The 71,385-nt window shown below is 49.0% G+C and overlaps 3 protein-coding genes across 3 annotated transcripts; 1 reads left to right on the forward strand and 2 right to left on the reverse strand.

Annotated features, from left to right (window-relative positions):
- The first annotated feature begins 23,043 nt into the window (after positions 1–23,043).
- LOC543120 (actin-3) lies at positions 23,044–26,684 on the forward strand. Its single transcript, XM_044509861.1, has 5 exons — positions 23,044–23,256; positions 24,785–24,848; positions 24,932–25,325; positions 25,421–26,034; positions 26,250–26,684. Exons 2-5 carry the CDS (start codon positions 24,789–24,791, stop codon positions 26,313–26,315), a joined length of 1,134 nt encoding a protein of 377 aa, XP_044365796.1. The 5' UTR covers positions 23,044–23,256; positions 24,785–24,788; the 3' UTR covers positions 26,316–26,684.
- Positions 26,685–28,243: 1,559 nt separating this feature from the next.
- On the reverse strand, positions 28,244–31,257 carry LOC123087761 (ferredoxin-3, chloroplastic). Its single transcript, XM_044509862.1, has 2 exons — positions 31,082–31,257; positions 28,244–28,973 (listed from the first exon to the last, which is right to left on the reverse strand). The coding sequence occupies exon 2, from the start codon at positions 28,963–28,965 to the stop codon at positions 28,507–28,509; it is 459 nt and encodes a 152-aa protein (XP_044365797.1). The 5' UTR covers positions 28,966–28,973; positions 31,082–31,257; the 3' UTR covers positions 28,244–28,506.
- Positions 31,258–32,911: 1,654 nt separating this feature from the next.
- LOC123087762 (protein GLUTELIN PRECURSOR ACCUMULATION 3) lies at positions 32,912–40,312 on the reverse strand. Its single transcript, XM_044509863.1, has 16 exons — positions 40,114–40,312; positions 39,922–40,019; positions 39,643–39,781; positions 39,528–39,556; positions 39,304–39,400; positions 39,165–39,220; positions 38,938–39,045; positions 38,201–38,257; positions 37,426–37,517; positions 36,729–36,813; positions 35,980–36,132; positions 34,526–34,620; positions 34,218–34,400; positions 34,030–34,133; positions 33,418–33,487; positions 32,912–33,312 (listed from the first exon to the last, which is right to left on the reverse strand). Exons 1-16 carry the CDS (start codon positions 40,197–40,199, stop codon positions 33,253–33,255), a joined length of 1,512 nt encoding a protein of 503 aa, XP_044365798.1. The 5' UTR covers positions 40,200–40,312; the 3' UTR covers positions 32,912–33,252.
- Between the last annotated feature and the right edge of the window lie 31,073 nt (positions 40,313–71,385).

Below are 71,385 nucleotides of genomic sequence, written 5' to 3' on the forward strand. Positions count from 1 at the left end.
CACGAAATGAAACAAATAGTTTTAAAAGAGAATATACCACATCCGAATCATAACAAGGACGAGGGCCGACGGGGACGGATATCAAAACCATGGCACTATGTATAACAAACAACATACTGGTAAGATGATTATATGAGTAACGATATATCCAAATCACACAAACATCATTTTTTTTATATAAAAAATTCATGAACAAGAGGCTCACAAGGTGGTGCCGGCGACGAAACGGTGCTGGCGATCGACGGTGGTTACGACGGAGATTTAGAAGGCACTAAGTAAACCACACCTACATATGCAAACTAAGTGTTATTTTGACCTCAAATTGCATATAAATCAAATACTACCACATATAATTCCTCCCAAATTACTAAAACCCACAAATTAATCACTATATAAACCATTGCAAGAGCTAATCTAGCAACGAGAGATGAAAGGACAAAGTTGCTAACCTTTGTGATCATTTGAATGGATGGGGGCCTTCAAATCTTGACAAAATTTGGGCAAAATTTGTGATGAGCTCGAGAGGAAGGGAAGAACAGAGGAGAGGGGAAAGGGGGAAGAAGCGAGCTCGGGTGGACGAAGGGTTTATATAGGGCGACCTTTAGTACCGGTTCGTGGCATGAACCGGTACTATAGGTGCTTGTGGGGCCCCAGACTGACAACATCCTGCCACCACTCTCATTAGTACCAGTTCGTGGCACGAACAGGTGCTAAAAGTTCGGCAAGAACCGGTACTAATGAGAGCGGCCCGGCTAGCCGTTGGAACCAGCACTAATGGACACATTAGTGTCGGCTCAAATTCAAACCGGCACTAATGAGCTGAACATTTGACCCTTTTTCTACTAGTGCTAATGAGTTATTTGCGGGATGTTGCATTACGGAACGAGTAAAGAGACTTGCCGGTAACGAGATTGAACTAGGTATGATGATACCGACGATCGAATCTCGGGCAAGTAACATACCGATGACAAAGGGAACAACGTATGTTGTTATGCGGTTTGACCGATAAAGATCTTCGTAGAATATGTAGGAGCCAATATGAGCATCTAGGTTCCGCTATTGGTTATTGACCGGAGATGTGTCTCGGTCATGTCTACATAGTTCTCGAACCCGTAGGGTCCGCACGCTTAACGTTCAATGACGATTTATATTATGAGTTATGTGATTTTATGTACCAAAGGTTGTTCGGAGTCCCGGATGAGATCACGGACATGACGAGGAGTCTCGAAATGGTCGATACGTAAAGATCGATATATTGGAAGGCTATATTCAAACATCGGAAAGGTTCCGAGTGATTCGGGTATTTTTCGGAGTACCGAAGAATTACGGGAATTCACCGGGGGAAGTAGTGGACCTTAATGGGACATGCAGGAAAGGAGAGAAGGCCCTCAAGGGTTGCCCCCCCCCCCCTATTGCAAGTCCAAATTGGACTAGGGAGGGGGCGGCGCCCCCCTATCTTTCCTTCTCCCTCTCCTGCTCCTTCCCTCTCTCCCCTCTTGGAAAAGGAAGGGGACTCCAACTAGGATTGAGAATCCTAGTTAGACTCCCCCTATAGGCGCGCCCCTCCTAGGCCGACCTCCTCCTCCTCCCTCCTTTATATATGTTGGCAGGGAGCACCCCAAAGGCACTCCAAGATTTGTCTTAGCCGTGTGCGGTGCCCCCCTCCACAGTTACACACCTCGGACATATCGTCGTAGTGCTTAGGCGAAGCCCTGCACCGATAACTTCATCATCACCATCGCCACGCTGTTGTGCTGACGGAACTCTCCTTCAGCCTCAACTAGATCAAGAGCCCAAGGGACGTCATCGAGCTGAACATGTGCTGAACGCGGAGGTGCCGTACGTTCGGTACTTGGATCGGTTGGATCGCGAAGACGTTCGACTACATCAACTGCGTTACTAAACGCTTCTGCTTTCGGTCTACAAGGGTACGTAGACGCACTCTCCCCTCTCGTTGCTATGCATCTCCTAGATAGATCTTGCGTGATTGTAGGAAAAATTTTGAAATACTACGTTCCCCAACACATTCAATTGCTTTTTTCGTGTTTATCAACCATTTGAATTGGAGGAGGTGATGGCAGTATCTATGGGAGTAAAAACACGGTCTTCAGAAAAGATCATGCTACCCCTCGATGTAGATAGAACCACAGTTGTACTTGCCCAAGAACCAGCCCCACCACACATAACCCAGACTTACGCAGATTGTACCCGTACCTAGTTGGACGGAGAACCAGCTACACCCCTTCTAACCCCAACCCCAGCAGATAGTAACCCAGTTCCAGTTGACACAACACCGTCTCCACCACAGAGCACCCAAACACAAGCAGCTAGTAAGACAACTATAGTGCCCAAAGCACAAGGACCACCACTGTGAACCCCAATTCAATGCTTAGAGTAGAAGAAGGTTTGTTCTCAGGTCATGTTTCGTAGCTATGGTTCATACTCCTTTGCTCTTGCATCATTGTATTTACTCATACCAACTAATTTCCAATTTGAAGGATGTAATTGAAACTCTGGCGCAACATGTATGTTTTAAACCTGTTTCTTTAATGTGTTTGCTATTGTAACTTGCTCTATGTTGATTTCAGTTTCAATTGAATAAACAGTTATGTTCTCATGCCATGCACATTACAAGTGTTGTTAGTGTTGTGTAGTTTCCCACACTTATATTCTGTCTATGCTGCTTTTTCTTAAACAAATATAATTTGAACTGTCTCTATCTTGATTTGGCAACATAAACTAGAATGATATAGACAATATAGTGACCATACTACATATGTTTGTTTCATGTTGTTATCCGGTCCACCTTAGTACTGAACTGGTTTACCAAAGTGAGCTTCATATACAACATGGTAAACATGCGATGTGCCTGCTTGTTTCTCTTTTAGAATGCGGACAAAATATTGGAGAAGAGTACCCCGTTATGCAATGGTAAAGGAAGTAATGCAGATAAGGTTCAAGATAGTGAGACATTCTTGTTGGCCTCCAAGAAAGCTGATAAAAACTATCTTGAAGACAGTGAGACAACCCCAAAGTCCTATCCTGATGTAGTGTTTGAGATACTGGCCACTACTGCTGGCACCAGCTCTTCGAACTTGCTGCCTAAATCAGTTCGGCTTCTTGAGTCTCAACTTCAAGTTGAAAGACATCGATCAGATGTGCTGCGACAGGAAGCCGGAGGACTGGGGAAGTCCCTGCAGAATTCAGATGCATACTTTTTGATGCAATAGCAAGTGCTGGAGGATTTAAGCGCTAAACAAGAGAAAGCTAATAAGCTTGCTAAGCGTCTTGCCAACATAGTGGATACCCAGGATATTGTTTCTTGAGCTCTTGTGAAGTGGTTTCAGTGCTGGACTTGTTTTGCTGTGGCGTTTATTTGCACTGGTCGCCAACTTTGACAACCAGTGTATGTAATATGCTGCTTTGTTCCCCATATTTGCACTGGTGGCGAACTTTGATGCCCAGTGGATGTAATATGTGTAATGGTCGTAATAGCCTAGCGTAAGTTGCTTGCTTATTTATTTCCTTTTTGTCTTGTTTATTTGTTTGCTTGTAGTCAGTGCAGTTCTTTTTCCACGGTTTGCTAGTGGCCACAATAATCCATTTTTTAAAACTAGGCCACAATAACCATGGGCTACATATCTACTGTAGTGACCATGGGCCTTCTACGGGACGTAGAATCAATGGGCCTTCTATGGGCCATATGATCGATTGGCCAAAACATGGGCCAATAACGGACGCATTGTGGGCTGTAAACGAGCTACAGTGGGAATCGTCTATTCAAGGGTCGAAACTGGCCGTTAATAGGCCAATGAGTATAATGGGCTTGATTCTATCGAAAGGCATAAAGGGTCATTAGTGGGCCATATTTGATGACGCTATGAAAGCGGCACAATGGTTTAACGGGCCATAAATGGGCCGACTTTAACCACGGGCTGAATTTGGCCCACAACCAGAACAGGCCAGTAACGAACCGTAAATAATAGAATGTTGCAAATCATCCCAAGAACAAATGGGCCTTAAGAAGACCAAAAGATAACACGGGCTAGAAATGGCCCAATGGAATAATGGGTCGTTAATGGGTATAAAGCAATACACTGTTCATTACGGGCCAGTTTCATCATGGGTCGTTAATGGGCCAAGTGTCGGAGTAAATAGACATGGGTAGCCTAGCCGGCCTCCCCTAGCACTTCTGAAAAAGTTATGAGCCCGCCTAGCTCTCAAGAATCCAAGACATGCGCCGCCTTCCCCTAGCTGGCTGCGGTCAAGGCCGGCTTTCGGAAGGCGGTCCGGCTTTAGCCCTCATGAGAAGGCCGACTCCAAGAAGCCGGCTATGAGAAGGCCGACTCCAAGAAGCCGGCTATGAGAAGGCCGACTCCAAGAAGCCGGCTCCCCGTAAAGCAGTCAAGACCGTACCCACAAAGTTTGCACCCACCTAACAGCGGGGCGACGGGGCGTGGCTACAGAAGAGCCTGCCACCCCCGAATCCCGGGGCACGCCTGGCACAGTGCGCCGTACGGGGTAGGCATGACCCGTCCGGCGCAGCACTGTTGCCATGTTGACCCTGGCCTCACCCACGACGGGCCGCCAGCGCGGCCCACAGGCGGTGGGCCCCTTTGAGCAGAGAGACGGCCGAAGGCGGCCACGCTTCCAACCAGTCGGCCCAAGACAGAGCTGGCTCCCCGCAGCCGGCTTGCCGCCTCCCTCGAAGAAGACGCCCCATTAAGGAGACAAGACGCGGTAAGGCTACAGCGATCGCCCGACAGGCGGCGGTATTGTGGCCGCGCTTACCACGATGAAGCTCTCGTCAACTAGATGAAGACACAGTAACCAGCCGCCGACCAGGCCCTAGACAGTAGGGCCTGCCTGTCGACCGAGGTGCCGGCAGCCAGCGGGACCCACCAGTCGGCGGGCCCCAGCAGCCGGCGCAGAAGCCGACGAGCGCAGTCACCGACGGCTGGGCCCTGCGCCCAGTCAGATTACCATTGTACCCCCGGGGTGGGCCTATATAAACCCCCCGGGGCACCCATGCAAAGGGTTGGACCCCCTGCTAGTTCTAGACACCACACAAGGAGAAGAAGCAGGCTAGCCGTGCCCTTTCTTCCTCCTCCCCCCAAAAAACAGCTCAAGGAGCATTGTGTAGCTACTTGATTCATCTAGTGAGCATGCGGAGACCCCGCAGAGCAGTAGTAGGGGTGTTATCTCCACGGAGAGCCCCGAAGCTGGGTAAGATCCGCTGGCGTGCATGTCTTCGCCTTATCCCGCTTCCAGGCACCGGCAATGTCTTACTGGTTCCCACAATGATAAGCCACCCGTTGGCATATGTCACACCTACCACCCGACATTTGGCGCCCACCATGGGGCCAGGCGCACCATCGTCCGGAGACCTGTTCTGGACGGGAACCCTCTTCCTCCCCAGCGAGCGTAGCCAGCCCGGCGTGCCCGATGGCGCTTGCCACGACGCGCTGCAAGGCGTCACCAGCATCTGCGCGGCAAGCGGCCTCGCCGATCTCCCCGACGAGACCTTCATCTCCGACGAGCTCGCCTCCGATGCGGGCACTGACCGCCTCGCCAACCTTCTCGGCCAGCTCCATGTCTCCAGCGAGCCCGCTGCGGACCTGGAGTCGGTTGGCTCCACCGACCCGATGCATGTCGACTCCGACACGGGATCCTACGACACCTTCCCCACCAACGTCGCGATCTACAACGACCCGCTTCCTCGAGCCGACGGCTGCAATGCTGTCACCGCCGAAGTGATGGTTGTCGGCCACGGCGGCCTGGCCGACGAGAGCGCCCGCGACGCCTCGCGCGCGGCGGCCCACGACTTGTCCGCTCCTCTCCCGTTCGACGCCGATGATGAAGCACTGGAAGCATGCCGCCTCACCCTCCTCGCAGAGGGCCGGAGGCTGGCCTCCGTAAGACGCCTCACTGAGGCCTACCAGCGCGAAGCTGACCGCGCCACCTTCGGCACGCCGGCCCCGGGCGGGCCAAGCCGGGCCGGCCTTGTCAAGCAACGTGGCGCCGTCATCGCCGACACGCTGGGAGTCGACCGCCCGGTCTATGCCACTCCGCTCGAGAACTTGCGTGCCGCCCAGGCGGCCGTAGACGAGCTAGACGGCTTGGAGGCCGAAGACCTTCCCCACATGACCCGGCGCATCCAGCAATTGATTAACGCCGCCGCGCAGCGGCACGAAGCCGATGCTCGCGCGGAAAGCCTTCCCCCGCGCCGAGAACACGGCGCGATGTCCCGGGCGCCGACTACGAGCAATACCCGCGCGCGACGCGAGAAGGAGCCGGCTACCAGCCGCAGCCGGACCCGGATCTTCATCGAGCGGGACGCGGACGGTCATCCCCAAGCCATGGAATGGCGGGGCGACCCGCCTCGGCCTCCGCCCCGTGGAGAGAGATATCCCGCATCGCCGCCAGTAGCGCACCCGACTCTCAGCGGCCGGCTGGGCCGCCGTGAAGGAATCAGCGAGAACGACGCCCGCCATCAGATCGACCGCCTGGCGCGATCCCTGGCGTTGGAAGAAGAAGACGATGTCGGCCCGCCTTGCTTTGGCCCCAGCATCCGCGACGAGCCCTTTCCCAAAGGGTTCTCACTCCGAAGAGACACGCCCAAGTACAACGGCTCCGTGAAGCTGGAAGATTGGTTGATCGACTACTCCACCGCAGTTAGCATAGCCAACGGCAACCGGCGCATCGCCATGAAGTACGTGCCCCTCATGCTGCAGGGCACGGCGCGGACCTGGCTCAACAGCCTCAAGCCCCGTAGCATCAACAGCTGGCTAGACTTCACAGAAGCCTTCATCCGCAACTTCACCAGCACCTACAAGCGGGCTCCCAAGCCCAGACAGCTTTCCTTGTGCGTACAAGGCCCCGCCGAGTCCACTCGCGATTACCTCATGCGTTGGGCCGAGCTCCGCAACTCCTGTGAAGGGGTGCACGAGGTACAAGCCATAGAATACTTCACAGCCGGATGCCGAGAAGGCACCCTCCTCAAGCACAAGCTCCTCTGCGACGAGCCGGCTACCCTCGACGAGCTTCTGGACATAGCGGACAAGTACGCAACCGCCGACTCCTCGATGAAGACCAAGCTTCGGGTAGACGCGTCAAGAAAGGTACTCAACCCGGCGCCCAGGACGCCGACTGCGGATTCCGGCCGACACCCCAACTCGAACGACAACAAGCGCAAGGGCCCCGCGCCGCCTCCCGCCAGCCGGCAGGTGGCCACGGTCGAAGATGCACCGCCCGAAGAACGACCGGCGCCCAAGAAGCCCAAGGGCGGCAGGCCGATTTGGCAGCCCGCCTTCTCCTATGAGCAAACCCTCGACGCCCCTTGCAACTTCCACAGTGGCGCGAAGCCGTCCAACCACACGACCCGGAAGTGCAACTGGCTCACCCGAATCTCTAAGGGCGAGGGGCTCTTGCCACCTCCGCCTGCCGGCCCGCTGCCTCCGGCCGCTCGGCCCGCAGTCGGAGCCGTGCATGACGAGTTCCCTGATGAGCAAGCAACCTACATCGTCTTTACCAGCCAGCCCGAAGACCGGCGCAGCAAACGCCGAGAGCACCAGGAAGTCAGCGTGGTCACTGCCAACCCCGCTGGACACATGCATTGGTCAGAAAAGCCCATCAGCTGGAGCCGGGCCGACCATCCGGAGGTGATGCCGTCTCCCGCTCTTATGCTCTGGTCCTGGAAGCCACCCTTGCGACGGACAGACGCGCCGCCCGCTTCTCCTGTGTGTTGATAGACGGCGGGAGCAGCATCAACATCCTGTATCGTGACACCCTGGAGAAGCTGAACGTCAAGACAAAACAGCTCACACCCACTCGGACAGTTTTCCACGGCATCGTACCCGGCCTGTCCTGCGCCCCCATTGGCAAAATCAAGATTGATGTACTTTTTGGGGACAAGGAGCATTTCCGCCGGGAAGCGATCTGGTTTGAAGTGGTGGACTTGGAGAGCCCTTACCATGCATTGCTGGGCCGACCTGCTTTGGCCAAATTTATGGCCGTTCCACACTATGCATACCTCAAGATGAAGATACCAAGCACCAAAGGCGTCATCACCGTAGCCGGTGATTACAAGAAGTCCTCCGAGTGCGCAGCGGCCAGCAGCCGGCTGGCCGAGTCCCTTGTGATCGCCGAAGAGAAGAAGATGCTGGACCGAGTCGTGGCCATAGCCGGCAAGCAGTCGGCCGTGTCCCCCGACCCCAAGGAGCATGATGCTCAAGGATCTTTCCAGCCGGCCAAAGAGACGAAGAAGATACCTCTTGACCCCGAGCATCCAGAGAGGTTTTCCGTCATCGGGGCAAACCTGAACAGCAAATAGGAAGGCGAGCTCGCCGATTTCCTCCGTGAGAATCGGGACATCTTTGCGTGGTCCCCCAAGGACATGCCGGGTGTTCCGAGGAAATTCGCCAAGCACAAACTACATGTTCGAGAAGACGCAAAGCCAGTCAGACAACCCCTTCGCCGACTGTCGGAGGAGAAACGCAGGATTGTAGGGGAGGAGATAGCCCGGCTCTTGGCGGCCGGCTTTATCATGGAAGTTTTCTTTCCAGAGTGGCTCGCCAACCCAGTCCTTGTGCTAAAGAAGAATAACAAGTGGCGCATGTGTATAGACTACACAAGTCTCAACAAGGCTTGCCCCAAAGATCCTTTTGCCCTGCCAAGGATTGACCAAGTGATAGACTCCACGGCCGGATGCAAGCTGTTGAGTTTTTTGGATGCTTACTCCGGATATCACCAGATAAAGCTAGACCCGGACGACCGCCTGAAGACCGCCTTCATCACGCCGTTCGGAGCCTTCTACTACCTGACTATGACATTCGGCTTGAGAAATGCCGGTGCCACCTTTCAGTGTTGCATGCAGAAGTGCCTCCTCAAGCAGCTCGGCAGGAATGCTCACGTTTACGTGGACGACATCATGGTGAAGACGGAGAAGCGTGGCACCTTGCTGGAAGACCTCAAGGAAACATTTGAGAACCTACGCCGGTTCCAAATCAAGCTTAACCCCGAGAAATGCGTGTTCGGGGTGCCAGCCGGCCAGCTCCTAGGCTTCCTGGTCTCCGAACGCGGCATCGAATGCAACCCGGTGAAGATCAAGGCCATCGAGAGAATGGCAATCCCTACCAAGCTTCGAGACATTCAAAAGTTCACCGGGTGCTTGGCCTCCTTGAACCGCTTCATGAGCCGGCTCAGAGAGAAAGCTCTCCCCCTCTACCGCCTCATGAAGAAGAGCACTCACTTCGAGTGGAACGACCAGGCCGACCAAGCTTTTCACGAGCTAAAGAAGATGCTGGCCACGCCGCCTGTCCTCGCGGCGCCGACTGAGAAAGAGCCCATGCTCCTTTACATCGCTGCAACCAGCCGGGTGGTCAGCACCGTCATCGTAGTCCAGCGCCCGGAAGAAGGCCGAGCCCAGCCGGTCCAAAGGCCGGTGTATTATTTGAGCGAGGTGCTGTCCGCCTCAAAGCAGAACTACCCGCACTACCAAAAGATGTGTTACGACGTGTACTTCACCGCCAAGAAGCTAAAGCCCTACTTTCAAGAGCATCCCGTCACGGTCGTATGCACTGCCCCGCTAGCCGAGATCATAGGCAGCTGGGATGCATTCGGCCAGGTGGCGAAATGGGCCATCGAGCTGGCCCCGTACATGATCTTCTACCAGCCCCGCACTGCCATCAAGTCCCAAGCACTGGCTGACTTCCTCGTTGACTGGGCCGAGACCCAGTACCTGCCGCCAGCTCCCGACTCCACCCATTGGCGCATGCACTTCGACGGGTCCAAGATGCGCACCGGCTTGGGAGCCGGCATCGTCCTTACCTCTCCCAAAGGCGACAAGCTCAGATACACGCTATAAATCCACTTTGCCGCCTCCAACAATGTGGCCGAGTACGAGGCGCTCATACATGGGCTCCGGCTTGCCAAAGAACTTGGCATTCGCCGGATCCTATGTTATGGCGACTCGGACCTGGTAGTCCAGCAATCATCCGGCGACTGGGACGCCAAGGACGCGAATATGGCGAGCTACCATTTCCTGGTCCAACAACTCAGCGGGTACTTTGAAGGATGCGAGTTCCTCCACGTACCACGAGCCGACAACGAGCCAGCCGATGCCCTGGCTCGAATAGGCTCCACTAGGCAAGCAATTCCAACCGGCGTCGCTCTACAACGCCTGCTCAAGCCGTCCATCAAGCCGTCTCCGGAATCCGATTCCATCTTCGTGCCGCCTGACCCCGATGCGGCCAGGTCCGGCTCGAAGAATCAAGTAGCCGACCCCAAGACCCCCGTAGCCGACCCGGCGACTTCGGCAGCCGGCTCGGGGACTTCAGCAACCGGCTCGGGGCTTGCGGTAGCCGGCCCGGGGACTGCACCAGTACTACAGCCGACGGCTGACTCCAGCACCTCACCGCCCAGCCCGCCCACCCTGGTGGCAGTAGCCACTTTGGCAGTAGAAGAAGTCGCGGCTCCATCATGGGCTCAGTCCATCCTCAACTTCCTAGTAAACCAAGACCTGCCGGCTGACGAAACAGAAGCAAGACAAGTCCAGCGTCGAGCTGGAGCGTACACAATCGTCAACAGAGAACTACTCAAGCGCAACATCACTGGAATCCTCCAACGGTGCGTCGAGCAAGAGAAGGGCATCGCAATCCTCGCAAACATTCACCAAGGAGAATGCGGCCATCATGCGGCCTCAAGATCACTTGTCGCCAAAGCCTTCCGCCATGGTTTCTTCTGGCCGACTGCTTTGGATGACGCCAAAGAATTAGTCAAGCATTGCAAGGGATGCCAGCTCTTCAGCTCCAAGCAACACATGCCGGCTTCGGCACTCAAGACCATTCCCCTCACTTGGCCCTTTGCCATTTGGGGACTGGACATGGTGGGCCCATTCAAGACGGCGCGCGGCGGCATGACGCATTTGCTCGTCACCGTGGACAAATTCACCAAGTGGGTTGAGGCAAAGCCGATCAAGAAGCTGAATGGGCCGACTGCCGTGACGTTCATCGCGGACATAACAACTCGGTACGGCGTGCCGCACAGCATCATCACCGACAATGGCACGAATTTCGCCAAAGGAGCCTTGGCACATTTCTGCGCAGCCCAAGGTATCCGGCTGGACTTAGCATCCGCCGCCCACCCGCAGTCAAACGGCCAGGTCGAGCGAGCCAACGGCCTCATCCTCTTCGGCATCAAGCCCCGACTGGTTGTACCTCTGGAGCACTCAGCCGGCTGTTGGCTCGATGAGCTGCCGGCTGTCCTCTGGAGTCTGCGCACTACACCAAACAAGTCAACCGGCTTCACCCCTTTCTTCCTTGTGTATGGCGCCGAGGCGGTCATCCCAACTGACATCAAATTCGACTCGCCTCGAGTAACCATGTACACGGAAGCGGAGGCAAAGGAAGCACGAGAAGACGGTGTCGACCTGCTGGAAGAAAGCCGGCTGTTAGCCCTCATCCGGTCTGCGATTTACCAGCAGGGTTTGCGCTGCTACCATAGCCGGAAGGTCAGGCCAAGATCTTTCCAAGAGGGCGACCTTGTGCTCTGGCTGATCCAGCGAACAGCCGGCCAGCACAAGCTCTCGGCCCCTTCGGAAGGCCCTTTCGTCATCAGCAGAGCTCTAGGCAACGACTCCTACTACCTGATCGACGCACAGAAGCCGAAGGCACGCAAGAGAGACGACTCCGGCAAGGAGTCGGAACGGCCATGGAACACCAACCTCCTTCGAAGATTTTACAGTTGAAAGGCAGTATGTATCACGCTAAACTTTTGTATTAAGTACAAGACAATAGGCTCCCCGAGGAGGGCTCGGGGACCGCCATCCCTTATTTATGAATGAAAAGTATCATGCTTATGACCTTGTCGTATCATTTACTTATTCCGTCCGGCACCGAGTTTGACTAGTCGGCTCGGGGACTGGCCGACTGAAGTTATGTTAGAAGTCCTACCCGCAGTCAGACAAGTAGTGTGCCGGCTCTCAAGCCTTCTCTTGCCAAAAGTCGCAGTTCGAAGAACCGGCTGTCCGGCTGGCAAGAGTTAAAGGTAGGAACGACCGCCCACACAAAAAACGGCTAGGGACTAACGGACTAATATAACAAAAGCCGGGTTTTCTCACACCGCCGACTGGCTACCAGAGTAGCCGGCCGGCCGGTTTCCATTCACTTTACTTTAATCCAAGAAAGCTCAAGTACTTGCCTCCCCAAAGAGGGAAGGCGGCAAAGGAAAAAGCCTAAGGATAAACAAGCATACGCGAATGGAAACCAAACATGCACATGATAATATTTACATAAAAAGACCTCCAAGAGGCCAGCATTCAACATAGTGTGGATACACCCCCAGTGGGTGGAACTGCGAAAACTTAACCAAAGATTGTTCAAAGACAACAAAGCAGGAAAGATAAAGACGGCAGGTCAAGCTGGCGGAGCGGCCGACAAGCCAGACCGGTTGGCGGAGACGGTCGTGCCGGCTGAAGGAGCGGCCGGCTGACGAACTTCGGCTTGGTCGTCTCCTCCCGCAGAGGGCGCGCTTCCACGCGCCTCGTTGCTGGAGGCACCGTCGGCCTGAGGTCGGCTGGTTGTTCCACCAGCCGGCTCGACGTCTCCGCCGTCCTCGTCTTCGTCTTCTTCGCCCTCGTCGCTGGAGGCAATCTCCTCCGCCGAGTCCTCGCCCACCGCCGGGTTCAGCCCGAACCACTCCTCCGGCTGAGCGACACCGTCATCATCGATTTCAGGTGCGAAAACGCTGATGTCGGTGCACTCGGCGATCGTTGAAGCCCGCTGGGCGATAGCCGGCCTCACCTCCTCCAGCTCCGCGTCAGCCTTCATCCGCCAAGTGCGCAGCTGGTCCAGGCTCAGCCCTGGGTACCATGCCCGAACGAATTCCAACGCCCGCCCGGCTCCGAGGCGGGTCGCTGACGCTTTCCAAGCCTCGAAGCGACCAACTGCGACCTCCAGCCAGTCGGCAGTTCGGCTTGGAGTGCGGGGGATCGTCTCGCCGGGCCAGAGGGCGGCCAGCACTTGCGCCTCGGCACGTTGGAGCCGGCGAAGCATCCGATGAGCCGGCTGCAACCATGCCTGGACAGCCAGGAGCTGCTCCTCAAGGGTCCAGTTTGCATCCGGCGCAATGTCGGCCCCCGCTTGTCGGCGCGCCTCGCGATGGGCCTCAATGCTTTGGGCGGCGAAGGCGGAGTAGCCCGGGAAGTAAACTGCAAGAAACAACAAGCAACAGCTCAAGATAAGTCAAAAGACCCAGGCGGCAAGGGGCAGGAGAAGGGCCGAGGAAGGCAACTTACCGTCGATCAAGTCCTCGATCCGGCCGAAGCCTTCGTCCAGGGCTCGCCGGGTCTCAGACCAGCTCGCCGCCTCCATCTCATACTCCGCCAGCAAGGTGGCTTCACTTTCCCCCGCCGCCTGCAGGGCCACTTTGTGGCTTTCCTCTTGGTCGGCCAGCTTCTTGGCCAGGCGATCCCGTTCCTGGACCAAGGCAGCGCACTCGGCCTCTTTGGCGTAAAGGGCGGCCTTCACTTCGCCAAGCTCCTTCCTCAAATCGGCGTTGGCCCCTGAAGACAAAGAAAAATAAAAATCAATAAGAAAAGAGTCGTCAAGAAAGATCCGACCCGACTGCGCAGCAGTCGGCCCGAATCTCGGGGACTACACCCAGTGGGTGCCCTGACGCGCCCCCACAGGAGACAGACAAAACCAAGTACTTACTTCGGCTGTCGGCCAGGTCGTCGGTCCGCCGGCTCAACTCTCGAGCCTGGGAGTCGAAGCCGGCAGCACGAAGGTTGTGGTATTCCTGAAAATTCAGAAAAAAGCAAAGTAAGATAGCCGTCGAGAAAGATCCGACCCAACTGCGCAGCAGTCGGCCCGAATCTCGGGGACTACACCCAGTGGGTGCGCTGACGCGCCCCCACGGAAGAAATCAAGAAAGCACAGCGGCCAAGAGCGAAGGACTCACCCGGATAGTGGTTCGCGTTGACAAGAACTCTTGGTTGAGCTGTTGCAGCAGGGCGGCTTGAGCTTGTAGCCGGCTCCGGACCCCTTGAGCCGCCGCATCCAGCTCGCCAGTCCCCCCGCTGGGAGTCCACTCGAACACGGCGGTGCTGGCCGCCTCCAGATCTCCCGCCGGCTGGCCTGCGCCCGCGGCTCGGCGCAACTCCGGCGGAGCGGCGCCTCCCCCAGCACGCCGGCCCGTCGCCAGCTGCACCTTGAGGCCGGCTCTGCTCTCCGGATCACCTCCGGCCAGCTCCTCTGGCGCCGCTGACGGTTGACCGCCTTGGCCCGCTCCGGTTGGCGCCGCAGGCGGCGCTCCCCCCGCCAAGGCCACGGGGTCCCCCTCCCTCTCCAACAGTGGCTGGTCTTGAATGATCTCCTCCGCCAAGGGCAACGGGGTATCGGGGGTTACGGCTCGGAGAGGAACGGCGAGCAGCGGAGGCTGGCTGCGCGAGCTTTCCGCCTCCGTCTCCGCGGTAACCGCCTCCCTCTGGGCCTTGGCTACCGCCTCGGCCTGCTCCTTCGCCGCTTGGGCGGCCGCCTTCTCCGCCGCCTCGCGCTCCTCCCGCGCTTCGCGGGCGTTCCGCTCTGTGGCCTCCCTAAGATCGGCACGGGGGTCCACGCGGCGGGAGCTCGAAGACCCTCCAGCCGGCCCCACGACGGAGCCGCCCGGGCCCCACTCAAGGGAAAGCGGCGCCCTGTCCAGCAAGCGAGGAAAAGTTAAGAAGAAAATTCGAAGAAAAAGAGAACAATGACGAGAATGCGGCAAGGCAATTGAAGACTTACACTGAGACCGCCTGGGGCTGTTTCACAGCCTTGCGGAAGCGGGCCGCCTTCGCGGCCGCCTCATCTCGCTTTGTCGCCGCGGCGGAAGGTTTGGACTTCTTCGGCCGACTGCCGAAGAGGCCTAGAGCGGCCCGGCGCTTCTGCGCGCCGCCGGCAGCCGGCCTGACAGACAAGCCCGCGCCCTGTTGGTCGGCCGCCGGCTGGCGACGCGGAGCGACTTCGGCTTCGAAGTCGTCCGGCCAGTCCTCGAAGCTCGCAGTGAGCCTTGAGCCTCCGGGCTCAGCACTGTCCCCCACGACAGCGTCTTCCATGGCGGCCGCCCCCAAATCCGGGTCGTCAACGTCATCCACCGTGCGGTCGGGGGCATACTGGCGTTCAATCCCTGCCACCCCGGCCGGCGGCGCAAGAAGAGGGTTCTGCTCAAAGAACCGACTGGTCAGAAGTCGGCCGTCACGAAGCCGGCTGACAACAAAAAAGAAGATAAAGAGAGAAACTTACCACGGGTGGAGGATTGGCGCGAGAATACGGCGCCTTGCCGTATTGCCAGTCCCCGCCAAGCTTGTAGTTGGCAATGTAATTGACCATGAGCACCACCTCCGCATGGGGCATCTCCCATGTGCTCAGCCGGCTTGGGTCGAAGCGGCGCTCATCTGACACATCATATGGGGCCGACTTTGGAGAGGAAGGATCCGGCGCTCCATGAAGGCGGCCACCAAGTCGGCCCCGCGCAAGCCTTCCGACTGAATCAGCACCCGAAGCCGGGAGATGGCGGCGTTCCCGGCCGAAGACAACGACCGGGACCGGAAGCTCCACGAGGGCTGCCTCCCAGCCGGCGGGCCGGCTACGTAAGCCGGCAGGTTGATGTAGTCTTCTTGCTCGGCGACGTTCTTCACATAGAAATAAGATCTCTGCCAGACCTTTACCGACTGGATCAGGGGGATGGGCGGGAACGGATTGTTCTCGCTCGCCCTCCTCATGGCGATGAAGGCTCTGCAGGGGGCGGGCACGCCGGCGACGACTGTGCCGAGCTTGCTCTGGAAGAACTCTCCCCAGAGCTCCAGCGTGGGGAGCAGCCCCAAGAAGCCTTCGCACAGGGAGATGAAGGCCGACAGCAGCATCACTGCATTGGGCGTGAGGTGATGCGGCTGGAGGTTGTAGAAGTCGAGGAAGGAGCGCAGAAACCCGCTCGCCGGGAGGCCGAAGCCGTGCAGGCAGTGCGAGCGGAATACGACCCGCTCGCCCTCCTCCGGCGTCGGCGAGATCTCCCTCGCGGGTGCCAGGCGGACCTGTACATGGTCGGCACCGGGCAGGCGCCGGGTCTGGCGAAGGAACTCCACGTGGTCTTCATGGACGTTGGAGCCGTCCCAGGAGCTTGACAATGCCATGGGAGCGAGGTGGCGTGGAGACGCGACGGCGCTGAGACGGGAAGCTGCGGCGGCAGCGAAAGGAAGACGAGGGTTAGGAGGGACGGAGCGGGAGGGAGCGCGCGAACCTCTGTCGCTCTCCCTCCTCCCCCTACTTATAGGCTCATGTGGCGGAGCCGAGGAGGCACGGCGTGGGGAAGCGTGGGGATCGATCGTGCCCACTCCCCACGACCCGTGATTATCGAGCCTTAACGGCGAGACGAAATTGCCTTGAGAAGGCGAGCGGCCCCTGTGGGCCACGAAAGACCCGCGCCCGGACCAAGGCTCGCGAGTGGCGGGCCCGGGCCTGCGGCGGCGTCCCGTCATGCGCGTGCGCTCGCAGGATCCTGCCGCCACGTGGCCGCGAGAGGGCCCGTGGTCAGCACGCAGGTCCCCTCTTCTCCCGCCTACGCGGGGCTCTCTGAAGTCGGCGTACGCCCGCAAAGCCGGCTCTTCAGGATAGGAAGCTGACCAAGCTTCTCGTCCCCCTGCTCACCTCGGAGCTCGATCAGCTTCGGGGACTACTGTCGGAGTAAATAGCCATGGGTAGCCTAGCCGGCCTCCCCTGGCACTTCTGAAAAAGTTACGAGCCTGCCCAGCTCTCAAGAATCCAAGACATGGGCCGCCTTCCCCTAGCTGGCTGCGGTCAAGGCCGGCTTTCGGAAGGCGGTCCGGCTTTAGCCCTCATGAGAAGGCCGACTCCAAGAAGCCGGCTATGAGAAGGCCGACTCCAAGAAGCCGGCTCCCCGTAAAGCAGTCAAGACCGTACCCACAAAGTTTGCACCCACCTAACGGCGGGGCGACGGGGCGTGGCTACAGAAGAGCCTGCCACCCCCGAATCCCGGGGCACGCCTAGCACAGTGCGCCATACGGGGTAGGCATGACCCGTCCGGCGCAGCACTGTTGCCATGTTGACCCTGGCCTCACCCACGACGGGCCGCCAGCGCGGCCCACAGGCGGTGGGCCCCTTTGAGCAGAGAGACGACCGAAGGCGGCCACGCTTCCAACCAGTCGGCCCAAGACAGAGCCGGCTCCCCGCAGCCGGCTTGCCGCCTCCCTCGAAGAAGACGCCCCATTAAGGAGACAAGACGCGGTAAGGCTACGGCGATCGCCCGACAGGCGGCGGTACTGTGGCCGCGCTTACCACGATGAAGCTCTCGTCAACTAGATGAAGCCACAGTAACCAGCCGCCGACCAGGCCCTGGACAGTAGGGCCTGCCTGTCGACCGAGGTGCCGGCAGCCGGCGGGACCCACCAGTCGGCGGGCCCCAGTAGCCGGCGCAGAAGCCGGCGAGCGCAGTCACCGACGGCTGGGCCCCGCGCCCAGTCAGATTACCATTGTACCCCCAGGGGGTGGGCCTATATAAACCCCCCGGGGCACCCATGCAAAGGGTTGGACCCCCTGCTAGTTCTAGACACCACACAAGGAGAAGAAGCAGGCTAGCCGTGCCCTTTCTTCCTCCTCCCCCCCAAAAAACAGCTCAAGGAGCGTTGTGTAGCTACTTGATTCATCTAGTGAGCATGCGGAGACCCCGCAGAGCAGTAGTAGGGGTGTTATCTCCACGGAGAGCCCCGAAGCTGGGTAAGATCCGCTGGCGTGCATGTCTTCGCCTTATCCCGCTTCCAGGCACCGGCGATGTCTTACTGGTTCCCACAATGATAAGCCACCCGTTGGCATATGTCACACCTACCACCCGACACCAAGAGTTACAAAGGGCCTCATATGGGCCGAAAGACTTCATGGGCCATACATGGGCCGGAAGTTACAACGGGATGGAATCATAGTGGACGACCCAGATGACGCTACTAGGCCTAATTCGGATAGGTCATAACGGGCCGTGAGTTAGCGGGCTGTAAATGGGCTATATGCGAACAGACCGTTAACAGGCTTTCGGTGGGTCGGCCGGCTACCTTTTGACCAAGTCAAACGGGCTCGCCTTTTCATCTGAATGGGCCACTATTGGGCCTTGCCATGTGTCGACGTATCATAGGCGCCTCCGGTTTAATGAGTGGATGACATCTGTCCCAACGCGAAGCTAACACGTGGTTCCTCTAGCCATTGAGAATTTTACACGTGGAAAACCCCCACTGGTCTGGGCTGTAACGGGTTATCGGATCCAAACTGGAACCCGATAGCTTAACGGCAACCTATTATGGTGGAAGCCACGTGTCCGTTACCCTTGATGAAAGCACTTCCATGACACGTGATTTATCGTCATGGAAGTGGACACTTCTGTGATGATAATTTTGGTATTGTCATGGAACACTTCTATGACAGCACATGTATGACTATCTTGATTCTATCATAAAATCATCATGGATGTACATGCATGACAGAAAACGTGACCTACTGTGACAAATATGTATCATCACAGACGTGGTTTTTTTGTAGTGATAGTTAATGTTGGATGCATCATGACTGGATCTTTTCTACCATAAATTATAATATTTAGTTGCTGCTTAAACTTTGGAGGTGCTCTGCTTTTATGTTTTGTGGTCTCAGAAAGTGCTAGCAAGATACCACTGTTGTCATATTATATCATGCTTATTTTTGACAAAGTGTTGCCATTTGAGATATCTTATTATTGCTCGCTAGTTGATTATGCCATTAACATGAGTTAATATAGTGTTTAAGAGTTATTGTTGATATCGTTGGTCATAATCTTTGCTGAAAACCTGGGTGCTATTTAAGCTTATTTAAATAAACAAGAGCAAAAGAGTTTATAGAAGTTTTACTTTTTCACTTTCAGGTTGTCAACTGAATTGCTTGAGAGAAAGCAAAGGTTTAAGCTTGGGGAGTTGATAGTCTCCATCATATCTACTTTTCCTAACACTTTTCCTCTTGTTTTGGACTTTAATTTGCATGATTTGAATGAAGCTAACCCGGACTGACGCTGTTTTCAGCAGAACTACCATAGTGTTGTTTTTGTGCAGAAATAAAAGTTCTAGGAATGGAACGGAACTTTTTGGAGTTTTATTTCAGAATAAAAGAAAAATACTGGAGGCAAGAACCATCGGAGGGGCCCCCCTGGGTGATCACAACCCACTAGGGCGCCCCCTCCCCCTCCAGGTGCGCCCAGGTGGGTTGTGCCCACCTATTGGCCCCGCAGACCCTGACTCCGACTACTTAATACCTAAATTTGGAGAGAGAAATCAGAGAGGAAGAATTATCTTGTTTCGCGATACGGAGCCGCCGCCACCTCCTATTCTTCATCGGGAGGCCAAATCTGGAGTCCGTTTGGGGCTCCGGAGAGGGGGATCTTCGATCTTCGTCATCACCAACCCTCCTTCATCACCAATTCCATGATGCTCCTCACCGGGAGTGAGTAATTCCTCCGTAGGCTCGCTAGTAGGTGAGGAGTTGGATGAGATTCATCATGTAATCGAGTTAGTTTTGTTAGGGCTTGATCCCTAATATCCATTATGTTTTGTGATTGATGTTGTTATGAGTTTGTCATGCTTAATGCTTGTCACTTTGGGCCCAAGTGCCATGAACTCAGATCTGAACCTTTTATGTTTTCACCATTATATCTATGTTCTAGATCCGATCTTGCAAGTCATATTCACCTATTACGTGTTATGATCTATAAACCCCAGAGTGATAATAGTCGGGATACTTTCCAGTGATGACCGTGTTTGAGGAGTTCATGTATTCACTATGTGTTAATGCTTTGTTCCGGTTCTCTATTAAAAGGAGGCCTTAATATCCCTTAGTTTCTTTATGGACCCCGCTGCCACGGGAGGGTAGGACAAAAGATGTCATGCAAGTTCTTTCCATAAGCACGTATGACTATTTATGGAATACATGCCTACATTATATTTATGAACTGGAGCTAGTTTTGTATCGCCCTAGATTATGGCTGTTATATGATGAATATCATCCAACGAATCTACAGATCCAATGCCTACGAATTTCTTACATGTTGTTCTTGCTAAGTTACTACTGCTATTGTTACTGTTACAACTGCTACGAAATCATTGCTATCAGTGTTACCGTTACTATTGCTATTACCACTACTATCAAAACTATCATATTACTGTGCTACTGATCACTTTGTTGCAGATATTTAATCTTCAGGTGTGGCTGAATTGACAACTCAGCTGCTAATAATTGCAAATATTCTTTGGCTTTCCTTGTGTCGAATCTACAAATTTGGGTTGAATATTCTACCCTTGAAAATTGTTGTGATTCCATATACTTGTGGGTTATCACACAACACCGTGCACCATGGTTGAGGTTGGCATCGACGTGCACATAGCGCGGGGGGTTCGTCGAGGCCTAGGAACCCGTTGACATAGAGGCGACGAGGTTAGCAGGGCGGAGTAAGTAAATTATAGAAGAAGAAAAAATATCCTCATATGCTGATCTTATATATATATATATATATATATATATATATATATATATATATATATATATATATATATATATATGTCGTTATTTTCTTAAAATCATAGGCGACCTTGGTGAGCAGGTGAACCTATCAATTTCTTCTATCTATTAGCCATGTCATAGGCGACCTCAAGTCACCCTCCTCGATCCGACCTTGACCTTATCCGCATCACCGCATCCTCATCATCATCCCGCACATTGTTGCCACCTCTTCTTAGTCATATCCAAGGGCGTCGAACATCTCCCAAAACTCCGGTGAGATCTCTCTTTCGCCATTGCTATGTTGCCAACAGCTCTACCCTAGCCACTCCGATACGAGGCCTCTTTCCTCCACTCTGCAGCGGTTTGGCCTCATAGTCCATTGGTACTTGAGGTTGAAGTCGACAACACTCATAACATCCTAACTAGTACAACGTGTCATCGCGCAAGAGAATTGCAGAGCAAATGTTCACTCATTAATTATATATTACGACAGAAAAATGATTTATGAGTACAATGCGTCACACGAGAGAGTTGCACAACAAAGGTTCGCTTGTTATATTTTGTGATAGAAAAATGGTTTATGATGTTAGAACAACTCCAACACGGAACGTCCGCGGGACACGCCCGGACGTGTCAATGGATAGCGGTAGGGAAGCTGGACATCCCACCCGGTGCACTAAATGTTCACCTCGGGCCTAGCCTCCTCCATTTGATATGCATATGTAGATCAATAGCAATTTAGCATATGCACAAACAGTACAAACATATACAATCACAACCAAAAAGCACCGGATGTTCAACAAGTTTTTACATCCAACCAATGCGAAAAGATGACAGCCCTGTTGTGCAAAAGACTTTATTTGCCTTCCAGTCTGGTTTTTCGTGCCAAAGTATTCAATCGTTGGCCAATTCCTCCGAAGCGGCTACGTAGTGCTAACCTGCTAGCACGATACGCTTGCACAATCTTCACCGCATCGGTATCCAAGTCTAACATCTTCATCGTCAACATCTCGGCATCAACTTTCTTCTTTTGAAATTTGATCTTCTTACCTTGCGCCGCCATGAACTCGTCAAACCTCTCCATCGTCTTTTCCTCCTTCACGTCATTGCGCTTGACGCATGCCTCCTCGTTCGACATGATGTCCTCAAACCTCTCTGCCATCTTGGCCATCACCCGTTTTCGCTCATGGAAACAAACATGCACAATTGCCCAAAAGGTTCGGATAATTTGCTCTGTGCAATGAATAAGATCAATGCTAGTGACCAACCGCACATCAACCAACAATTAATCCTTCTTCATGTTATTTTCTCCCGTCTTCTTCTTTGGGTCTGCACCCGGCACCCAAAAGTCGCCCGGACACCATCCGACTGGTCGATGTCCAACAACTGGGTGTGCAATATTTGGGTGTGTGTGTGCTAGGTGTCCGGCTCTGGCTGGGAGTCCTCCACCTTCCCATCTTTGTGTCCGCCACTATCGTGGATCGTGTTCATCATTGCCTCCTTCTCATCCGTCATGGCGCCCGGTTGAGACATTCCGGCAAACAAAGACCGTGCACCTAAGGGCGAGGGAGGCATAGCCGGCATCCGCAAATAGACTAGCACCCGTTGACTGTGACTGAGGCTCCATGAAGGTGTAGTCCCCGTTGAGGTCAAGACTGAACGGCACTTGATGGCTGGCAATGATGGTGGGCGCGGACTCCTGCTGCAAACCAAGCTGTTGGGCGGCGTAGTAGTATAGCAGATACAACTACATCGACGATTGAACAAACGACACCCGCCGGGGCACACGCTTTTGGCGGAGGAGGTACCGAGTGACCGTCCACTGCCAAAGTGTCCTTCCTATTTTCTGTTCGTGGCAGCAGGTGTTGCGTGCCATCAACAGGTCCTTCGGCTCCAGCGCGATGGCGACCATCTCGATCAGCCCTGTCGCGACACTGGACGGCGAAATGGTGTTGGATGACAAAAAGTACCCAGGTCCGCGCTTTTTTGACATTTATGAACTTTTTTTAACATGGTACAATCAAAAGCCGCTCACATGTACAAGCATACGCTCATCCCTATGAATGCGCGCACGCGTACCTTGTCCCTATGAGCACCTCCGAGAGACTGAGCCGGCATAGCATCTTGAGATTTTACGAGGTCACCACATGCGCCTCGCAGTCGGTGGGAACGTCTCCTCCCACCGAACGAACACCACCGAAAACCTAAAATAAATCCAGGAATACTACGAGCACCAATGTCAAGTCTAGAATTTGAGGATACCACTATCCTCCTAATCACCATAGATTGGTTCGCACATTTAGGAGCGTTTTGATGAGTTGCCCACATAGAGAGAAAGCTGTGATTTAGGACAGGTAGATGAGATGGGGGGGAAGAGAGAACGTGCGTTGGCAGGTGCAGATCTTGTGCGCGGTCCGGGGCAGCGGGCAGATCCGTTGGAGATCCCACCATTATAGCCCCTCGTGTCCTCCAGATCTTCCCCTCAATTCGAAATTCCGTAACGGCGAACACCAAACCACACCACACCACAGCACAGCACAGCACAGATCCTCCCCCTCCCCTGTATTTAACACGACGCACCCAAACCCAACGCCAACGCACGCAGCGCAGGACGCCACCACTTTCCACGCCTCCGTCTCCGCCAGCGAGCTCCTCTCCGCTTCCTCCTCCGGTCCCCGCCGCCGCCCCGCTCCCCAAGGTTCGATCCCTCCCTCCCTCCCTGCCACGCGTCCCCGAACCCCTTTGCTAGCTGCTCCGTGCGCGGCGCGGATCTGGCCGCAGAGCCTGCTGTGCCGTTTATCTGGCGGCGTGGATCTGCCCGTGCGCGCGGGTGGGTTCTGCCGATCCGACGGTCCTCCGGCCCCGTCGGCGGCTGGTGATTCTGATTTGGTTAGTCACTGCGAAATGGCTGCTCCTCCTTCGGTTGCTGCTGGTCCAGCCAGCCAGCGGCTGTTGCGTTGGGTGTTAAGCTTGATGCGGCGTGGTGCAAGCACAGAGTGTCCAAGTGTTCTAGCTTTTGCTTTGGCCCGATGGGATCTGCCAGGCCACCGGAGTAGTATTGTCTAAATCGGGGAGGCGACTTGCTACTTTCTTGATCCAAGGGGAAACCAAGTGTAGAGTTCAATCATTTAAATGGGTTTGGCATCAACTGTCTTCTGTGTAAGATGAGATGGCTGGGCTTGGATCTGTCCAAATCTAAAATAAATCTCACCCTGCCTGAATACTTCATAAACCAAATAACTTGGGGAGCTGATTTCAGATGCCGTGGTATCCCAGGGACATCATTATGAAATGTACGGTCTAAATTCTAGATGTGCACGTCATCATTCTAGTACAACTTTTAAGATTGCTACTATATGTATGATGCTTGATTGTGTATACTCTCATCTTGCGGTCTTAAAATGGTTCATGTATTACGGAACACACCAATTTTTAGCCTAATCAGTATATCTGTCTGATATTTCTTAATCACATCATATCACAATGGCGTTAATTGAATAGCTCGGCACCGTACCTCAGTGCGTGGTTCTTAATAGTGCAAAAACCAGTTTGAATTCCACCACTGCTGCTGGCACATGGACCTTGCAGCTCCGTAAATCGTGTTTGATGACTAAAAATGTTGATTTATAGCTAGTTCTAGGCTGGATGACTAAAAATGTTGATTTATAACTAGTACTAGGCTGGATGTCCAGCAACAGCAATAATTGTGATCCAGTACAGCTATAGTTTTTTTCAACTTTGGTAGGCATAGTTGCACATGGGTAGAGCATGCCTGCCTGCAAGGACAGCTTATGACAGCTTATTGCTCTCTTTATTATTTCTATTAAGCATAAATGGTCCATTAATGTGATTGAAGTGGTCTGTGCTTTCTTATTCACAATTTTGATTAGTTTTGCCAGCCTACTTTTATCCACTAGCCTCATTAGTGATGAAAATACTTGCTATGCTTAGAGCCTTAAAGCAAGAGCTACACTTTGCTAAATACAGCTGTAGTTTCTCCTTACTGTGTTATTAGTTTATTACCAGAAATATTGCTTTAGTTACATATTTGATGAATAAGGTTGATGAGCACGTCAGGTAGAGATAAATTGACAGCTTCTTAAAATGATTCAGTTAGTTCTGTGTTTTTGTGCTCATCGACGTAATTCTTATTAGCAAGATACCTAGCAGTGAACATCTGATGTAACAAGTAAATGATTGGGAAGGTTTTCAATTGTCTTGTGCAGACCAATGGCTGACGGCGAGGACATCCAGCCACTTGTGTGTGACAATGGCACTGGAATGGTCAAGGTTCGATGCTCACCCCTTTGTTTCATTCAAATTTTAAGCACAGAAAATTTGTTGTTTGGAAAATAAACACCTCATTCCTGTAGGCTGGTTTTGCTGGTGATGATGCCCCAAGAGCAGTTTTCCCTAGTATAGTTGGCCGCCCTCGGCACACAGGTGTCATGGTTGGAATGGGCCAAAAAGATGCCTATGTGGGTGATGAAGCGCAGTCAAAAAGGGGTATCCTGACCTTGAAATACCCTATTGAGCATGGCATTGTGAGCAACTGGGATGACATGGAGAAAATCTGGCATCACACCTTCTACAATGAGCTGCGTGTTGCCCCTGAAGAACATCCAGTTTTGCTGACAGAAGCTCCTCTGAACCCAAAGGCAAACAGAGAGAAGATGACCCAAATCATGTTCGAGACATTCAATGCCCCAGCGATGTATGTGGCTATTCAAGCTGTTCTTTCTCTATATGCCAGTGGTCGTACTACAGGTACATGTCTGTTTTTCCCTACTCAAGATGGGTTTATGTATACTTAATTGTATCCCTTCGTCAGTCATTGTATGACCTGAACGTGCGATGTGCAGGTATTGTGCTTGATTCTGGTGATGGTGTGAGCCATACTGTGCCGATTTATGAGGGATATGCACTTCCTCATGCTATTCTCCGGCTGGATCTTGCGGGCCGTGATCTGACCGACTCCCTGATGAAGATCCTCACGGAGAGGGGCTATTCCTTCACCACAACTGCTGAGCGGGAAATCGTAAGAGATATAAAGGAGAAGCTCGCCTACGTCGCCCTTGACTACGAGCAGGAGCTGGAGACCGCCAAGAGCAGCTCGTCCGTCGAGAAGAGCTACGAACTGCCTGACGGGCAGGTCATCACGATCGGCGCCGAGAGGTTCAGGTGCCCGGAGGTGCTGTTCCAGCCGTCGCTGATCGGCATGGAGGCTCCTGGGATCCACGAGACCACCTACAACTCCATCATGAAGTGCGACGTGGATATCAGGAAGGACCTCTACGGCAACATTGTGCTCAGTGGAGGGACGACCATGTTCCCCGGCATCGCCGACAGGATGAGCAAGGAGATCACCGCCCTCGCGCCGAGCAGCATGAAGATCAAGGTCGTGGCGCCTCCCGAGAGGAAGTATAGTGTCTGGATCGGTGGCTCCATCCTCGCCTCCCTCAGCACATTCCAGCAGGTACTTGCTTACGCGACCATTTTGTTTCGTCGTTATGGTGTTTACCATCTTATTATTTTGGGGGAAAAGATACATGTCTTTTTCTTATTCCTTTTTAATAACATCTTGTTACATAAACCAACCAGAAAGCAAATTAATCTTTTCCTACAAAGCAAAGTATTACTTGAGTTTCCAGCTTTTGAAGAAAGTAGCCCTGATCCCTTTCCCTTTTGCAGATGTGGATATCCAAGGGAGAGTACGACGAATCTGGCCCCTCCATCGTCCACCGCAAGTGCTTCTAAGCCTTGGGCCGTGTCTTACTCCGTGTCTCTGCACTTTTCCTATGATTGAGCTTGTATCCGACTCCCCTCCATTGAAGTATTCCCCGAGCTTTCTGCGGCCGTTTTTACGGATGATTTGGCATTGCCGGATGAAGGAAAAGTAGGTCCTGTATCGCTTAATACAGAAGACGCCGCTTGTTCTTAGTGATATACTACTATGTTGGTTGATATTTAGCCGGTGCGCGCGGAGGAGGACCGACGCACCGGTTTCGGGTGTGGGCTTGGGCTGTTGTGTGGCTGCAGAGTGCAGAACGCTTGGCTGTGTATGTATAATTATTTTCTTCCATCAAGTATATTGGTGTGGAATTATTATTATTGTTATTACCGTTAGTTGCTTTGGTCAGCAAGGCTGGTCACCGGTCTATTTCGGCTTGCTGTTTTTTATTTATATATATACAAAAAGAAAAAGAAAGTTTCCTAGAAAGTATTCGTGCCTCCTTCCATTGCAAGCGCTGCTGGCAGTATGTATGATGTTTATGCGAGATCTGTGCCACTGAGCCCCCGGAGGCTTTTGTGGAATCTCCCCATCCATCTGCTTTGATGCTTTTGAGTCTGTGTTTGTCGCCGCCAATGATTCTTTTCAAGAACCTCGTCGTGGGCAGGGGCAGTTCACCAAGAAGAAGAGAGATGATCTAGTTTATAAGAAAAATCAAACCTAAAATCCTAACAACGCCGGTTTATTTTATTTTATTTTAACCGAGGAGCTCTTTTTCTATTAGCCTTAATAGTGGGTTAGTTACATCTACAACCCAAATGAAAACCAAACCTTTCGTGGTTCAAAAACGTGAAACCTCGTCTCAATCATCATTTGTCAGGACTTTTCAAGGTAAGTTCTTTGGCTTCGACTGGACATTTAGATCATGTTGCTATTCCCGCATCCAGGAGGTAGTACGTTCGATGAAATAATTTTTTAGATGTATTACCCCAGGGGTTGGGACCCCTTTTGACGGGTCAGTGAAATATTTATGCCCAAAACCCTGATTCAAGTAATCATATATATTTGATACCGCTCAAGGAGCGGGAACTGCCATTCTAACTCTTCTTGGGGGAAAGTTTGTGGCTGACCGACATGGCTCGCCATCATTTAGCTATTGCATTTCTCATTGCCGGTCACATGTATCAAACTAACTTTGGAATTGGGCACGGTATTAGAGATCCTTTAGAAGCGCATACTCCTTCGGGGGGTCGATTAGGGCGTGGGCATAAGGGCCTTTACGGCACAATCAACAATTCAATTCATTCGAAGTCGCTCACGTACATAAGCATACACTCACCCTTATGAGCACCTTCGAGAAACCCCTATGAGCACCTCTGAGAGACTGAACCGGTTTAATTAGGGAAAACCAGAATGAACACCCAAGAAGAGGAAGATTCTGAAGTTTAGGATAGACCTCCAACGAAGAACTGGCCAACCTCTAGCTCAGAGGCAAGGGACAAAGAGGAAAGGAAAAGGAATCAAGCCCTCCAGCTCAGAGCCAAGGGACAAAGAAAAAAGGAAAAGGAATCAAGCGGAGGCTCTCTCTCGCTCCTCGGCCGGCCACCAAACCAAACTGAATGCGTCAATGGTTGTGGAGACACATAGGACCAAAGCCAGAAACAAAATAAGAAACTTGGACTAGCAATGAAACGCTGTCCAAGAAACAAAAACAAAAAGAGCACCACAGGAAGGGATCATCAGCATCCCCAGCCACTTTGACATGCTGAGATGCCATTCTTGGCGCGCGCGCACACACACACAGCAAATCGTCTTATCACAAGTGTCTCAAGATGCTGCATTCAAATTAACTAACACTACTGGGCAGCAGCAGCTCCATACCAGTTGGAATTGGTTTCAAAAGATAGGAAGAAACCCGACGAACCAGCAAAAACGGCACAAAGACACACGCAAAAAACCATGAAACCGCTTTATAATGCCGTCACAGTCACAGCGAGCTGTTCCCTCATTTTATTCGCCTTCTCCATCCGTGGGTGTAGTGGCTTCACCCAACAATCTTAACCACCTCCGACCAACGACCAAAGCACGCACGCACACAGGCAGCAGCCAGGCAGGGGATAAACAACCATCAAGGTTTTACAGACAGACACACCTTCTTCTTCTACCCAACACACAACCAACTGGCACCAGAGATGTGGGCGGAGCACGGCACGCCCCCTAATACAGGTCCCCCTCCTTGTGGGTGTGGATGACGCAGTCCGACTTGGGGTAGGCGACGCACGTCAGCACGTAGCCCTCCTGCTGCGCGTCGTCCAGGAACGACCCGTCCGACTGGTCCACCGCGCCCGCCTCAATCTTGCCCGCGCAGGTCGAGCATGCCCCCGCCCGGCACGAGTAGGGCAGCTCCACCCCCGCCGTCTCCGCCGAGTCCAGGATGTAGGTGTCGTCCGGCGCCTCAAACTCGTGCTCGTCCCCCTCCGGGGTCACCAGCTTCACCTTGTACGTGGCCGCCGCGGAGACGTCCAGCTTCTTGAAAGAGGAGGACCTCAGGCTCGGCACCTGCACGGCGCCTCGGCCAAGGAAGCTCAGGCGGCTCTTGACCGCTTTCTGGGGGGCATCGGTTGTTCGAGCATTGCCCAAGAGCACGCAGGAGGTCGCAAACGTGCAGGTTGACATCTTGAAACCTGACCCAAAGAAGCAAGTCAGTGATTTGAACCCAACTTAAGAAAAGGTAACAAAATATAGAACTGAAATTCTCACTATCTAATGCAACCAATTATTCAGCACACAAGAAGTTATGCATTGGGTCGGATGCTATCCTGCCACTAGCACTGCAAAAGCACCCATTGTTTTCCACAAGAACAGCTTAAGGTCAAACACAAAGAGCTCGTGATATACGGCGATGGTATCTTTACCAAGGAAGAAAAATGGGGATAAACCATCATTCTCTCCATGAGAGGGCCACGGTTACTCTCTGGGGCAGTATGAGAAAGGCAGGCATTGCACTCCTGCCCTTCACTCGAAGCTCCAGGACACAATACACAACATCAACGCCCCTTTGTTACTTGAACACCCAGACTAGAGACACAGGAAACAGAAAGGCTCTATTGCGCAGATACCCGTCTGAACCTAGATCAAGCTTCTTAATTTTGTATGAAAATGTTCTGCTGATATAAGCCAACGGTATCTTTACCAAGAAAGCAAAATGGGGACAGGCCATCCACTCCCTTCGTGAGAAGGCCATAATTACTCTTGGAGCAGTATGAGAAAGGCAGGCATTGCACTCCTGCCCTTCACTCGAAGCTCCAGGACACAATACACGACATCAACACCCTTTTGTTGCTTGCTCAAGATAACAACTAATTTCATGATAAACGATTGACACCCAGACTAGGGACACGGGAAACAGAAAGGCTCTATTGCGAAAAAAGATACCCGCCTCGACCTAAATCAACCTTCTTAATTTTTTATGAAAATGCCGTGCTGATATACGCCAACGGTATATTTACCAACAAAGAGAAATGGGGACAGGCCATCCACTCCCTTCATGAGAAGGCCATAATTACTTTCGGAGCATTATGAGAAAGGCAGGCATTGCAACCCTGCTCTTCACTCGAAGCTCCAGGACACAGCACACAAACCATGAATTGCCTAATAGAGCAACCAATTTCATGTTCTAATAAAAAGAAATAGCCAAACTCTGTAACAATAATAGGAAAAACAAACATAAGAAGTCATGCTTATTGTGCGCCTATTGCGCTTGACCTCATCATCCAACATCAATTTCATGTTCTAATAAAAAGAAATAGCCAAACTCTGTAACAATAATAGGAAAAACAAACATAAGAAGTCATGCTTATTGTGCGCCTATTGCGCTTGACCTCATCATCCAACATGCTGTCCAACACTAGCACCGGGACATATTATTTGCGTGACAAACAGTGGTTTTTAATGCCAAACACGCATCGGGACGCTGATATAAGCCGACGGTATCTTCACCAGGGAGGGGGAAAACTGAGGACAAGCCAACAGCCCCCCTCCAGTATAAGGCCGGAGTCACTCTCCGGAGCGATATGAGAAAGGCAAGCGTCGCATCCCTGCCATTCACTCGAAGCTCCGGGACACACACATACAGGTAAATAAAGAGAAAACCAGCGTCCCTTGCGATGCTCACCAGGTCCTTGATGATCATCATCAAAATCAAGAAGCCTTGAGCAAACAATTCGTCGAATCGGGACAAGGGTCAAGTGAAATGTTGGCGCTTGTTCACCTAGCAACATACTAGTCCCTCCGTGTTCGGAATTACTTGTAGCAGAAATGGATGTATCTAGATGTATTTTAGTTCTAGATAGATACACCCATATCCAGAGACGAGTAATTCCGGACGGAGGTCGTAGTACATAGTACATACATGCATGCCTAAACCCAGAATCCCCAAGAGCAGACGTTGTAATTTTTACCGCAACCCCCGCTTTGTTTCCCGGAGGGAGGGAGGGAGGGAGGGAGGAAACGACGAGATCCCCTGTCCGTCCGGTCCGGCTGAGCATGCGCCACGGAAGGGGCGGACCTAACGAGGCGGGCGCGCGGGTGGGGTTGGAGATTACGGGGGATAACCAGGCCGCGCATCAAAGCAAAGCAGATCGGCGGCGAGCCGGGCGGGCCGGCCGTTCCATCCCGGAGAAGTGGCGGGTAGGGTTCGCAGGCCGCCGCCGCCGCCGCCGCCAGAAGGAACGAAACAAGACAAGTGAAAAGCAGACAAGGAAGGGAACAGATCGGGGCCGCTGCTTGCTACCTGTCGCGGCGGGCCGGCGAGGAGGGACGGGGCGGCGGCGGCGGCTTCCCTTGCCTCCTCCTCGTGCTCCTTGCGTGTGTTCTCTCTGTGTGTGGTGGGGGTGGGCGGCGGCGGCGGCCACCTTTTAATAGGCGGAATGGTGGCGAGTGCCCTGCCCTTGCCAGCGGTCCATTGGGGAAAAAAACCGGCGGCTGAAATGACGGGTTTGCCCCCCGCGGCGGCTGCGAACGAACGAACCCGGGGGTGCGGTGCTGGGTCTGGGTCTGGGTCTGGGTCCGGGTCCGTGGGTGGTTCTCCAGTTTCGGCCCACATTCATTCACCCATTCCCTCCTCCAACCTCAGGAAGGTTCTGGAGGCCCCCGGATGGGATGGGATGGGATGGGAGTTCGGTCCACTCCGGCAACCCCAGCAACGGGGTAGGTTGGATTCAAGGATTTTAGTCGTTCCACTCCACGTGCTTTGTTTTCTCCGCACGATTGCATTTCATAAGCGTATTCATATCATCTCTTCTCAAGAGTCATGCCATGTCATGTGTTTCCCCGTGCGCAAAAATAAAAAATTATGTTTCTCAATGCACGCCGTGCAGTCTCAGAAAATCCTATGAATCGGGGAGAGAACACCGAGGTTGCCACATCTATCCTTAGTCGTCCCGCAACAATTTACTAGACGTTTGTTTGGTTCGTCATTCTGACTAGAGCTTGGCACGCTTTCTTGGTTGTATGTATTACCGGACGTATCTAGACAGAGCTAAAACAACCGATTCGGGGCAAAGGAAGGTTGTTTGCTTTTTTTATTGTCAAGGTGTTGAGAGTCAACTCCAAACATTTCCATTTTGTACTCCACCGACTCAAAAAAAAGGGCTTGTCTCAAGTCAAATGATGCAACGTTTGACCGGGTTTATAACAAAACCATCAATAACGACGTTGCAAAATAGCATGAGAATAGTTTCTTTTGTATTTAATGATGATACTAATTTGATGCTATAATTGTTGTGCATTTAACTTGAGACAACATTTGTAGGCCCTCCTTTTGGAGACAGAGGGGGTGAAAGGAAATTGTTTTAGTGAGTCAATCTTCATCCTTCATCATAACTTATTCACTTCCCTGGTCTAGTCTCTCGTCAATTCCCATGAACCAAACAAGGGAATGCAAATTCTCACACATAATCCTATCATGCACCAAAATAGGGGACTGGGAATAAAACGACTCATTTCATGTCTAATCTCAATACAATTCCCTACCATAAACTCCCAAGATTGCCAAACGCACCGCTAGAGTATTGATTTGTCTCATTGTTTACGTCCTTTTATGCTTTCTCTTTTTTTGTTACATGTCAAGTGTTTTGCAATTAATTTCAATGTTAAAAAACGGATGCATATATTATGGTGAGAATAAATCGGAATGCCCTTGTTCATGCTCAAATCCCAAATCTGTCGATTATCATAAGACTTAAATTTTTTGTCAAATCTTTGTCACACTTGTGACGGTCGTCTTGTTCTTTGTTCTCCGTGCTTTCGGGGCAAAACATACATTTTTGCCTAGGATTATTTGTGGCAAATTTTAGTCAATCGACTAATAACCCTAGATTTTCGAACAATCTTTTGGCCCAAGTGTCACCAAAGTTGAGCCTTAAACAGAGGTCAATTTGCACCTCGAAAAGAATTAAGAAAACCAATCCAAGTTTTTTTGAACCTACAAGCTCAAACGGCGGTGCGAATCTAGAAATACACTATTCTCTTTGGTCGATGTGAAGTCTATGATAAGTATCTGTTGTATCTTCTGTCCAACACGTGACAAACATGTGATCGCATATGTTAAAAAAGATGGGGATGAGAATTAACTTGTTCCTTAGCTCCATGGAGCTCTTTATTTGAAAATTTTAAATTACATTTGTACATCCAAGAAAATAAAAGAAGATTCTAGCTTGTACATCAAAATACAACCATTATAGATCATGGCATTTTGTTTTCTATGCATTTCGCAAATACAAACATTTCCTCATCAATTTTGCTCACCAATGGTCTGTTTGCTTGCCCTAGGGCCTAGGTGGCTGGGCTGTCGTCCTTCTTGCCCTGGGCATCGGAAACCACAGAAGCAGAGAACCGATGGTCGTAGCACAATGGTTTTAGCCCAGATGCACTTACCAAGCAAAATAGTTGTGTGGACCTCTCTCAGGTGGAAAGCAGAGTTCTATACTCGCCCAGTAAGATCGGGATGTCATCCATGCGCAACTGAAGTATATAAGAAATACAAAGCACTGGGTAAGTAGGGGAAACTGGTAAATGAGCGTGCATCGGACAATGAGGAGTAGATGGTCGCCTGTGGAGCTCATATACCTGCGAGGCATTTTTCAAATGGAAGAGTCGGTGATCTTCCCTTTCAAGGAATGTCGGGGATGGGTTTTCCCTGCATCCATTTAGCAATGGAAATGAAGATATAGTCAATGTGAAATACTCATGGCAGGACTTTAATAATTGTTAGTTCCTGTGCTATAGTTTCTTCAGACATAACAAGCTCTGACCATGGTTGGGTTACCCATACAGCCTTACTCAATTTTTAGCCAGCAAGTCCACTAGTCTGACTGAAAAAAAGGCATATTCCACTTTCGATTTTTTTCGTTTTTCCTTTTGAATTAAGTATAAATGACATGAAAACATGCCTCTAGTTACATGATAAAACACATAATCCACGTGATGAACTGGCAACATTTTGTTTTGCACAATTCCAGATCATTGTGTGTGCAAAAGACAACAAAATGGATGAATGGATTAATATCTAGCAGTTGAAATTATTATCATGACAAGAAGAGAATAATAATAGGCCAGAGATGGAACTATCTGCAAAGTCGTGTCATTGTTCCACCGCATTGTTTCTTGATTTATGGAAAACTGAATACTTAAAATGTGTAAATAATAATGCAGAGGGTGAATAGAGGAATGAAACCATACACAAAGCGACGGATAATGATACGTTGATAGTCCCTCAGCAGAGGGCCTAGCTCCTGGAGCTGTATTGAGCTGGATGGAGAACTTCTCCAATGATCACGAAGTGCCTGTACATCATATACAATAATGTCCCATTTCCTTGGAAGCCAACACAATTTCAAAGAATCGCAGAAAAGGAAAGATATCAGCACCTGAATACATGCAAGCTGGTCGGTGGTAGGAAGTGATTCACCAATGAGCCTAGATGATAATTCCACTAGTTCTCTATCATTGATTTCGTCAACAAAACTTGCTGAAGGTTCTATAGAAAGTGGAATCCCCAATCGTTTGGCCAACTCCAACATTGGAGATTCATCAGATTGTGATTCTGATTCCTGCAACAATCATATTCTTTAGTGATTGCAAGGTTCTAAATTCTAATGTCATAAAAAAAATCGACATTGGTTCTCATTTTACTCCCCACAAAGATCTTCTGAACTTCAGGTGTATGAAAACATACCTTCACTGCAGACTGTTGGGCATCACCAGTCACAGTGCTATGGTTGCTGTCTGAACCAACATCAGGAACCAAGTCCCGCTTGGCAATAGGATCATCTGAACGTCAATCGGGCAGAGTTTATAGAAGCAGAGATTATCTTTCTCCATTAAACATTACTAAGTGTAGATCAGAAGAGTTTACAGCAAAGGAGAATATCTAGCTAGTGTCTGGCTACAATCAGAAAAGGAAACAGATGCAAACATGAACAATAACCATAAGCTCTAGCAATTTCCAACACCTCTAGTTATAAGTAGCAAATAATATCAGTAACTGAACTGAGTCAGATGAATTCCTTTTCCTTGGCAGTTTTGTAAACCGACAAAATTCTTCTCACCATTCACCAGTCATTACTGGAGAATGTGTGGACGCTAAGGGTCAATTGGGTATTGACTGGCAGAATATGACTCAACACTAACAGCTCTACATATTTAATTGTTTTCTTATAAATTAGTGCTGACACATGTAAGAACTCAAGTATCTAACCATGATTGGCGGGACACGACCATATCCCCACAAAACCCTCCAAGCATCTTATTCCAAGTTCGCTCCATGTTTAAATGTATCATTTCTTGAAGTTTCGAGGACCAATATCTTCATTGGTTCATCGTGTGCATCATCGGATGCAGATGCCGAGGGAGAAATCTCTTCCATTAACTAAAACGATTTGGTTTGCCTGTGTGAAGTGTGCAGCACATTGGCTGCTTATACAAGTACCAACCCAAGTTATGTGCATCTTCCATCCCTAAGGGTTAATACAATTCACTGGTCGTGTAGATTTAACACATTGTGCCATAGCCAGCTTAATTTAAACATATTGCTGTGTTAATCGGTAACTAGTACATAGTCAGGGCATTATCTTAGCAAGTACTCCCTCCGTCCGAAAATACTTGTCATCAAAATAAATAAAAGGGAATGTATCTAGATGTATTTTAGTTCTAGATACCTTTCTTTTTGTCTATTTTGATGACAAGTTTTTTCGGACGGAGGGAGTATAAACATTACGGTTCTTTGTAGGTAACATTATCCACCAAATGCCCCTATTGATTACTTATTTATACGATGCTACAGAGATGGATATGTACGCCGTTAGTAGGGGAAACATATGTCACTTCTTGAAGTACTCTACCAATATGCTAACTGATAAACTTCTGCAATCTGCTTAAAGACAATAAATTGATTTATTCTTAGTTATCTGTGCATACAGCTAAAACAACACCTATATGATACTGATGGAGTAGAAAATATGGCGAGTGTAATAACTAGATTATAGTTCAAACCACAGGCCAACATATGATAACACATAATATTGCTTCTAAAAGCTTTTACGGTTTGCTGTTTGCACAATACAAATTAAAACTTCAAATCTCCAAGATATCAATATATATTCTTTTTTTTCAGATGTGATACTAATATACCTTCAGGAACAAGCCACCACAAATCGCCAAAGGTATTCTTTCCATCAAAGCCACCAAATAAAAGAAACCGAGGCCCTATGCAAGTCATAGAATGATATGCCCGAGGAGGGGGTGGCTCATTACTTGTTGGCAAGCGCTTCCATTGAACAGAGACTGGGATACCAAAGTATTAGTCAGCAAAAATAGATACAATGCCGAAAATTCATACGCAATGCTGATTGCTCCAACAAAAGAACAGTAATTAAAGGAAGACAAATCAAAGCAAGAACAGTAACAAAATGGCCAAGATATTTGTTAACACGTACAAAGTTCTAGTCGTAAGAAACAGGCCAATCCGTCCGAGATGACATTTTGGATGTTATAGATTTTACATATATCATTACCTACACCTGTATGCACAAACACACGCAGATCTGGAGTGGACACATGCTGCATGTGCCACCCAGGACAGCATAGACATATGATGCACCTGTGCAGAATGAGTGGACGCATGGCATTTATCCTAGCTGTCTGTAGTGTTTCAGCAAATTCATAGTACTAAACAAGCTAGATAATTTGGGGCTAAGCTGGTTAATTATGGAATCACATTCTAAATTTAATTACCAGGACGCCGTATTTTGTTTCAGAAAACCATCTATGTCAATAATACGATAACAAGATTTGGTGTGTTCAGTTTATAACAAGATGCAAACTCATGCTCAATGTCCCCAAAGTGGATGTGCAGGAAAAAAAATATCATTTGAGCTTACCCCTGTCTAAAATAACACATTCGTTGTAGTACACATCATATCTACTTAGCCAACCCCCAGTTCCATGTCCACCAAATAGCAAGAGCTGACAGCAAGATCCAAGATATATATGTTGTTAGTAATATTCTTGCATAACCGAAACTGGACGAGAAAGTCTAAGATAAGCCCCAAGAGGAAATTCTTTTCTGATACATTAATTCTAACTGTAAATTAACTTTTCTGTTACAGTTCAAGAAAAGAATGATTTTATTATTATTTCTGGATCACTAAATAAACTTCCTATTATGTAACTAAAAACAAGGGAGCAAGGTTTTGGTAGCTAAGCCTTGTTTCACCAGATCAGAGCGAAGTTTAAATCAAAGCTAATGCATTCCACAAACTCATATCTAAGTGGATACTAAATATTAACAAATAATTTTCCACAGAAGACAAAACAAAGTTTATTTAATTGTCTATCCAACAAAAGTACGCCCGAGGGCCATTATATGCACGTTCATCGGACATTAAGCTTCGCTGAATAGAAGCTTGACATGATAGCAAACAACCCGATGATTAATAGGTACCACGATTAATATTGATTCTAACAGAATAATCAAGTGAAATCAACCTTCCAAATATGTGATACACACAACAGAGATATCAGCTGTTAATACTTAGGCAGTTGGAGAGAAAAACATCAAGGTTTCAGATTGCATACATAAGGTCCACCAGAAGTCACTGAATGACCACATCGTGCAGAGGGAGATTGTCCTGGCAGCTTTAATTGCGTCCATCCTGGTGTCTCATTATCTCCCAAAATCAACAATACCAGGTTCAGTAATAGCAAATTTACAAATATTGCAGTAATTGTCTAGCTTCGATTTGCAGTGAACCATTACTTAAATCAACTAAGAAACACAACTTCATACTAAAACTCAAACAACTGTGCGGTAACCACTGTAAAAGGACTAAATGAGAACAAACTATGTATAAATAAGCATGCGAAGTATATCAACAAAAAAGGGTGATCCCCCACATCCCTCAGTGGAATAGGATAGCAAAATAATACCGGTGGGCCATCTCAAACTCCATTTCCTTCAAAAAAGCAGGAGTGGACATACACGACAAAGAAGATGTGAATACAATACACTGGATAGTGTCCTTAATATGTATATGTAAATATTATAAACACAGGTATGTAACCTCCACCGATCATGACACATATTTGCAAAAAGAGTCCTGCTCTAGATATGACATGTTCCGTCCGATCCTTGTCCGACCCACCAGATCAAACCAACCATGGGGTGGAACCAAAGTGCAGCACACCACTGGATCTTGCATCCTACCCGGATTGGACCAGGAAATGTCGTATGTGCAATAGTTCCGTTACATAAACTGTCTAGACAAGAAGTTCTAAGTGCATTACGAGTTTTGTTCATGTACTCATCAATTAAGATCTTTAAAGCCTTTAAACAACAAATAGCAAGAGATACCTTCTTCAGTAATACCCTTTAAAGCCCAGAGATCACCCATTATCGGCCCAGTTCCACCTGTTCGAAGGAAGATATAAAGTAGTCAGGGGTAGGATTTTTTAGACCAAAAAATTATGCAACTCACTAAACATCTAAATTGTCAGTGCACTAAAAATTATACTCAGGAATAGTCTGATACCCAGCAGGAAGCCTACAAGCAAATCGGATTGCGCGGAACAGTTATATAATAGCTCTTCAGAAATTAACAATTATTCAGGGAAAATATAAATAATCCGTAATACACATAGACTAACTAAATGACAATAAAGGGTTGGTGCTGAGGAAAAGAACCTAGCTCACTTGGGTGGGAGTGGATGTACAATCCCACCACCTGATTTGAGTCCCCATGAACTCCAATTTGGCTTCCTATTTGTTATGTTTGTCGGGGCCTCCCAGTTTTCGTTAGAAAAAGGGGTTGATACTGGCACTGCTCTTGAAACATTCAATGTTGAAGGTATTCAAGTGCAACAAAGCACTTTAGTTTCAATCATCTTTTATGTTTGGTGGCTATTTATAAATAAATCAGAATTATACTTTCTAGTGTCAGCCAGCTTTTCAAGGTTGGACCAGGAAGGCATGAGAACTTGAGAAGTACTACTAGCTTGTTGCAACATATGAAATGAGACTTTGCTAGTCATCTAAGCTAACATGAGCTTTGAGAGAGCCCAAGATGAACGAAATTAAGGAATGGCAATTACCTCTGCCTCCAAATATAAGCAGTCTCTTCTCAATCATAGTGGCAGAATGTCCGCATCTTGGAGGTGGCGCTGATCCAGTAACTGCTAGTTCTGTCCACTCAAGTGACACTATCCAACAGAAAATACATAAAAGATTATAACAAAAGAAAAATAATGAATGATCAACTTATTCAACAAAATACATTCAATGCTCATCACAGCTTGAATAAAGGGAGCTGTGAGCTCACTTGTGTCCATGACATATACATCAGACAGCCACTTTTTGCCATCCCAACCACCATACCTGAACAAGGATGAACATCATCTTAATCACAGGTGATGAGACACATATTGTCAGGCGGAACTTGTAGGGAACAAATCGCTTACATGACAATTTTTCTGTTTCCTATGGCTGATGCGGCAGCAAACTCCCGGGGAGACGGCAAATCGCCAAAGCCAGTCATCTCCGACCACTGCCAAATGTCTGAACATAAAAGAAGTACCGAGGCATATTAAGAGTGCTTAGCGATCGCTGAATCCCTGGTACAATTCGAAACAAAACGAGCATAACAGGGGATTCTAGAAAGGGTCGATGGAACGGAGGGCTTTACCGGTGTCGAGCATCCAGAAGTCACCTAACCTGCGAGGCAGACACCGGAACCGTAAACAAGGGACAATGACATGCTGCAAACTCTAATAGACAGAGCGCTGTGCGCAATGGCGAACCTCTTGCCCCCAGAGCGGCCGCCGAAGATAAACATGTTACAGTCGATGACCACGGCGACGTGGAAGGCCCTCGGGCTGGGGCCTGGCTGCCCGTCCGGGCCGCTGCCGCTGCACTCCGGCGTGTACCATAGCCTGTTCTCTGCGACAAGGGGATCGGGCACGCGAGTTTAATTAGACAGTGGCAGAGCAGAGAGCCGACCGGAGCCAGATGTCCCATTCGGGTGGAGCTGAGCTGCCGCGGGCGGCGCAGGCGAAGCGAGTGGTGGGGGCGGGATTTACCGACGTCGTAGACGGCGATGTCGGCGAGGAAGCGCTTGTCCGCGAACCCGCCGAAGACGACGACCTTGGATCCGCCGATGGCGACCGCCGTGTGCCCGCTGCGGGGATACGCGCCGGCTCAGTTTTCAGGCCGGGAAGGATCGGGGGAGGGAGAGATCGGCGGCGATGGACGGCGGGGAGGGGATCGGTTACCTGCGAGGGGCGGGGGCTTGGCCGCCGAAGTCGGAGGGGACGGCCCTCGCCCAGTGCATCCGCGTCGGCTGCAGCTGCTGCATCATCCCTCCTCCTCCACTCCCGGTGACGCGGTCGCGGCCGTCGCGTCGCCGGAACGGAGCCCTTCGTTCCCCTTCTGACGGTGGGCCACTGTGCCCGGCCTGTGTCAGCTGACTTTTCACACCGCCACCTAGGAAGGACGCCGCTGCTGACGTGGCCGGCTATATTCAAATCAAACTTTCAAACCGAACCAAAATCTACATTTACAGTTGAGTGGCCGATTTTGAGAGACGGGGAAAAGATGGAGACTGATTGTAAGGTCATATTTATCTCTAAGTGTTTTGGTGATTGATGACAACGCATTTGCGGACTAATCGTGTGCCATGAGCTTTCCAGACTCTTCTCTGCTAGGCACAAGACGATTGGGTGTCCCTCGAAGACTGACGAAGACGGCGTCTTTTCTACGTTTCCTTTTGATGGATTTGAGTCGTAGGAAAGCCGTACTATTAAGAGGGGGTCCGCGTTGGAAAGGTTTGGGTGGAATCATCACGTACACGTCTTCTTGTATCCCCTCCTTTCTTCCTTGGAGCTTCGTCCGTTTTTCTGCCTCAGATGACTGGCTGCTTATGTGGTTGCGGTAGTACCGCGCAGGCGCGCGGTAGTACCGCTCCCCTGGAGCCGTACTACCGCTGCTCACCCGCTAGTGCTGCCCGGGTGCGGTAGTAGGAGCGGATGTAAAAAATTACATCCGCACCTCCGCGGTACTACCGCTTTCGCCGTGCGGTAGTACCGCGCTAGGCGACCAGGCAGTAGTACCGCCCCTCGGCTGTACTACTGTGTCGAGTTTTTGCTACTTCCGTTCTTTTGCGGAAGTATGCACGGAAGTTTCCATTCCTCCTATCGGACTTTTGCCTCACGGTAGTACCGCGTTGTGGGCGCGGTAGTACCGCACTACCGTGCGGTAGTACCGCTTGGTTGCAAGCAGTACTACCGCGCGGCCTTGCGGTAGTACCGCTGGTCATGCGCGGTAGTACCGCTGGTCGCGGGCTGGTAGGTGGGTAACGGTTGGATCTTTTCTCCACACTATATAAAGGGTCTCCTTCTTCCCCGATGACTTACCTCTTCCACCATTAATGCTCCATTATTGCTCCAAGCTCCATTTTCGTCCGATCTCACTCCCTAGCCAACCAAACTTGTTGGTTTGCTTGGGAGTGGTTGAGAAGGCCCCGATCTACACTTTCACCAAGAGATATTTGATTCCCCCTACTAATCCCTTGTGGATCTTGTCACTCTTGGGTGTTTGAGCATCCTAGACGGTTGAGGTCACCGCGAAGCCATAGTCCATTGTGGTGAAACTTTGTGGTGTCGTTGGGAGCCTCCAATTAAGTTGTGGAGATTGCCCCAACCTCGTTTGTAAAGGTTCGGTCGCCGCCTCCAAAGGCATCAATAGTGGAATCACGGCATCTCGCATTGTGTGAGGGCGTGAGGAGATTACGGTTCCCTTAGGGGCTTCTTGGGGTGCATTGTGCCTCCACACCGCTCCAACGGAGACGTACTTCCTCTCAAAGGGAAGGAACTTCGGCAACACATCCTCGTCTCCACCGTCTCCACGTTTGGTTATCTCATGCCTTTACTTGTGTAGCTTATTTGTTTCTTATATCTTGCTTGCTTGTGTTCCTATTAGTGTTGCATCATATAGATTGCTCATCTAGTTGCATATCTAGACAACCTATTTTGATGCAAAGTTTAAATTGCTAAAGAAACGCTAAAAATTGTTAGTTGCCTATTCACCCCCCCCCCCTCTAGTCAACCATATCGATCCTTTCAATTGGTATCAGAGCCTCGTCTCTTTATTAAGGACTTTACCGTCCGAAGAGTATGGTTGATACCGTAGACGGAGCGGAGGAACACTCTGGTGTGAATCCTATCTTGTCTACGGGCGATGGGGGAACTTCGGTCTCTCGTGAGGAGTTCAATGTAGCTTTGGAGACATTGAAAACCTCCATGACGACCGAAGTTGAAAGCATGTTCACTAAATTTCTTGAGGGGCTTAAACTCTCCACCGCACCGTTGAAAGTGGGGGATCCCGCCAACAAGGTGTCGGATGCTATCCCCGACAAGGGGGAAGCTAGTAGTGAAAAGGCTCCTTCTTCTAGTGGCAAGAATGGCACCGGCATCTTTGCCCATGTGGAACCACCACTTGTTTATGGTGGACCGGTTCCTTCTACTCATTTGAATCATGCCGGTCCTCCTCCTAAGATTGTGAAAAATGAGGATTTTGATTCTTGGGTTTACCGCTTTAAACGTCATTTAAATCATGTGAACACTAACCTTTGGAGAATCATTGAAGAAGGCTTCTACCCACATGATCCAAGCAACTTCACTCCTCGAGAAGCCGCGGACAATCAATTCAATGAGAATGCTCTCTTCATCATTCAAGATGCAATTCCACCCGAAGACCTACCTCATCTTCGTCCCTTCTCCTTGGCCAAAGATGCATGGCATTGTGTGGTGTCTCTCTACCGGGGAAGCGCAAGCATTCAACGCTCCAACTATGAAGTGGTACAAGATGAGGCCGATGAGTTTGCAATGAAGGAAGATGAAGAACCTCGTGAGCTTTAACTCGCGGTCTCACTACGAGATCACGGGAGCAAGGACACGGATGACAATTGGATCAAGCGCAAATTCCTCAAGGCAATGATGCCCTACCACAAGGCCATGTCCTCCGTCATCCGCCAAAGACTGGACTTCCGCACTTTGACCTCAAGCGAGGTGTTGGATGAGTTTGTGGCCATGAACATTTTGGACAAGACCGCCGACAATGCGGTGCTCCGTTCTCAACGGGCAAAGAAGCCTAACCTTGCATTGAAGGCCAAGCTCACCGTGGAAGAAGAAGAAGAGGAAGAAGAGGAGAGCAACCCCGAAGATACAAAGTATGCATATCATAAACACATGGCACTTGCCTCAAGGCAATTTTGGAGCAAGAAAAACTCGAGGCCCAACTTTAGCAAAAACAACTCGAGTGGCACAAGGGGCAAGCAACATGTAAGGACTTGCTACAATTGCGGTAACGTGAGTCATTTCATTGCGGAATGCCCGTATGAGAAGAGGGAAGACAATGGTGGCAAACTCATTCGAAAGGATAAGGCCAAGTCATTCCCCAACAAGAACAACTTCACCAAGAAGACTCCTCCCAAGGCCCTTGGTTGTGCAAGAAGAGTACAATGAGGATGATGACGATGATGAAGATGATGAGTCGGTTGCCATGGCCTCCATTGCCATTGCAACAACGTCACGAGTGTCTCTCTTCGACTCACCCAACGAGAGCATCAACGCCAAGTGCCTCATGGCTAAAGCCACCAACAAGGTAACCTCCAACATCAAAACTACCATCATTAATCATCCTTCCCCATCGGATTGCATTAATGAAGTTGAGGGAGCTAATGTGGAGGCTAACGAGTTTGAGGCCTTTATGGGCAAACTCAAGGGAAAATCCAAGAAGCACTTTGTTGCTCTCTTGGAACAACTTGGTGAGGCCAATGACATGATCGAGGCTCACGAAGACACCATCTCGAAGATGGAAGGGCATAGTCGTGACTATGCCGATGAGATTTCAGATCTTTCCAATGCTCTTGAGGAAGAGCGTGGTCTTCGGTTGGCTCTTGAGGAGTCACACAACGTTGATCATGCTAAGTTAGAGAAAGATTATGATCATGCCCCCGTTGTTTCTCGTGTGCTAAATTCCGAGAAGGCCAAACTTGGGGTTGATCTTGCTAGACTCAAAGAGGAGTTTGATATACTTGACAAGGCCCACAAGGCCTTGAAGGGTATTCACGCTAGTCTCAAGGAGTCTTATGATCAACTCCAAGTGAAGCTAACTATGGAGAAAGCAACTTTTCCTCATATGGTTTTGATTGATAATGCAAATGCTACTAACCCGTGTTGTGAGCATATGCATCTTGTTGAAGAAAATGCTAAGTTGAAGGCGCAACTTGAGAGAGGTCTTGCGACGTGCATACAAGGCAAGAAGAACCTCAACGATATCTTGATCAACCAAAAGGGAGGTGTGGCGAAGGAAGGGGTTGGGTACGTCCCCGACTCCGAGAACAAGAAGAAGAATGACAAGACCAAACGACCTCCTCCCCTCATGCAAACCTTTGTGAGGGCAGGAGAGAGTGTCCCCGAGGAGAAGAAGAAGAACAAAGTCAAGAAGGGCAATGTCACCTCTTCCAACAAAGCCGGCGATTTTAATCCTTCTTATGTGTTATGCCGAGCTAGTGATGGGCATGTTTATGCCAAATTTGTTGGTTCTCTTCATGAGCACATTGAATGGTCTATTTGGGTTCCTAAGACCCTTGTTACTAACATCAAAGGACCCATTACAAAATGGGTACCTAAAACCAAGCATTGATCTCTTGTAGGTGTTTGCTTTCGGTGGTGGATCATGGTTGCTCGATAGCGGAGCTACAAATCATATGACCGGAAGCAAGGACTTGGTGGTGGACGTGCACAAAGTTCCATCTATGCCCACCAATGTCGAGTGGGGTGACGCCTCATCCTCTAAGGTATTGGGACTTGGCAAGGTGGTAATCTCTCATGATCTCACGATCGAGAAGGTCATGCTTGTTGAGTCCCTTGCATACAATTTACTTTCCGTTCGTCAACTTGCAATCATGGGCTTTGCCACTTTCTTTGACATTGATACCGTGGCCCTCTTGTGGAGCAAGACTCTTAAAGTAGCTTTTGTTGGGCATGTCGAGAACGGTCTATATGTGATTAACTTTTCGGAGCGACCCACTAAGACCGCGACATGCCTAATGGCTAAAGTTGATGTGGGATGGCTTTGGCATCACCGTTTAGCCCATGTCAATATGAGATCTTTGCAAAGTCTCCTAAAGGGGGACCATGTCCGTGGACTAACGAATGTTAGTTTTGTTAAAGACCGTGCTTGAGTGCCTGTATCGAAGGAAAGCTACATGAGAAGGCTCACCCTCCCACGACTATCATTTATTCAAAGAGGCCCTTGGAGCTCCTTCACATGGATCTTTTTGGGCCCCCATCCTTCGATAGTCTTGGAGGTAGAAAGTATTACTTGGTGATCATGGATGACTACTCAAGGTACACGTGGGTGTATTTCTTCAAGAGGAAGAGCGAGACCCAACAAACCGTCATTGACTTTGCAAATGAAGCACAACGTCAACATAATGCAAAGATCTTGACAATAAGAAGTGACAACGGCACCGAGTTCAAGAACTACACCTTGGATGAATTTCTTAGTGATGAGGGAATCAAGCATCAATATTCCGCACCATACACCCCTCAACAAAACGGTGTTGCGGAGAGGAAGAACCGGACATTGATGGATGCGGCAAGGACCATGATGGCGGAGTTCAAGTCTCCGTACAACTTTTGGGCCGAAGCCATCAACACCGCGTGTCATGCATCCAATCGGCTCTACCTCCGCAAGGGCTTGAACAAGACTCCATATGAGATACTCACCGGTAACAAGCCCAATCTCAAGTACTTCCGGGTGTTTGGGTGTAAGTGTTTCATTCTCAAGAAAGGTGTTCGGTTGTCTAAATTTGAGGCTAGAGCTTATGAGGGCATATTCGTTGGTTATGCTACAAACTCTCATGCTTACCGTGTCCTCAATAAATCCACGGGACTTATTGAGGAGACGTGTAACGTGGATTTTGATGAGAATAACGGCTCCCAAGTGGAGCAAAGTGGCACTTGTGATGTAGGTGATGAAATTCCTCCTCAAGCCATAAGAAGAATGGGTGTTGGTTTCATCCTACCCATTGAGGAACCCCTTGTGGCCGAAGGAGAAGGACAATGCTCCACTCTAGTGGAGCCATCACCAACCCAAGGCCCACACGCTTCCGAAGAACAAAGTGAAGGCCCTCAACCTCATGAACAAGACCAAGGGCAAGATCATACTCAAGACGGTGTTAACACACCGAGTGATGCCCAAGGTCAAGTTCTCTCCCCCGAGCAAGTTCAAGACCAAGAACAAGTTCATGACGACGCTCAAGATGATCAAGTAACCGCTCCTCAACTCACCACCGAGGAGGAATTAGAGCGTCGTGCCGCCAAGGTTGCTTCCAAGCTCTCCACCAAGGATCATCTCATGACGATTGTGCTTGGAAGCTTAAGAAAGGGGGTAAGCACTCGTAGACAATTAGCAAATTATTGTGAGCATCACGCGTTTGTCTCTTGTGTGGAACCTCTCAAGGTCTATGAGGCGCTAGAAGATCCGGATTGGCTCAATGCCATGCATGAAGAACTCAACAACTTCGAGCGCAACAAAGTGTGGAGATTGGTGCCAAGGCCAACGGGGAACCACAATGTCATTGGAACCAAGTGGATATTCAAGAACAAGCAAGATGCCCATGGGATTATCATTCGCAACAAGGCTCGTTTGGTAGCACAAGGCTACTCCCAAGTCGAGGGTCTTGAATCCATTCGCATGTTGATTGCATATGCTTCTCATCATAACTTTAAGTTACATCAAATGGATGTGAAGAGTGCTTTTCTTAATGGTCCCATTAATGAATTGGTGTACGTCAAGCAACCCCCCGGGTTCGAGGATCCCTACTTTCCCGATCATGTGTATCAACTCGATAAGGCACTCTATGGCCTTAAACAAGCCCCACGTGCGTGGTATGACCACCTTACCGAGTTGTTACAAGACCGTGGGTTTGAAGTTGGGATAATCGACCCCACTCTTTTTACTAAGAAGGTCAAAGGGGAGTTCTTTGTGTGCCAATTATATGTTGATGATATTATCTTTGGTTCTCCTAACAAAGCTTTCAATGAGGAATTTGCCACTCTCATGACCTCAAAGTTCGAGATGTCTTCCATGGGGGAGTTGAAGTTCTTTCTCGGGTTTGAAGTGAAGCAAAGAAGAGAAGGAACCTTCATCAATCAATCCAAATACACTCAAGACATGCTCAAGAGATTCAAGCTAAGTGACGTCAAGTCGGCTTCCACTCCAATGCCCACCAAGTGCCAACTTGACTTAGATCCCAATGGTAAAGTGGTGGATCAAAAGGTATATCGTTCCATGATTGGATCCTTTCTTTACCTTTGTGCATCTAGACCGGACATCATGTTGAGTGTGGGAATTTGTGCACGGTTTCAAGCCGCACCTAAGGAAAGTCACTATGTGGCGGTCAAACGAATCTTTTGATATTTGGCTCATACCCCAAACTTTGGCTTATGGTACCCAAGAGGATCAAACTTCAAGCTTGTAGGGTACTCGGATTCCGATTGGGCGGGAGACAAAGTGGATAGGAAGTCCACTTCCGGAGGGTGCCAATTCCTTGGTTGCTCTTTGGTAAGTTGGTCTTCCAAAAAGCAAAGTTGTGTGTCTCTCTCGTCCACCAAAGCGGAGTATGTTGCGGCCGGTAGTTGTTGTGCACAACTCTTATGGATGAGGCAAACTTTAAAGGATTATGGTGTCACTTGTGACAAAGTGCCTCTTTGGTGTGACAATGAAAGTGCCATCTGTTGGGTTTCGTAGTAATTTCAAAAAAAAATCCTACGCACACGCAAGATCATGGCGATGCATAGCAACAAGAGGGGAGAGTGTGATCTACGTACCCTTGTAGATCAACAGCGGAAGCATTGACGCAACGTAGAGGAAGTAGTCATAACAGCGGAAGCATTGACGCACCTCTGAGTTCTTAGCACACGTACAGCTCGATGACGCTCCCCGGGCTCCGATCCAGCAAAGCTTCGGGGATGAGTTCCGTCAGCACAACAGCGTGGTGACGATGATTATGTTCTACCGACGTAGGGCTTCGCCTAAGCACTACAACGATATGACCGAGGTGGAATATGGTGGCAGGGGGCACCGCACACGGCTAAGGAACGATCACGTGGATCAACTTGTGTGTCTAGAGGTGCCCCCTGCCCCCGTATATAAAGGATCCAAGGGGGGGTGCGGCCGGCCCTATGGAGGCGCGCAGGAGGAGTCCTACTCTGTCACATCCCTAGCTTCTGGTAATGCTCTAGGCTAGCTTCATGTGTGCATCATGTCTATATTTTTGAAACTTGAATTGAGGAATATTGGAAGCCTCAAAACCCTAAATAAAAGAGGGGCAAAAACCCTAGAAATCTCATTCATTGCTCCAAAATGCTCTTCTTAAATGTTTGATAATTTTTGGTAAGGGTTCTGGTCCCAACCAAAATATTGAACATTTTTAAGGAATTATTTTTGGGACTTTGGATTTAATTCATTAGCTATTTTAATTTGAATTATATTCATATAATTAGAATATAATTTCAAATATCCCTGAAATATTTTATGAGCTTTTGGAAAAGTCCATCTAGCAAAATAAAAATATTCAGAGGAGCTTTGGCATTGTTTGAATTATTTTTAAATTCAAAACAATGGCAAAAGAATTAAATAAAAAGAAAAACAAAACAGAATTAAATAAAAAGAACAGAAACTTACCTGGCCTACCTGGCCTCACCCGTGCAGCCCACCAGCCGGCCCAGCTCCCCCACCTGGCCAGCCCAGCCCATCTCCACCCCCCCCCTGTCGTCTTCCTCCCTGCCAGGAGGACAGACACCGCACGCACGCGCGCACGCGGAGGCCTCCACCTCCTGCTTCGCCGTGGCAGCCTCCCCGACCTCCTCGCGACGCCACAGAGACGCCCCGACCCCCTCTCACTTCTCCCTCGCTCTCTGGACCTCCCTCCCCCTCGCTCCTCTGTTTCCCCTCCCGCAACCGAATGGAGGCCGTCGCCGCCGACCAGCGCTCGCGCGGCCACAGCCACCGTCTCGTCTCCCCGACGCCTCCCAGAGCTCCGCCGGTCCTCCCTCGTCCTCCTCGTCGTCTCACGCAACCAGAAGAGCCCCGGAACGCCGCCCCCGACGTTTTCCCCCTCGCCGGCCGCCGAGGATCTTCTCCGTCGATTCGGCCACTCCGGCGCGCCCCCGAGCCCACTAACCCTCCCTGCAGCTCCGCGGTGAGCCCTCAACCCGATTCCCCCTCTCCCCGTGCCCCACCTCCCTCTCTAGCTAGCCCCACCACCTTGCCCGAGAATCCCTCGCTGCCGGCCATGGCGCCGTCGCGGCCACAGCCGTCACCGCTTGCTTATGAGCCCGCCAACGCGCTCAGCGCATCCGAAGGAGCTCAAATCACCCAACTGCTGCTCCTCCCGTGCTCTGTGGCATAGTTCCCGTCGATAGCCGAACTCCGGCGGCCGCAAAAGAGCTCGCCGCCGTTAACTCCGGCCACCCCAGCACCAAACACCGCCACCGTTGGATGTGCCACATCGCCAGCTACTCGTAGCACCCACCCGCGCATCAAACCGTGGCCGGAGCAGCGTTTCCGACGCCCTCCGCTGTTGCTGGCGTCGCCGGCGACAAGCCGCGGGTCAACTCCGGCGGGTTTGACCCCCTGACGTGTGGGCCCAGGCGCCTGCTTAGTTAGTGCTAGGTTAGTTAGTGTTAACTAACTTAGTTAATTAGGTGAGCCACTGACATGCGGGCCCCGCCCGGCTAACTAAGTTAGTTAGGGCTAACTAACTTGGTTAGTTGACTGGGTCACTGACCAGTGGACCCCACTGGTCAGGTTTGACCTGGTCGACGCCTTTGACTTGCTGACGTCATGCCGACGTCATGCTGACGCAGTAACTTATTTTCTGAATTTATTTTTATATAAGAAATTTCAGAAAATGCCTAAAACTTCTAAAAATCATAGAAAATTAACCGTAACTCCAAATTAAATAAATTATATATGAAAAATTATCAGAAAAATTCAAGGAATCCATCTGTACCATTTTCTTGCATGTTAGAACAACTTATCACTACTGTTTAGGACAAATGAAGTGAATGACATTTAAATAACCCCATATGGAGTTTGAATTTGAATCTTGGATTCAAACCAACTTCATTTAATCTGGTTTTAGGTACATTAGCCCAAAACACATTCATATTGCCATGTCATAGCATGCATCATATTGTGCATTGCATTGATCGTGTCTTTTCTGTATTTGCCGGTAATTGTCCCCTCTCGATAGACGTGATACCGATGATGTGATCATTGACACTGATGAAGACTCAATGTTATCTTCAGAAGTGCCAGGCAAGCAAAACCCCCTTGTTCATTCCGATACAATCCTACCCTCTCGCTCCTGCTCTCTTTTACTGCATTAAGACAACAGCGACATATTTGTTACTTGCTGCGGTAGCTGAACCCCTTTATCCTTTGCATGACCTGTCATTGCCACAGTAAATAGATGAAACCCACTAGCATGAGTAGGAGTTGTTTGAGCCCTGTTGTGCCTACTCATTCATGTTTGTTTATCATGCCTGCTACTGCTTAGAGTTGAGTCAGGTCTGATTCATCGGGGATGAATCAGAGGCGTGTGAACATGTCCTACTGCGTGTGAGCTAAGTGTGTGAACACGATTTGGTAAAGGTAGCGGTGAGAGGCCATGTAGGAGTACATGGTGGGTTGTCTCATTGCAGCCGTCCTCAGGAACTGAGTTCTGTGTTTGTGATCCATGATTCAGCTACTACCATACATTGGGCCCTGAAATATGACCCCGCTCGACTTCTTATTCACCCTCGTCCTCTGTTCAGGAGTTGCAAGTAGTTTCTGGTGTTTATAGTATGCTGGAGGCCGTGGACAGCGCTGACCGTAGGGGTGGGCTGTGATGCGGTAGGCACGTGGCCGGGTATACCGGGCGCCCGTTTGGTGTCACGGAACCCTGTTCACATCGTTTGGGGCTGTGAGCGAAACTCCGGCCGGATCTCCTCATGGATGGAACCCGAATAGGCGATAAACCTGGACTAGAGACTTGAGTGTTTAGGTAGGTCGTGGTCTACACCCACGTCGGCTTTCGCTTGAAGTCTGCCGAGCACATGTCGTGTGCAGACGCTAAGTGGTGGAAACATGTATGAAGAAGTACACCCCTGCAGGGTTAATATGATCTATTCGAATAGCCGTGTCCGCGGAAAAGGACTTCTGGGTTACTTATATCAGTTCATAGACAAGTGAAAGTGGATACTCTAAAATACGCAAGATAAGCGTGAGTGCTATGGATGGCGTTCTCGTAGGGAGACGGGAGCGGATCCATAGTGGTGTATTGATATGGTGAATATGTGGACTCGTGTGCGCCACCTCAAAGGAGTCGCTTGCAGTCGTAGTTTAGGATAGCCACCGAGTCAAAGCTGGCTTGCTGCAGTTAAACCCCACCATCCCCTTGTTGAAAATGATGCATATGTAGTTAGTTCTGATGTAAGTCTTGCTGGGTACATTTGTACTCACGTTTGCATATTTTATGTTTTTGCAGAGAGACTTCAGTCTCACTAGTAGTTCCGCTTGGACTTCGACGTTTAGCTTGATACCTCAGCTACGATCTTGTGCCCTCGGCAGGATCTGATCGATAGTCAGGCTTCTCAGCCTTTTTCATTTATAGATGTCTGTACTCAGACATGATAGCTTCCGCTTGTGCTTTGACTTGTATGCTCTGATTGTTGGGTCATGAGACCCATGTTTGTAATGTCTCGCTCCTCGGAGCCTATTGAATAAATTACTTGAGTCGTAGAGTCATGTTGTGATGCCATGTTGTATCTGCACATATCGAGCATATTGTGTGTATGCTATTGAAATGCTTGGTATGTGTGGGATCTGACCATCTAGTTGTTTATCTTTAGTAGCCTCTCTTACCGGGAAATGTCTCCTAGTGTTTCCACCGAGCCATGGTAGCTTGCTACTGCTCCGGAACACTTAGGCTGGCCGGCATGTGTCCTTCTTCGTTCCTGTGTCTGTCCCTTCGGGGAAATGTCACGCGATGAATACCGGAGTCATGTTAGCCCGCTACAGCCCGGTTCACCGGAGTCCTGCTAGCCCAGTGCTACAGCCTGGATTCACTCGCTGATGACCGACACGTTCGATGCTGGGTCATGGATGCCTGTCCCTGTAAGTTTGTGCCACTTTGGGTTTACGACTAGCCATGTCAGCCCGGGCTCCTTTATCATATGGATGCTAGCGACACTGTCATATACGTGTGCCAAAAGGCGCAAACGGTCCCGGGTAAAGGTAAGGCGACACCCGTGGGAATACCGTGCGTGAGGCCGCAAAGTGATATGAAGTGTTACATGCTAGATCTATGTGCCATTGAGTCGGGGTCCTGACATACTCCTACCGGGAGTAGGACTCCCCTCCCGTTCCTTGTCCCACTAGGAGAGGTGGAGGGAGAATAGGAAAGGGGGGCGCCGCCCCTCCCTCCTTGTCCAATTCGGACTAGGGGGAGAGGGGGCGCGCGGCCTGCCCTGGCAGCCCCTTCCTCTTCTCCACATTAGGCCCATAAAGCCCATTAACCCCCCGGGGGGTTCCGGTAACCCCCCGGTGCTCCGGTTTTATCCGAAACTTCTCTGGAACCCTTCCGGTGTCCGAATATAGTCGTCCAATATATCAATCTTTATGTCTCGACCATTTCGAGACTCCTCGTCATGTCCGTGATCACATCCGGGACTCCGAACTAACTTCGGTACATCAAAATGTATAAACTCATAATAACTGTCATCGTAACGTTAAGCGTGCGGACCCTATGGTTTGAGAACAATGTAGACATGACTGGGACATATCTCCGGTCAATAACCAATAGCGGGACCTGGATGCCCATATTGGCTCCTACATATTCTACGAAGATCTTTATTGGACAGACCGCATAACAACATACGTTGTTCCCTTTGTCATAGGTATGTTACTTGCCCGAGATTCGATCGTCGGTATCCAATACCTAGTTCAATCTCGTTACCGGCAAGTCTCTTTACTCGTTCTGTAATACATCATCTCGCAACTAACTCATTAGTTACAATGCTTGCAAGGCTTATGTGATGTGCATTACCGAGAGGGCCCAGAGATACCTCTCCGACAATCGGAGTGACAAATCCTAATCTCGAAATACGCCAACCCAACATCTACCTTTGGAGACACCTGTAGAGCTCCTTTATAATCACCATTTACGTTGTGACGTTTGGTAGCACACAAAGTGTTCCTCCGGCAAACGGGAGTTGCATAATCTCATAGTCATAGGAACATGTATAAGTCATGAAGAAAGCAATAGCAACATACTAAACGATCGGGTGCTAAGCTAATGGAATGGGTCATGTCAATTAGATCATTCACCTAATGATGTGATCCTGTTAATCAAATAACAACTCTTTGTTCATGGTTAGGAAACATAACCATCTTTGATTAACGAACTAGTCAAGTAGAGGCATACTAGTGACACTAAGTTTGTCTATGTATTCACACATGTATTATGTTTCCGGTTAATACAATTCTAGCATGAATAATAAACATTTATCATGATGTAAGGAAATAAATAATAACTTTATTATTGCCTCTAGGGCATATTTCCTTCAGTCTCCCACTTGCACTAGAGTCAATAATCTAGATTACATAGTAATGATTCTAACACCCATGGAGCCTTGGTGCTGATCATGTTTTGCTCATGGAAGAGGCTTAGTCAACGGGTCTGCTACATTCAGATCCGTATGTATCTTGCAAATCTCTATGTCTCCCACCTGGACTAGATCCCGGATGGAATTGAAGCGTCTCTTGATGTGCTTGGTTCTCTTGTGAAATCTGGATTCCTTTGCCAAGGCAATTGCACCAGTATTGTCACAAAAGATTTTCATTGGACCCGATGCACTAGGTATGACACCTAGATCGGATATGAACTCCTTCATCCAGACTCCTTCATTTGCTGCTTCCGAAGCAGCTATGTACTCTGCTTCACATGTAGATCCCGCTACGACGCTTTGTTTAGAACTTCACCAGCTGACAGCTCCACTGTTTAATGTAAACACGTATCCGGTCTGCGATTTAGAATCGTCTGAGTCAGTGTCAAAGCTTGCATCAACGTAACCTTTTACGATGATCTCTTTGTCACCTCCATATATGAGAAACATATCCTTAGTCCTTTTCAGGTATTTCAGGATGTTCTTGACCGCTGTCCAGTGATCCACTCCTGGATTACTTTGGTACCTCCCTGCTAAACTTATAGCAAGGCACACATCGGGTCTGGTACACAGCATTGCATACATGATAGAGCCTATGGCTGAAGCATATGGAACATCTTTCGTTTTCTCTCTATCTTCTGTAGTGGTCGGGCATTGAGTCCGACTCAACTTCACACCTTGTAACACAGGCAAGAACCCTTTCTTTGCTTGATCCATTTTGAACTTTTTCAAAATTTTGTCAAGGTATGTGCTTTGTGAAAGTCCAATTAGGCGTCTTGATCTATCTCTATAGATCTTTATGCCTAATATGTAAGCAGCTTCACTGAGGTCTTTCATTGAAAAACTCTTATTCAAGTATCCCTTTATGCTATCCAGAAATTCTATATCATTTCCAATCAGTAATATGTCATCCACATATAATATCAGAAATGCTACAGAGCTCCCACTCACTTTCTTGTAAATACAGGCTTCTCTGAAAGTCTGTATAAAACCAAATGCTTTGATCACACTACCAAAATGTTTATTCCAACTCCGAGAGGCTTGCACCAGTCCATAAATGGATCGCTGGAGCTTGCACACTTTGTTAGCTCCCTTTGGATCGACAAAACCTTCTGGTTGCATCGTATACAACTCTTCTTCCAGAAATCCATTTAGGAATGCAGTTTTGACATCCATCTGCCAAATTTCATAATCATAAAATGCGGCAATTGCTAACATGATTCGGCCAGACTTAAGCATCGCTACGGGTGAGAAGGTCTCATCGTAGTCAACCCCTTGAACTTGTCGAAAACCTTTTGCGACAAGTCGAGCTTGTAGACAGTAATATTACCATCAGCGTCAGTCTTCTTCTTGAAGATCCATTTATTCTCAATTGCTTGCCGATCATCGGGCAAGTCAACCAAAGTCCATACTTTGTTCTCATACATGGATCCCATCTCAGATTTCATGGCTTCAAGCCATTTTGCGGAATCTGGGCTCACCATCGCTTCTTCATAGTTCATAGGTTCATCATGATCTAGTAGCATGACTTCCAGAACAGGATTACCGTACCACTCTGGCGCGGATCTTACTCTGGTTGATCTACGAGGTTCAGTAGCATCTTGATCTGAAGTTTCATGATCATCATCATTAGCTACCTCACTGACTGGTGTAGGTGTCACTGAAACAGTTTTTTGTGATGTACTACTTTCCAATAAGGGAGCAGGTACAGTTACCTCGTCAAGTTCTACTTTCCTCCCACTCACTTCTTTCGAGAGAAACTCCTTCTCCAGAAAGTTTCCGAATTTAGCAACAAAAGTCTTGCCTTTGGATCTGTGATAGAAGGTGTATCCAATAGTTTCCTTTGGATATCCTATGAAGACACATTTCTCCGATTGGGTTCGAGCTTATCAGGTTGAAGCTTTTTCACATCAGCATCGCAGCCCCAAACTTTCAGAAACGACAACTTTGGTTTCTTGCCAAACCACAGTTCATAAGGCGTCGTCTCAACGGATTTTGATGGTGCCCTATTTAACGTGAATGCGGCCGTCTCTAGAGCGTATCCCCAAAACGATAGTGGTAAATCAGTAAGAGACATCATAGATCGCACCATATCTAGTAAAGTACGATTACGATGTTCGGACACACCATTACGTTGTGGTGTTCCGGGTGGCGTGAGTTGCGAAACTATTCCACAATTTTTCAAATGTATACCAAACTCATAACTCAAATATTCTCCTCCACGATCAGATTGTAGAAACTTTATTTTCTTGTTACGATGATTTTCAACTTCACTCTGAAATTCTTTGAACTTTTCAAATGTTTCAGACTTATGTTTCATTAAGTAGATATACCCATATCTGCTTAAGTCATCTACGAAAGTGAGAAAATAACGATATCCGCCACGAGCCTCAACATTCATCGGACCACATACATCTGTATGTATGATTTCCAATAAATCTGTTGCTCTCTCCATAGTACCGGAGAACGGTGTTTTAGTCATCTTGCCCATGAGGCATGGTTCGCAAGTACCAAGTGATTCATAATCAAGTGGTTCCAAAAGTCCATCAGTATGGAGTTTCTTCATGCGCTTTACACCGATATGACCTAAATGGCAGTGCCACAAATAAGTTGCACTATCATTATCAACTCTGCATCTTTTGGCTTCTACATTATGAATATGTGTATCACTACTATCGAGATTTAACAAGAATAGACCACTCTTCAAGGGTGCATGACCATAAAAGATATTACTCATATAAATAGAACAACCATTATTCTCTGATTTAAATGAATAACCGTCTCGCATTAAACAAGATCCAGATATAATGTTCATGCTCAACGCTGGCACCAAATAACAATTATTTAGGTCTAATACTAATCCTGAAGGTAGATGTAGAGGTAGCATGCCGACCGCGATCACATCGACTTTGGAACCGTTTCCCACGCGCATCGTCACCTCGTCCTTAGACAATCTTCGCTTAATCCGTAGTCCCTGTTTCGAGTTGCAAATATTAGCAACAGAACCAGTATCAAATATCCAGGTGCTACTGCGAGCATTAGTAAGGTACACATCAATAACATGTATATCACATATACCTTTGTTCACCTTGCCATCCTTCTTATCCGCCAAATACTTAGGGCAGTTCCGCTTCCAGTGACCAGTCTACTTGCAGTAGAAGCACTCAGTTTCAGGCTTAGGTCCAGACTTGGGTTTCTTCTCTTGAGCAGCAACTTGCTTGCTGTTCTTCTTGAAGTTCCCCTTCTTCTTTCCTTTGCCCTTTTTCTTGAAACTAGTGGTCTTGTTGACCATCAACACTTGATGCTCCTTTTTGATTTCTACCTCCGCAGCTTTCAGCATTGCGAAGAGCTCGGGAATAGTCTTGTTCATCCCTTGCATATTATAGTTCATCACGAAGCTCTTGTAGCTTGGTGGCACTGATTGGAGAATTCTGTCAATGACGCAATCATCTGGAAGATTAACTCCCAATTGAATCAAGTGATTATTATACCCAGACATTTTGAGTATATGCTCACTGACAAAACTGTTCTCCTCCATCTTGCAGCTATAGAACTTATTGGAGACTTCATATCTCTCAATCCGGGCATTTGCTTGAAATATTAACTTCAACTCCTGGAACATCTCATATGCTCCATGACGTTCAAAACGTCGTTGAAGTCCCGATTCTAAGCCGTAAAGCATGGCACACTAAACTATCGAGTAGTCATCAGCTTTGCTCTGCCATACGTTCATAACATCTGGTGTAGCTCCAGCAGCAGGCCTGGCACCCAGCGGTGCTTCCAGGACGTAATTCTTCTGTGCAGCAATGAGGATAATCCTCAAGTTACGGACCCAGTCCGTGTAATTGCTACCATCATCTTTCAACTTTGCTTTCTCAAGGAACACATTAAAATTCAACGGAACAACAGCACGAGCCATCTATCTACAACCAAACATAAACAAGCAAGATACTATCAGGTACTAAGTTCATGATAAATTTAAGTTCAATTAATCAAATTACTTAAGAACTCCCACTTAGATAGACATCCCTCTAATCGTCTAAGTGATCACGTGATCCAAATCAACTAAACCATGTCCGATCATCACGTGAGATGGAGTAGTTTCATTGGTGAACATCACTATGTTGATCATATCTACTATATGATTCACGCTCGACCTTTCGGTCTCCGTGTTCCGAGGCCATATCTGTATATGCTTGGCTCGTCAAGTATAATCTGAGTATTCCGCGTGTGCAACTGTTTTGCACCCGTTGTATTTGAACGTAGAGCCTATCACACCCGATCATCACGTGGTGTCTCGGCACGAAGAACTTTCGCAATGGTGCATACTCAGGGAGAACACTTCTTGATAATTAGTGAGAGATCATCTTATAATGCTACCGTTAATCAAAGCAAGATAAGATGCATAAAAGATAAACATCAAATGCAATCAATATAAGTGATATGATATGGCCATCATCATCTTGTGCCTGTGATCTCCATCTCCGAAGCACCGTCATGATCACCATCGTCACCGGCGCGACACCTTGATCTCCATCGTAGCATCGTTGTCGTCTCGCCAATCTTATGCTTCCACGACTATCGCTACCGCTTAGTGATAAAGTAAAGCATTACATCGCAATTGCATTGCATACAATAAAGCGACAACCATATGGCTCCTGCCAGTTGCCGATAACTCGGTTACAAAACATGATCATCTCATACAATAATATTTAGCATCATGTCTTGACCATATCACATCACAACATGCCCTGCAAAAACAAGTTAGACGTCCTCTACTTTGTTGTTGCAAGTTTTACGTGGCTGCTACGGGCTTAAGCAAGAACCAATCTTACCTATGCATCAAAACCACAACGATAGTTTGTCAAGTTGGTGCTATTTTAACCTTCGCAAGGACCGGGCGTAGCCACACTCGGTTCAACTAAAGTTGGAGAACTGACACCCGCCAGCCACCTGTGTGCAAAGCACGGCGGTAGAACCAGTCTCGCGTAAGCGTACGCGTAATGACGGTCCGGGTCGCTTCATCCAACAATACCGTCGAACCAAAGTATGACATGCTGGTAAGCAGTATGACTTATATCGCCCAGAACTCACTTGTGTTCTACTCGTGCATATAACATCAAACCATAAAACCTAGGCTCTGATACCACTGTTGGGTTTCGTAGTAATTTCAAAAAAATTCCTACTAACACACAAGATCATGGTGGTGCATAGCAACGAGAGGGGAGAGTGTGATCTACGTACCCTTGTAGATCAACAGCGGAAGCGTTGACGCAACGTAGAGGAAGTAGTCGTACGTCTTCCCGATCCGACCAATCCAAGCACCGTTACTCCGGCACCTTCGAGTTCTTAGCACACGTACAGCTCGATGACGCTCCCCGGGCTCCGATCCAGCAAAGCTTCGGGGATGAGTTCCGTCAGCACAACGGCGTGGTGATGATGATGATGTTCTACCGACGCAGGGCTTCGCCTAAGCACTACAATGATATGACCGAGGTGGAATATGGTGGCGGGGGCACCGCACACGGCTAAGGAACGATCACGTGGATCAACTTGTGTGTCTAGAGGTGCCCCCCTGCCCCCGTATATAAAGGATCCAAGGGGGGGTGAGGCCGGCCCTATGGAGGCGCGCAGGAGGAGTCCTACTCCTACCGGGAGTAGTACTCCCCTCCCGTTCCTTGTCCAACTAGGAGAGGTGGAGGGAGAATAGGAAAGGGGGGGCGCCGCCCCTCCCTCCTTGTCCAATTCGGACTAGGGGGAGAGGGGGCGCGCGGCCTGCCCTGGCAGCCCCTTCCTCTTCTCCACATTAGGCCCATAAGGCCCATTAACCCCCCGGGGGGTTCCGGTAACCCCCCGGTGCTCCGGTTTTATCCGAAACTTCTCCGGAACCCTTCTGGTGTCCGAATATAGTCGTCCAATATATCAATCTTTATGTCTCGACCATTTTGAGACTCCTCGTCATGTCCGTGATCACATCCAGGACTCCAAACTAACTTCAGTACATCAAAATGTATAAACTCATAATAACTGTCATCGTAACGTTAAGCGTGCGGACCCTACGGTTCGAGAACAATGTAGACATGACTGAGACATATCTCCGGTCAATAACCAATAGCGGGACCTGGATGCCCATATTGGCTCCTACATATTCTACGAAGATCTTTATCGGTCAGACCGCATAACAACATACGTTGTTCCCTTTGTCATCGGTATGTTACTTGCCCGAGATTCGATCGTCGGTATCCAATGCCTAGTTCAATCTCGTTACCGGCAAGTCTCTTTACTCGTTCTGTAATACATCATCTCGCAACTAACTCATTAGTTACAATGCTTGCAAGGCTTATGTGATGTGCATTACCGAGAGGGCCCAGAGATACCTCTCTGACAATCGGAGTGACAAATCCTAATCTCGAAATACGCCAACCCAACATCTACCTTTGGAGACACCTGTAGAGCTCCTTTATAATCACCCATTTACGTTGTGACGTTTGGTAGCACACAAAGTGTTCCTCCGGCAAACGGGAGTTGCATAATCTCATAGTCATAGGAACATGTATAAGTCATGAAGAAAGCAATAGCAACATACTAAACGATCGGGTGCTAAGCTAATGGAATGGGTCATGTCAATCAGATCATTGACCTAATGATGTGATCCTGTTAATCAAATAACAACTCTTTGTTCATGGTTAGGAAACATAACCATCTTTGATTAACGAGCTAGTCAAGTAGAGGCATATTAGTGACACTAAGTTTGTCTATGTATTCACACATGTATTATGTTTCCGGTTAATACAATTCTAGCATGAATAATAAACATTTATCATGATGTAAGGAAATAAATAATAACTTTATTATTGCCTCTAGGGCATATTTCCTTCACCATCAAGATCTCTCTCAACCCGGTGCAACACTTGAAGACGAAGCATATTGAGATCCGGTATCACTTCATCCGGGATCACATTAGGCGAGGAGAGATCGAGATCAACTACGTCAACACTCATGATAACCTTGCAGATATCTTCATGAAGCCCTTGGATGAAGCAAGATTTCGCGAGTTAAGGCATGAGCTAAATATCATTGATTCGAGCAATGTTGCTTGAACCCTTGCACACCCCACTGCACGCAACTTGTTGTCTTGTTTAGATGTACGCATGAACATAGGGGGAGTGATGTTCTCTCAATGAACTCTCCCTCCCCCCATTATGCATAAATCAATCGAGTCTTTCACATTAGCCATGTTTGATGGTGCTTGTGCTTCAAAGACGAGTTTTGGTCATGGACCCAAGGATAATTCTTCGCGGTGCCATACCAATTGACTCAAACATAGGTGGCTACGGCCACCGCCCTCTCTTTTGGAGAGGTGGTGTCTCGTGTTTGGTTCGTTTGTCGTTTGCCCTTCTGGTTGTGTGTGTTGTGTGGTCTTGTGGTGTTGTGTTGTCTCGGAGTAGTTTGTGCAAAGATCCTGTCTTTTTCGTGCTCGAAACGTGCATTCTCTTGAGCCCACGGTACTACCGCATCTGGGCGCGGTACTACCACTTGGGAGGCACGGTACTACCGCACCCAGCACGGTACTACCACACCTTGCGGTACTACCGTGTCTGGGCACGGTACTACCGCGCCGTCAAGGGCGCGTGGGGAGGTTATGACTCGGGCAGGGGAGTTCCAACTCCCCATACCCATTCATTATCTCTCTCTCTCCACGTCTCTCCCTCTCAAGAACGGCGCCGGAGGCCCTCGTCGGATCTCCGTCTCCGGCCACTCTCCTCGGATTCCGACTGGTGGGATCGTTCCCCACCACTTCCTCTTGCCATGGACCAAGGTTTTTCCCCAAATCCCTCTTCTTCTTGGCTGTTCTCTTGCTTCTAGGCTTTTGGGGAGAAACTTGTTGTTCTTGAGATTTTAGGCCAAATCTTTGCAAGAGTAGGATGTAGGAGAGTCATGATGCATAGGAAACATACTTGATATGCTGTCTTGTGGTAGCTTTGTCCAACCGTAGTACCGCCGTGATTTCGCGGGCTTTCTCAGATTTGAACCGTTTCAGATCTGACACGGTGCGGTACTACCGTGCCCGATGTGCGGTACTACCGCTTGCGCGGTACTACCGCCCGTCAGGTGCGGTACTACCATGCCGTGCGGTACTACCGTTCCGCAGGCGCGATACTACCGTGCCGGCCGTGGTGCTAAGCTCGTACTACCGCTACTACACGCGGTACTACCGTGACCTTGCACGGTACTACCGCGTCTAAGAGTCGTACTACTCTCTTAGCTCCGCAGCTCTTGGCAGTACTACCGTAGGGATCAAATCTCTCTCTAGGCATGTATCATGTGTGCTTTCTACCTATTTCACTTGTTTTGTTGTGGTCTTTGCATTAATCTCTCTTGGCTTTTGTGGGTGTTTTTGCGTTCTGTGTCTCAGGTGGTGGCTCTCGCCGTTCCAATCCCACTCGTGACACTGGCTCCAAGCGTCTGCGCAACCCTCAAGATGAAGCCCCAGAGGGCTCCAATGCCCCCAAGCGCAATGTCAAGACCACTGCCAGCAAGCTCAAGGAACCGGCTAAGGGCATGGACGAGATTTCAACCACTGAGTATGTCGAGCACCGGAAGATCAATCCCTATGTGAGTCCTCGGGCTGTTCTCAGAGGCACCGAGTTGTTCTGGACCAAGCAACAGACTCTTATCTATCTGGATGTGATCAAGAACAAGCAGAATACCTACGTGGATGTCAAGTGGATAGACATGCATCACCTGTGGAAAGACAAGTTTCGTGACTATTTTGGAGAGGCTCTGGACTTGGTGGAGCAGTTTGCTATTGAGCCGGTGATCTCCTTTCACCTTGACTATGACCCTGAGCTTATCTGTCAGTTCTTTGCCTCAGTGTACTTTCATCCCGGGGTGGAGCGGAGGATGACTTGGATGACCAATGGCCGTCAGTTGTCTGCTACATGGAAAGAGTTCATGGATCTGCTGCACATTCCTAATGACGGGCTCCACACCCCAGTTGGTGTCCGTCCCCATGCCAACTCTGAGTCTGCCAACAAGAACCTGCTTCAGCCCTTTCTTGTTGAGAAGGTACTCCCCAATGGGAAGTCGTCTTGGGTGTTGAACTCCTTTCTGGATATCATGCATCGCATCTTCCGCAACACTCTGTTCCCACGCATTGGCGGCAAGGACAAGGTTCATTCATATCTAGTGGACATGTTGCTCTTGTGTGCAGAGGCACGTTCTTCTCAGACTCAGCCACTTGATGTCTCTCACATCATGTGGTGTGAGCTTCGGTTTGCGGTGTTCACTCGCAAGGTACCTATCTATGGACCGTACCTGTTTCTGCTGCTCTCCTCCACTTGGGAGAAGATGTATCCAGGTGATGAGTTCCTTCCTCCAGACTGGATTCGCCATGAGTCCATCAGCCTTCGCGTCAAGCCCAACTGGGCCAACACCACTACTCGTGCTGAGGCATCGTCTGCTAGGAGGGCTACTGGTGGGGGGGCTGCTACTGCTGCTGAGGACCGTACTACTGGTGAGGGGGAGGCTGCTGCTGCTGAGGACCGTGCTGCTAGGTTCACCACCTCTTCCTCTGAGCCGTCATGGGCCAAGAAGCTGAAGGACAAGATGAAGACTCTCTTCTGCATGCAGGCGAAGGGACAGTACATGACTCACGTGGCTGACAAGGAGAGTCACCGCCGCGACAAGAAGGTGATGAGGCTCTTTGGAGAGGATGTGTCTGGCGGGTCTGAGGACGTCATCACACCTGAGGCAGACTGGATGTCAAAGCAAGGCTACAAGTGGACCAGTTCAGAGGATGACATGGAGGAGACTATCCCCGCCGCCGAGTCTGACGAGGAGCACGAGGAGCAGTGGGACGACTTCTCTGCTTGAGCCACCACTTGTGTTGTAGGTGTCCTCTCTGCCTTTCTGGCGTCTCGATGCCAAAGGGGGAGAGAGTGTAGGAATTTGCGTGTGTCGTGCTTGCTGTGTTTGTGGTGTGTTTGTTTGGACCTTGTTTGCCTCATTTGCTTTTGTTTGGTTTGTGTCTTCGAGACCTATCCTCCATATGGTGTAAGACATATGCACTCTTTCTATCTATCGTAGTTAACTTATGTTTGGTATATCTTGTCTAGTGATAGGTATGCTTTGTCTCTATAATATAGGGGGAGCTGTGATCCTAGTATTCATGTGTCGTGCAGTCCAAAGCACTCATCTAGGTGGCACACATCTAGGGGGAGCCCGTCTATATTATAGAGAGGAGGGGTTTGCATTTACTTAATATTATTTTCTTTGTGCAAATCCCGTTTTGTCATCAATCCACCAAAAAGGGGGAGATTGTAAGGTCATATTTATCCCTAAGTGTTTTGGTGATTGATGACAACGCATTTGCGGACTAATCGTGTGCCATGAGCTTTCCAGACTCTTCTCTGCTAGGCACAAGACGATTGGGGTATTCCGAAGGTGTAACCTAGGCAACGAAAAAGGGGCCCGATACTTCAACTAAAGGAGCGACCTGTTGGTTCACTGGGTGTCCCTCGAAGACTGATGAAGACGGCGTCTTTTCTACGTTTCCTTTTGGTGGATTTGAGTCGTAGGAAAGCTGTACTATTAAGAGGGGGTCCGCGTTGGAAAGGTTTGGGTGGAATCATCACGTACACGTCTCCTTGTATCCCCTCCTTTCTTCCTTGGAGCTTCGTCCGTTTTTCTGCCTCAGATGACTGGCTGCTTATGTGGTTGCGGTAGTACCGCTTCAGGAGCAACGGTAGTACCATGGGCATCCATGGTAGTACCGCGCAGGCGCGCGGTAGTACCGCTGGTGCTCACGGTAGTACCGCTCCCCTGGAGCCGTACTACCGCTGCCCACCCGCTAGTGCCGCCCGGGTGCGGTAGTAGGAGCGGATGTAAAAAATTACATCCGCACCTCCGCGGTACTAAGCGGTAGTACCGCGCTAGGCGGCCAGGCAGTAGTACTGCCCCTCGGCAGTACTACTGTGTCGAGTTTTTGCTACTTCCGTTCTTTTGCGGAAGTATGCACGGAAGTTCCCATTCCTCCTATCGGACTTTTGCCTCACGGTAGTACCGCGCTGTGGGCGCGGTAGTACCGCTTGGTTGCAAGCAGTACTACCGCGCGGCCTTGTGGTAGTACCGCTGGTCATGCGCGGTAGTACCGCTGGCCGCGGGCTGGTAGGTGGGTAACGGTTGGATCTTTTCTCCACACTATATAAAGGGTCTCCTTCTTCCCCATTGACTTACCTCTTCCACCATTAATGCTCCATTATTGCTCCAAGCTCCATTTTCGCCCGATCTCACTCCCTAGCCAACCAAACTTGTTGATTTGCTTGGGAGTGGTTGAGAAGGCCCCGATCTACACTTCCACCGAGAGATATTTGATTCCCCCTACTAATCCCTTGCGGATCTTGTTACTCTTGGGTGTTTGAGCATCCTAGACGGTTGAGGTCACCGCGAAGCCATAGTCCATTGTGGTGAAGCTTCGTGGTGTCGTTGGGAGCCTCCAATTAAGTTGTGGAGATTGCCCCAACCTCGTTTGTAAAGGTTCGGTCGCCGCCTCCAAGGGCACCAATAGTGGAATCACGGCATCTCGCATTGTGTGAGGGCGTGAGGAGATTACGGTGGCCTTAGTGGCTTCTTGGGGTGCATTGTGCCTCCACACCGCTCCAACGGAGACGTACTTCCTCTCAAAGGGAAGGAACTTCGGCAACACATCCTCGTCTCCACCGTCTCCACGTTTGGTTATCTCGTGCCTTTACTTGTGTAGCTTATTTGTTTCTTATATCTTGCTTGCTTGTGTTCCTATTAGTGTTGCATCATATAGGTTGCTCATCTAGTTGCATATCTAGACAACCTATTTTGATGCAAAGTTTAAATTGCTAAAGAAACGCTAAAAATTGTTAGTTGTCTATTCACCCCCCCTCTAGTCAACCATATCGATCCTTTCACTGATGTATCAATAATTTTTCATGTCAAGCGGTCTAAAATGTGCTATTGGTTCTCACCAACTGGCGAAAAGGAGGGACAATATTAAAATTGAAGGAATGAGTGTGGGCGATTACCGTGTAATTCTTCGGATAGTGGGGATGATCGATCATAGGTTGTTTCTGCGGAGATTAAGAAGGCAAATCATGGAAGGCCTCTTTATTTCAAAGAAGTATTATAAGAGTGCTAGAAAATTCTACTTCGTGCAACATGTTATGTGCATCTAATATCGTTCTAGTTTTATGAAGGCATCTCGTAATTATTTTCCTGTAGATTACTCTAAATGAAAGTTCATGGCAAGGGTCTTCTCGGATCTAACCTCATGAAATGATGTAATCAAATACGACATGCAATATGACAATGTTGCTGCTAACATTTCGAAAAGCAAGGACATGCGGTCCATGATTCACGAAAGCGCACAACTCAAATCGTCACACTCAACGAGAAAATCCTCGAATAATCCAACGTGTTTAATATGCATGGTGTGAGCAACTTGAACCCTACCATGCTACCATATCTGAATTTAGTCGTTTGAAGTAACACATTAATTTTCTTCCATCGTTCATCTCATTTGAAGTTCTCTTCGACGTACTTAGTGAAGGAAATATGCCCTAGAGGCAATAATAAAGTTATTATTTATTTCCTTACATCATGATAAATGTTTATTATTCATGCTAGAATTGTATTAACCGGAAACATAATACATGTGTGAATACATAGACAAACTTAGTGTCACTAGTATGCCTCTACTTGACTAGCTCGTTAATCAAAGATGGTTATGTTTCCTAACCATGAACAAAGAGTTGTTATTTGATTAACGGGATCACATCATTAGATGAATGATCTGATTGACATGACCCATTCCATTAGCTTAGCACTCGATCGTTTAGTATGTTGATATTGCTTTCTTCATGACTTATACATGTTCCTATGACTATGAGATTATGCAACTCCCGTTTGCCGGAGGAACACTTTGTGTGCTACCAAACGTCACAACGTAAATGGGTGATTATAAAGGAGCTCTACAGGTGTCTCCAAAGGTAGATGTTGGGTTGGCGTATTTCGAGATTAGGATTTGTCACTCCGATTGTCGGAGACGTATCTCTGGGCCCTCTCGCTAATGCACATCACATAAGCCTTGCAAGCATTGTAACTAATGAGTTAGTTGCGAGATGATGTATTACAGAACAAGTAAAGAGACTTGCTGGTAATGAGATTGAACTAGGTATTGGATACCGACGATCGAATCTCAGGCAAGTAACATACCGATGACAAAGGGAACAACGTATGTTGTTATGCGATCTGACCGATAAAGATCTTCGTAGAATATGTAGGAGCCAATATGGGCATCCAGGTCCCGCTATTGGTTATTGACCGGAGATATGTCTTAGTCATGTCTACATTGTTCTCGAACCGTAGGGTCCGCACGCTTAACATTACGATGACGGTTATTATGAGTTTATACATTTTGATGTACCGAAGTTAGTTCGGAGTCCCGGATGTGATCACGGACATTACGAGGAGTCTCGAAATGGTCGAGACATAAAGATTGATATATTGGACGACTATATTCGAACACCGGAAGGGTTCCGGAGAAGTTTCGGATAAAACCGGAGCACCGGGGGGTTACCGGAACCCCCCAGGGGGTTAATGGGCCTTATGGGCCTAATGTGGAGAAGAGGAACGGGCTGCCAGGGCAGGCCGCGCGCCCCCTCTCCCCCTAGTCCGAATTGGACAAGGAGGGAGGGGCGGCGCCCCCCCTTTCCTATTCTCCCTCCACCTCTCCTAGTTGGACAAGGAACGGGAGGGGAGTCCTACTCCCGGTAGGAGTAGGACTCCTCCTGCGCGCCTCCATAGGGCCGGCCGCACCCCCCCTTGGATCCTTTATATACGGGGGCAGGGGGGCACCTCTAGACACACAAGTTGATCCACGTGATCGTTCCTTAGCCGTGTGCGGTGCCCCCTGCCACCATATTCCACCTCGGTCATATCGTTGTAGTGCTTAGGCAAAGCCCTGCGTCGATAGAACATCATCATCGTCACCACGCCGTTGTGCTGATGGAATTTATCCCCGAAGCTTTGCTGGATCGGAGCCCGGGGAGCGTCATCGAGCTGTACGTCTGCTAAGAACTCGGAGGTGCCGGAGTAAAGGTGCTTGGATCGGTCGGATCAGGAAGACGTACGACTACTTCCTCTACGTTGCGTCAACGCTTCCGCTGTTGATCTACAAGGGTACGTAGATCACACTCTCCCCTCTCGTTGCTATGCATCACCATGATCTTGCGTGTGCGTAGGAAATTTTTTGAAATTATTACGAAACCCAACAGTGGCATCCGAACCTGGTTTTCTGGTTTGATGTTATATGCACGAGTAGAACACAAGTGAGTTGTGGGCGATATAAGTCATACTGCCTACCAGCATGACATACTTTGGTTCGGCGGTATTGTTGGATGAAGCGGCCCGGACCGACATTACGCGTACGCTTACGCGAGACCGGTTCTCCCGACGTGCTTTGCACATAGGTGACTTGCGGGTGACTGTTTCTTCAACTTTAGTTGAATCGAGTGTGGCTACGCCCGGTCCTTGCGAAGGTTAAAACGGCATCAACTTTACAAACTATCGTTGTGGTTTTTGATGCGTAGGTGAGATTGGTTCTTGCTTAAGCCCGTAGCAGCCACGTAAAACTTGCAACAACAAAGTAGAGGACGTCTAACTTGTTTTTGCAGGGCATGTTGTGATGTGATATGGTCAAGACATGATGCTAAATATTATTGTATGAGATGATCATGTTTTGTAACCGAGTTATCGGCAACTGGGAGGAGCCATATGGTTGTCGCTTTATTGTATGCAATGCAATCGCGATGTAATGCTTTACTTTATCACTAAGCGGTAGCGATAGTCGTGGAAGCATAAGATTGGCGAGACGACAACAATGCTACGATGGAGATCAAGGTGTCGCGCCGGTGACGATGGTGATCATGACGGTGCTTCGGAGATGGAGATCACAGGCACAAGATGATGATGGCCATATCATATCACTTATATTGATTGCATGTGATGTTTATCTTTTATGCATCTTATCTTGCTTTGATTGACGGTAGCATTATAAGATGATCTCTCACTAATTATCAAGAAGTGTTCTCCCTGAGTATGCACCGTTGCGAAAGTTCTTCGTGCTGAGACACCACGTGATGATCGGGTGTGATAGGCTCTACGTTCAAATACAACGGGTGCAAAACAGTTGCACACGCGGAATACTCAGGTTATACTTGACGAGCCAAGCATATACAGATATGGCCTCGGAACACGGAGACCGAAAGGTCGAGCGTGAATCATATAGTAGATATGATCAACATAGTGATGTTCACCAATGAAACTACTCCATCTCACGTGATGATCGGACATGGTTTAGTTGATTTGGATCACGTGATCACTTAGAGGATTAGAGGGATGTCTATCTAAGTGGGAGTTCTTAAGTAATTTGATTAATTGAACTTAAATTTATCATGAACTTAGTACCTGATAGTATCTTGCTTGTTTATGTTTGATTGTAGATAGATGGCTCGTGCTGTTGTTCCGTTGAATTTTAATGCGTTCCTTGAGAAAGCAAAGTTGAAAGATGATGGTAGCAATTACACGGACTGGGTCCGTAACTTGAGGATTATCCTCATTGCTGCACAGAAGAATTACGTCCTGGAAGCACCGCTGGGTGCCAGGCCTGCTGCTGGAGCAACACCAGATGTTATGAACGTCTGGCAGAGCAAAGCTGATGACTACTCGATAGTTCAGTGTGCCATGCTTTACGGCTTAGAATCGGGACTTCAACGACGTTTTGAACGTCATGGAGCATATGAGATGTTCCAGGAGTTGAAGTTAATATTTCAAGCAAATGCCCGGATTGAGAGATATGAAGTCTCCAATAAGTTCTATAGCTGCAAGATGGAGGAGAACAGTTCTGTCAGTGAGCATATACTCAAAATGTCTGGGTATAATAATCACTTGATTCAATTGGGAGTTAATCTTCCAGATGATTGCGTCATTGACAGAATTCTCCAATCACTGCCACCAAGCTACAAGAGCTTCGTGATGAACTATAATATGCAAGGGATGAACAAGACTATTCCCGAGCTCTTCGCAATGCTGAAAGCTGCGGAGGTAGAAATCAAAAAGGAGCATCAAGTGTTGATGGTCAACAAGACCACTAGTTTCAAGAAAAAGGGCAAAGGGAAGAAGAAGGGGAACTTCAAGAAGAACAGCAAGCAAGTTGCTGCTCAAGAGAAGAAACCCAAGTCTGGACCTAAGCCTGAAACTGAGTGCTTCTACTGCAAGCAGACTGGTCACTGGAAGCGGAACTGCCCCAAGTATTTGGCGGATAAGAAGGATGGCAAGGTGAACAAAGGTATATGTGATATACATGTTATTGATGTGTACCTTACTAATGCTCGCAGTAGCACCTGGGTATTTGATACTGGTTCTGTTGCTAATATTTGCAACTCGAAACAGGGACTACGGATTAAGCGAAGATTGGCTAAGGACGAGGTGACGATGCGCGTGGGAAACGGTTCCAAAGTCGATGTGATCGCGGTCGGCACGCTACCTCTACATCTACCTTCGGGATTAGTATTAGACCTAAATAATTGTTATTTGGTGCCAGCGTTGAGCATGAACATTATATCTGGATCTTGTTTAATGCGAGACGGTTATTCATTTAAATCAGAGAATAATGGTTGTTCTATTTATATGAGTAATATCTTTTATGGTCATGCACCCTTGAAGAGTGGTCTATTCTTGTTGAATCTCGATAGTAGTGATACACATATTCATAATGTAGAAGCCAAAAGATGCAGAGTTGATAATGATAGTGCAACTTATTTGTGGCACTGCCGTTTAGGTCATATCGGTGTAAAGCGCATGAAGAAACTCCATACTGATGGACTTTTGGAACCACTTGATTATGAATCACTTGGTACTTGCGAACCGTGCCTCATGGGCAAGATGACTAAAACACCGTTCTCCGGTACTATGGAGAGAGCAACAGATTTATTGGAAATCATACATACAGATGTATGTGGTCCGATGAATGTTGAGGCTCGTGGCGGATATCGTTATTTTCTCACCTTCACAGATGACTTAAGCAGATATGGGTATATCTACTTAATGAAACATAAGTCTGAAACATTTGAAAAGTTCAAAGAATTTCAGAGTGAAGTTGAAAATCATCGTAACAAGAAAATAAAGTTTCTACGATCTGATCGTGGAGGAGAATATTTGAGTTACGAGTTTGGTGTACATTTGAAAAATTGTGGAATAGTTTCGCAACTCACGCCACCCGGAACACCACAGCGTAATGGTGTGTCCGAACGTCGTAATCGTACTTTACTAGATATGGTGCGATCTATGATGTCTCTTACTGATTTACCGCTATCGTTTTGGGGATACGCTCTAGAGACGGCCGCATTCACGTTAAATAGGGCACCATCAAAATCCGTTGAGACGACGCCTTATGAACTGTGGTTTGGCAAGAAACCAAAGTTGTCGTTTCTGAAAGTTTGGGGCTGCGATGCTTATGTGAAAAAGCTTCAACCTGATAAGCTCGAACCCAAATCGGAGAAATGTGTCTTCATAGGATATCCAAAGGAAACTATTGGATACACCTTCTATCACAGATCCGAAGGCAAGACTTTTGTTGCTAAATTCGGAAACTTTCTGGAGAAGGAGTTTCTCTCGAAAGAAGTGAGTGGGAGGAAAGTAGAACTTGACGAGGTAACTGTACCTGCTCCC

This window comes from Triticum aestivum, chromosome 4A (assembly GCF_018294505.1).
Source record: "Triticum aestivum cultivar Chinese Spring chromosome 4A, IWGSC CS RefSeq v2.1, whole genome shotgun sequence".
Classification (NCBI taxonomy): domain Eukaryota; kingdom Viridiplantae; phylum Streptophyta; class Magnoliopsida; order Poales; family Poaceae; genus Triticum; species Triticum aestivum.

Excerpts from the sequence above, each read along its gene's own strand:
- LOC543120 (XM_044509861.1), top strand. The coding sequence starts at position 24,789 with ATGGCTGACGGCGAGGACATCCAGCCACTTGTGTGTGACAATGGCACT. Across the intron at positions 24,849-24,931 it reads ATGGCACTGGAATGGTCAAG|GCTGGTTTTGCTGGTGATGA; the intron begins GTTCGATGCTCA and ends TCATTCCTGTAG. Across the intron at positions 26,035-26,249 it reads CCCTCAGCACATTCCAGCAG|ATGTGGATATCCAAGGGAGA; the intron begins GTACTTGCTTAC and ends TCCCTTTTGCAG.
- LOC123087761 (XM_044509862.1), bottom strand. The coding sequence starts at position 28,965 with ATGTCAACCTGCACGTTTGCGACCTCCTGCGTGCTCTTGGGCAATGCT.
- LOC123087762 (XM_044509863.1), bottom strand. The coding sequence starts at position 40,199 with ATGATGCAGCAGCTGCAGCCGACGCGGATGCACTGGGCGAGGGCCGTC. Across the intron at positions 40,020-40,113 it reads CAAGCCCCCGCCCCTCGCAG|CGGGCACACGGCGGTCGCCA; the intron begins GTAACCGATCCC and ends GTATCCCCGCAG. Across the intron at positions 38,258-38,937 it reads GCTTATATTTGGAGGCAGAG|GTGGAACTGGGCCGATAATG; the intron begins GTAATTGCCATT and ends TCCTTCGAACAG.